The sequence below is a fragment of the Anolis sagrei genome, chromosome 2 (assembly GCF_037176765.1).
Source record: "Anolis sagrei isolate rAnoSag1 chromosome 2, rAnoSag1.mat, whole genome shotgun sequence".
NCBI classification, from domain to species: Eukaryota; Metazoa; Chordata; class Lepidosauria; order Squamata; family Dactyloidae; genus Anolis; species Anolis sagrei.
In genome coordinates this window covers 210,485,256-210,557,344 of record NC_090022.1, presented here as the reverse complement: position 1 = coordinate 210,557,344, position 72,089 = coordinate 210,485,256, and the positions used below count along the sequence as shown (strand labels likewise).

The following is a 72,089-nucleotide window of genomic DNA, read 5'->3' as shown; positions in this document are numbered from 1 at the left end:
CCAAGTAAATATTATCTACTTCTTATAGGAAATCTTACACTCCAGGTGTTGAAAATTTAATTTTCAAATCCCTGAGGGATGGGTGGGAAAAGGCATATCAGATAGTTTTCCATATCTTGGCCTAGACATCAGCCATCTCGTGTTGATAATGACTAAGAAGATCCCAATGGTGAAAACCTCTCCTTTCTCTTTGCTGGAATAGTCTTCCTTGTTAAGGAGGCAGAGTCATTGTATAACTCCTATAAATGTACTGTCTTAAAGATGCATCTTTATGTTGTGTATTCAAGGATTGGGAATATGCTTTAGGTGTGGTGGTACACATGTGTTTATATTCCCACCAAAATATCCTATTATGATACTACTTACTATGAATATATATATATATATATATATATATATATATATATATATATATATATATATAATTGCACTGTTGTGGGATCACACCTGACTTGGAACTAAATAGAATAATAGTAATAATAATAATAATAATAATAATAATAATAATAAAAACATACAGTCAAAGTTAAAAAACAAAGTATGGATCGTTGATGTCACAATCCCAGGTGACAGCAGGATTGCAGAGAAACAACTGGAAAAGCTAACACAATATGAGGATTTAAAGATCGAACTGCAAAGACTCTGGCACAAGCCAGTCAAGGTGGTCCCAGTGGTGATCGGCAAACTGGGTGAAGTGCCTAAAGGCCTTGGCCTGCACTTAAACACAATTGGCGCTGACAAAATTACCATCTGCCAGCTGCAGAAGGCCACCTTACTGGGATTTGCATGCATTATTCGCTGATACATCACACACTCCTAGACACTTGGGAAGTGTCCGACGTGTGATCCAATTCAACAGCCAGCAGAGTGTCTGCTGTGGACTCATCTTGTTGTGTTTCAAATAATAATAATAATGTTTGCACCTTATTGGACTATCAGCTTGACCTTGGACTCTTGATTAACTCTCTGCTGGTATTTGTGGTCGAGGCTTATGACATCCTCATATTAGTCTTATGAGCCTATCAAAATCAGAAATAGTTTTCAAGATGCTGCATTTCATATGTATTGGTAATGTCTAAATCAGGGGTCCTCAAACTAAGGATCGGGGGCCAGATACGGCCCTCCAAGGTCATTTACCCGGCCCTCGCTCAGGGCCAGCCTAAGTCTGAAGCAATTTGAAAGCACACAACAACAACAACAACAATCCTATCTCATCAACCAAAAGCAGGCCCACACTTACCACTGAAATACTAATAAGTTTATATTTGTTAAGATTGTTCTTCATTTTAATTATTGTATTGCATTTAAGTGTTTTTTGCATTACAAATAAGATATGTGCAGTGTGCATAGGAATTCATTCATTTTTTTTCAAATTATAATCCGGCCCTCCAACAGCTTGAGGGACTGTGATCTGGCCCTCTGTTTAAAAAGTTTGAGGACCTCTTGTCTAAATCATAATTAAAAACAATGCACAGAAAGTTTGTAGACATTTAGATTCGTGTGGTTAAAAGAATACAACCAGCATCATAGACTAATAGCCTTTGACAACACATTATATACTAAATGCAGAAAAGCCCAAATATGTTATGCTTCTAAACCATATCTTGTAATTCCAATAATTTTCACAGTTGAATGCAGATGTTTATTATTTTTACTCATGGGAAGTACTTGTGATTGTGAATGATTTCCAAGCCACAAATGCTTGGGACCCAGTTTGCAATATATGCATTTGTGAACTATTAGCCCCACTTCGCAACATGACCATCCAACATGTGGCTCCAATGAAGCAATCACAAAAGACAAGACATCATTTGTATGAATCCTATTGGTTTTACTCTGTCTGGACTCAGGGAACATACAGTCAAAGAACTAGTTATTTCAAAAACTCCTTCAAATATAACAGAACTAACTCCATGGTAATTTTTATATTGGATCTCAATTAATGAAAAGTTTATTTGTTGGATTGTATAATAGAGTTATGAAATTCTGCATGTCTCAAATATGTTGCCTACTAGAGAACTGACTCATTGATCTGCTATTAAAACCTTTAGGATTGACTGGCATTGCAGGTAAAGGCTTTTCAGAACTTGGAAGAAAATATTTACAGTAAGTAATTAATTACCTTTAAAGTGTCACTTTTTCTTGTTAAGGAGTAACAAAGTTACATTTCCATGAATTGAATTATTTATTGGATCCATAAAATTGCTTATTTGGGATAAACAGTAATCTTTTATTAACCTTTGAACACATCCATCAACCTAATGAGTTAATCTTGTTCCATATTATGAGTAACAGTAACTAATTCCTTTTTGCAATCTAAAATGAGTAACAGGAATAAATTGATCCTAAAAAGTAGCATTTCCAAACTCCAGGCTTCCTCGAGTATGGCTCCTACCTGACACTCCCAAAATTTAAATCTAACTCAATCTAAGGTTTTTTTTTCTGATTTTTAAAAACTTTGCTTTTTAATTGGTTTCTAAATATTGATACAGGTTTTTGTGTATACAGGTTTTTGTGGGGACGAGGGAGAGGGTCTTCTCCATGGTGGCTCTTCGGCTCTGGAACTCGCTCCCCAGGGAGATTAGGCAAGCACCCACCCTGGCAGCTTTTAGGAAAAGCTTTAAAACTTGGCTTTTCCGGTGTGCTTTTGAGGAATGAACAACTAATTTCCATGCCATGTCCCATCCCAGTACCAATTTGTCTTTCTGATCCACTTCATCTCATCCCTCAGTGGAGATTAACCTCACTGTTTATCCCACCCGAGCCTCCCACTAGACACAGCATTTTATCTATCTATTTCACCCACGAGTTTCACAATGTTACCCTTTGCACCCTTGTTTAATTCTTTTAGCATTTTATACCTTGTTTTTATTATGTTATTGTCATTATTTTATTGCATTACTATATTATAGTTAAGCATTTTTATTTGATGTTATAATCTGTTTTTGTATGTACTTTGCTTTATTGTAATTATTTGGGCTTGGCCTCATGTTAGCCGCCTCAAGTCCCTTCGGGGAGATAGTGTCAGGGTATCAATAAAGTATTATTATTACTATTATTATTTTACTGACACAAAAACACAGCAAACAAGATATATATGCTAGATTTCATGTCACAAAATCACAAGTCAAACACTTCCCAAGCGTCTAGGACTGTGTGATTTATTATTATTATTATTATTATTATTATTATTATTATTATTATTATTATTGTGTCCTTTTTCCAGTTGGTTTTCAAACCAATGCAGGATTTTAAAGAACTTATATTGATGTATTCTTTATGTACTTGAAAGAAACCCAGCAGTCTTGAAACTGAGCAAATACATTACACAAACAAATAAATTGAGCTGTTGTACAAAATAGATTATTTTGCCTCTTGCTCATCATGTCCACACACACCCAATCTACAAATTGGCAGAGAATTGTTAGTTTTCTTTCACATCTAGGCTCTCTTATCTAAACTCGCTCCTGCACACATTCCTTATGCGCTTTGAACTATTGTTGCTTCCACTTAGCTAGGAAAGCAGGACTCCTGTTTCTAAACAGAGTATCAGTTCCACGTTGAAAGTTCAGTGAGACAAAAAGAAGCTCTCTCTTGGTAGAACAAAAGGTATGGATCGTAGCAGCGATTAGGTGAGCCGATTTGTCAAAAGGACTTTGGGTAAAAGAATTCTTCAAGTGCACCTGAACTCCGCTGTAGTTGACAAAGACTTTACCAAAGAGAGGTCTAGTTACATAATGTGATGCTGGCTCCGCAACAAGAACAAAAGACAGGAAATGCAGCTCATGGGTACATCTAGTCCAGCTCTTCATGCAATCTGTTACAGCTATTGAGCTTGAAATCTCAAGCTCACTTACTAGAAAAATAGGCCCATTAAAGAGATTAATTTATTTCTGAGGATAAATATCTAGGACTGCTCTGCGTAGGATATTTTACAACATCCTTAGATCCAGCTGATTTTTAATCAGTGGAGAAATTCCTTAAATGATATTCTTGATGCTCTCACCAGTAGAAACGGGAGAGAGGGGAATTTCAACACACAACTTTCCAAAGCAGATTTGAATGTGCCATAGAGCAAAGCTTCTTATAACCTCATCCCAAGAAGAATTTTTAGCATCCTAGGATGCTGTTGCCCCAGTTGAGAAACAGAGCCCCATGCCGCCCATCACACGACATAGCCTCACTTCCAGCAAGTCTCTGTTGCGCAACTGGGTTGGCAGCATGGTAGGATGCTGTGCCACCAACACGGGAGCCTCTCTGTGTTTCACTTGGAACAATGGGGCTACTGCGAGGACAAGCCATGTGGCAACGCTTCCCCACGTTATGGGGAAGTGTTGCTGCTGACTGCCCGGGATGCAGGAGGCCAATATTGCCACGCTGCCCCAGTGATTCACCATGGGGTCATGGCTCCATTTGGAGTCCTGTAACTGAATCTGGAGGTTGCAATTAGAGTCTTCCCCTCATACACAGCTTTTCCTTTTGTATAAAGACCTCAAAACAGGTGAGCAAAGCAGTGGGGAGCCAAGCAGCAAACTTGTCAACTGGCCAGGCAAGGGGGGGGGGGGTTGTCTTCCAGCTCTTCTCTCTCTCCCTCTTGCCTTCCCTCCCCTTTCCCCTCTCCTTTTACCTAATCAGCAATTCAGATCTTATACACAATCTTGCCCCTGCTGCCCTTTTCTCACACCAACAAAAAAGAGAGAAAGAAGAAGAGAAAGGGGAAACAGGAGGCGAGGAGCCAACCTTTGCTGCCTTGGCTGCAAAACCATCCCCTGCTCTCTTTCTCCTATTTCTCCTCCTGTTTTCCCTTTCTGCTATCTCCTCCCTTCCTCTCTTTCTCGCTTCCCTTCCACCCTACTCTCCTCCAGTGACAAAAGTACCTTCCTCCTGTACAGACATCCTTTTGTGTGTACGTGGTGGGGAATGCAAAATCAGTCCTCCTTGTTTAACAAGCCTTGTAAATGAAGGTTTTCCCTGGTGGCTCTTTTCAATTTCAGAAATACTTCCCTTTAAATTTCGATTCCAAAATACTATTTTGGGTACATAAACTGTTATTAAACATGACCATCTTTCACTTCTAATAAAAAGGGAGACATCGTCCTTCCCACAAGGAAGCCATAGTTCCCCAAGGAAGGAGGGCCAAATGAACTGCAAAGGCCACTGTCCCTACAGTCTCCCTCAGTCATCCCTGGAACAAGCAGCCGATCCCCTAATTCCATAACCCCTAACCCACCCACCCCACCCCACTCCCCACATACACATGCACACCAGCTAAGCTGTTAAGCCTGAGTCGATCCACATCTGCGATCATTCAGAGCTCTGCTGGAGATCACATGGCCCCATTCATTTTTACTGCAACCAAGCTGCAGCCTAGACAGCTATAGTGTATAATTCACCTATATTACTTCTTCTTTTTCTTTTTTCTTTTGCAAATGTGCGCACAAGCGTACAGGAATGAATTAAAATAAATAAAGCAAATAACCCTTCCTATCCTGCATGCAGACACAATGAAACCCCTCTCCCTTCACCCTTCTTTCTATCTAAGAACCTATATTGAAACATCACATGAACTCTATTTTTCATATTTTAATTTTATTGAAATATATGAAATAGAAGGCAGACCTGGATGAACTCTAATAAACTCTTGAGCAGTCTCAGCCATTCCAGATACTCCTGCTACACCCTATGTAATAACCGGGGACAAGGCATAATCTGCTGGACATCCGCTTGCCACCCTAAACTTCTCCTTTGGAATCTCAGCTATCAGTTGGACAAAAGCTCAGGCGAAAAAACTCTGATTGCACTCTCATTACCAATAGACATTTCTGGGACCTTTTCTTTGTTTATCCCAGAGGATGTCTTGAGATCCAACTCTCATTGTCTTCACATCCAGGACCCAGTATCTGCATAATCCCATCATTCATCTTTTTGGAGTCTCGTTGTCTTCAGCAGTCCATTGCTACACAACCCCCTGGAGACTTTTCTGCCCCCTGGGAGGGGATTCCTGGTCATATCATCACCACCTCCACCAATCAGGGTGTGCACCAGCTAAGACCCCGCCTCCTGGCTAATCAGGAGCCTGGGGAATGCTGGATGACTTTCTGGCACAATCAAAGAGATAGGAGGGAATTTCGAACCATAGAAATATTAATGCATGAAAATTCTTATGTATAAAGATGTCTGCTTTTTTCTTATACTTTGCACTTGTTCCCTTTGAGCACCTGCTGCTGTACAAGTGTCCTTTCTGCACTTGTTGAATAAAAACTTCTGTGGTTTGCCTTCAACCTGGTGAGACTGCTGATTCCTGATTCGGAACGTTCACGGCTAGCAAAGTTTGCCAGGCGTCCTCAGTATCCGTGAGTCCTTGGAAAACCTCAAATTTCCGGCATCAAAACCATACTCAAGTAAAATCAAAATCACCAGTCATCTCCCATTAAAAATTCAAGAAGAATTTGCCTGCAACCTGTGCAGGGAGGGAAGGGATTAATACTATCTATTTGGCTTTGTTAGAAAGGAAAGGCTATGGATTTTCTGCATGTATGAAAACAGACTATGGTAGGAGCAAGAGGAAGGTGTCTATGGGTCCATTTGAGGCACAAGACCAATTCTGCAACCTGGGACCTTTTGAGTTGGAGGGATGTACTCCAACTTAAAAGGCTCCTGATTGGCTGAACACCCCATTGTAGCTCCCCAATTCAGGAAAAGAAAGGAGACCCAACAGAGCATAGCCTGCCAATTGAGGTTGCAAATGAAGCATGCCAACATGGCATGAAAAATGTTGAGGGTGTTTACTCCCTGCAGTATCAAACATTCAGCCAAGATTTAATTATTTATGTAAAAATAAACAAGCACATCAATTTCATTAGTCTTTCATCTTTAACTCATAGCAAAATTACATGTCTACCAAAAATGTTTTAAAATTTATTTCTTGTTATCTGTAAATGTTTGCTTTGTATACCTATTTTATATACCTGTACACCTGAGGACACACAAAAAAAATTCCGGTAAAAAGGGTCACAAAACTTTTCATACCATGGATACAAACACTGCACTTGATTAATGTTTGGAGACCATGTTACTGCTCAAGGACCAACTAGCATGAGTTACAAGCAACCAATTACAAGCTATTTGTAATGAACTGCTTTTTTTCATATTGAGGCAGATTATATATTATTTCAAAAGCAACATAACAAGTAGGAATAAAGTCACATTATTGAGTTACTTTTAAAATTGCTTTCAAAGAGCACTTTATATTTTGACAGGCCCTCTTCGGAGACTTATGCCAGCCTCCTATCTTGCCCTTAAGCAACTAAAAGTAATAGAGTAGCAACAAGCAATTTAAACATAGTGCCAAGGAATTGTGCCAAATAACTTTTCAATCACTGTGAATAATGGAGGAAAATTACTATTGAAAAAATAAATTTGCAACCTGATGGTCCTGATACTAATAAAAGAAAAACCTTTGTAATCCAAGATTTTGAACATTAGAAAGAACTTATTTTATAGTAAGAACAGCTCAGCCATCTTACACAAACACCTCCCAGGAAGTGGTTCGAGGCTGGGACAGTGGCCACAGGATTCAGTGAATCAGAACCGGACCCAGGAACTGCAGTATCTGCAGTTAGACTGCCACCGGAAAATGTGGGTTTCTTTTGTCTTAACCAGTCTGCTGAAGCCCCATCTACATGGCCATATAATGCAGTTTGAACTGCATTATAATGGTTAGTGCAGACTCATGTGATGCAGACTGAACTGCATTAAACTGGATTAATGCAAATCTGATACTGGATTCTATGGCAGTATAGATAAGGCTGATATGAACGGATGCACTGCAGACAATCAAAGTATATCCTGGTCTTGAGCCCTGCATGGGATATATTCTTACCAACTGCAGCACATTATCTGCCTTATTCTGGACTTTCTGGTGATTTTTTAAAAAGCACACACTGGGGTATACGTTTTGAGGACACTCTGCCTTAGAGCCAATTTCAAACTGCATTATAGTGCCTGTGCAGAACTGTCCCCGGTTGTCACATTATTGTTGTCACACTTCAGTTATTATAGACACACATTTGGTCCTCCACACTTTGTGTTTGATTTCTATGGTTTTGGTTATTCAAACATTTGAATAAGATGGTCTCTCTATGAATCTCCAGAACATCCAGTGTAACTATGGTCAACTTCTAGTGCTCTCTTATTATTATTTTAATTCATGTTTTTCCAGATTTTGCAGGAATCCTACATCCCCAAAGCCAGTGACTTTGGAGGGTTGGCTGTACTTTCTCCCACAGACTTCTTACCACAAACCTTTGAATATCCTGACATACAAATATATCATAAAACCTGTTCTCCACATGAAGTATTGGTTGAAAGAGAAATCTCTTTGGAAGAGAAATGGCTGACTTACAAAGATTTGTTGTTATGGCACAATACAGACTACAGACAACAGCGAGGTTTACAATACAATGGTTTGTCCATAGACAAAGGTTCAAGATATACAAAAACTTGTATTTGTCACTGATAAATCAGAATTTGAAATCTTAATATATTCTGGAGATTACCATTTAATTGCTAAGATCTATAAACTGTTGTTATAATTTGAAATGGAAGAAGAACCAGTTGAAAGATTGCATGGCTAAGTAGGGACAAAATATTAGTAAACAAATACAACTGGAACAATAGGAAAAGATTTGGACAAAGAGTTTTTATTTTACAGTGTGTTATGATTTGAAATAAATGTATAGATGGTATCTGACACCAGAGAGGCTTTCTAAGAAGTATAAAGGCAATTGTAACAAATGTTGGAAATGTGAGGAAAACATTGGGTCCTTTTACCATAGGTGGAAGTCTTGTAAAAAGGCCTGGGAATTCTGGATGAAAATACATATGGTGCTAGAAGAAATGGTCAAAGCTAAAATTACAATGAAACCAGAGTCTTACTTGTTGGGGATATTGGGTGATCACCTACAGAGAAAGCATGGAAGACTACTCTTACAGTTGACTATGGCAACAAGGATAATCTTTGCTCAGAGATGGAAAGACTCACCCGCCCTGAAGCAAGATGATTGGCTTTGAAGATATGTGTGTTAGCTAAGACGGACAAACTGATGATTTCAAGAAAGACTGAAATGTATGTATCACCTTTATACATCAAAGATGGGGACACATTTTTACTACTGGTTTTCTAACTTAGAAGAGTGTTATTAAAAACAGAAGAGTGGTTATATACGGATATTTGAAGGAAACAGACAATTGAGAAATGAAAACCAACAGTTAGGGAGTGTGAGACTTAAAGATTATTTTTTTTTTGTTCTATAAGTAGGATTTGTGGAGTAGGGTTGTATGAGATAGTAGTGCCTAGAATGATTGTTTTAGATCTGTGGTTCTCAACCTGTGGGTCCCCAGGTGTTTTGGCCTACAACTCCTAGAAATCCCAGCCAGTTTACCAGCTGTTAGGATTTCTGGGAGTTGAAGGCCAAAACATCTGGGGACCCACAGGTTGAGAACACTGTTTTAGATGGAGTTTGTTAATTGTTTTGAATTTTTGTTTTATAATAAGAAAAAATTATAATAAGAAAAAATGTCTGTTGTGTTTTTGTAAGGAGGACATGGCCTTCTTGCTTTGTAAATTTTTTCTTTGTGTATATGTGAGGGCAATCTGGCTGCGACAACTGTCACCCCATTGATTGCCAGGATATATGTCTTTGTTTGATTGTACGACTGTTTCTTTGGGAAAAAAATAGGTATAAAAATCATAAAACCTTGCTATAATTCACATATTTCATGCAAAATCACATTTATATAGACTGCAGAACATCTCATGGGTTCTGCGTGCCTCCTTCCTTTTATATTGTTGGGTAGCTTTTCTTCACGTTCCAATTACCCCTCAGGTTAACCCCTCTCCTAGGCCCCATCTACATGGCCATATAATCCAGTTTCTGAATACAAATTATGTGATTTGAACTGAATTATGTGGCAGTGTAGACTCAGATAATCTAGTTTAAAGCAGATAATAAGCCTTAGTGTGAGGATATCCGATTTTGGTTTTCACCCATATCTTTCAAAGGTGTGCTTCATGAGACTATAACCCCAGATTCTGACTGTTCATATGCCATGTAAGTTACATTGTCTAGGAGATCCATGGTGTTCTGGTGCAAAAAGTAACTTCCCAAACTCTATAGGTTCCCTTGATATTCTCCAACTTTGCATTTTCTGTGCCTTCCTATTGTTTCCTGTGCTGGTGCCATGAAAGGAAGTATTCACCACGATTCAGATTTTGTCAACTCAAATGGAAAAATACCTCTCCTTTCCAGACCTGAATGAATCCGAATTTCCTGGCCAAAGTAAATGGGTGCTCAGGGAGACAGGCCGACAGGCGGGCAGGCAGGGGCAATGGAAAGGAGGAATGTTGGCATCGAACCTAACAACTTGCTGGCCAGCAGAGCTGAGGCAGCACATAAGCAGGATGAACCTCAAAGCAAGGGAGAAACTGATGACTCAGTAAGTCTGCACTGGAACTGCTCTAATGCCTTCCAGGCTTGCTTTAGGGGTAATACACTTTATGCGTCATCCTTCGCTCAAGGGTTATGCTTGGATTTGCCAGTTGGGTCTGTAGCCAATGCAATAAATAAAAAGGTTCATGGCTAAGTTGCAGGAGCAATTTTCGACGCATGACTAAGAGAGCATTATCTACTGGGGAAAATCCCAGGAGGTCTATGTAGGTCCATTGCCTGACTTGGAGCAAATTATTCCCTCTCATCTTATCGTGCAAACCCTGTTAACAAATCAATGTTGTCATGCATCTCTATGTTGTAGACCTACAGATTAATTAGTAGATAATCATATCAAACACATCGCTTCATCCCTTGCTTGTAAAGTAGGATTAGAAGTGATAAGTGGATTTAGATATCAATTCATGATAGGAATGCTTTAGGGTAGAACCGAACAGAATTTGCCAAAACCATCAACGGTTCAGTTTTCAAGGCCCAAGTTCCAGGCCCTTCTCTGAAAGAAAATCTCTAAGAAATTCAGAATTTCCGTTGGTGGGAAGCTAGGCAGACATTCGCTGTGAGGAATGCAGCTGGTAAGACAACCCCACCACCCTCCCTGGCTTTTTAAAATTTTATAAAATGTTTTGTAAATTGTACAGGAGGATTTGCAATGTGGTCCTATTTGGGTTGAAAGGAATTGGCGCCAGGAATTGAAAAGAAACTGTAATCAAGGGATCAACTTGAGAGATAACAGAAGAACTGGCAGCAACATGAGAGCTCATGCCATGGATGTTTGTTCCGATAACGTCAGAGAAAGATCATAGTGTTGTAAGAATTACTAATGGCGTCTGGAGAACCCAAGACTTGGGGCCTTATTATCACACAGCACAATTATACCTCTATGGTGCCACTTTAATTGCAGTGGTTCCATCCTATGGAATCCTGGAGTTAATAGTTTGGTGAGGCATTTGAATAAGGGTGGCATAGTGGTTTGAGTGTTGGACTGTGACTTTGCAGATCGAGATTTGATTCTTTGCTAAGCTATGGACACCCACTAAGTGACCTTGGGCAAGTCACAGAAAACCCCATGGCTGGGTTAAATCATCATCATCATCATCTTTTATTTATACTCTACCACCATCTCCCATTGGGACTTGGGGTGGCTTACAAGCACAGGATGGTACCATACAACATATAAAATGCAATATAACATTAAAATCAATAACACATTTAAAACCCAAACACATAAAGTTAACAAGAGCAATAAAATCAATAAAATATGCCAATAGTCATTAAAAGATCAATACAATCAATTTAGCCTTCCCTGTCTAAAGATTGTGGTCTGGCTGCAAACTTAAGCATTACATTAGGGACGCCACAAATCAGAAATGCCTCGGACACACAACAACAGGACACTGGATTGCTCTGGCTATGAACTCTAAATACCCCTCCCCTAACTGCCCAGAAATCTGTAGGATAGAATCATAGCAGTTAAAATGGAATAATATTTATGTAATTAATATAGTGTAAATGTTCCCCATATATATATATATATATATATATATATATATATATATATATATATGAGAGAGGGAAAGAGAGAGATGGAGAGATGGAGTGTGGATGGATGCTTTATCACAGATGCCTACAACTTCAGATTCCTCTTGAAGGTATGTTTTTGGGGGACAGTTACTAAGAATGCCCACATGTCAAAGATTTACTAATATAGCAATGAGTTTAAGTGGGTGCCAGGCCCTTTCGTTGCTTCGAGCTTGGAGTAAACCTCATCCATTTCAATATTGTAGCTTTTTAAAAAGGATCTTGTGATAATTTACTAGCTTCCGGATTTGGTCTCTCCCAAAGTACGTCCAGTATTGATGCAGTTTGACCCCTCTTTACCAGTCACCATTCACTGCTATGTAATCCTGGGATTTGTAATTTGGTGAGGCATGAGCACTCTTTGGCATAGAAGCCAAAAAACCTTGTGAAAGTAATCTCTAAAGATTCCATAGAATTGAGCAATGGCAACTAAAGTGATGTCAATCTGCATTAATTCTATAGTGTAGATGCACTTCCAATAGCTTGTTTTAGACTCCTTTGTTGTACTTGTTCTTTATCTTTGGGTGTAAATTCCTTTTTCTGTTTTGGTGCTCCTAACAGAGACAGCTATGTGAGATGAATGCTTTAATCCTGTTATTCTGTATATATCAGGATATGTTCCATATATTTTACAGAGACAGACTAGACATAAAGAGTTTTTTAAAGCACTATTGTATATAACAAAACCTGCAAAACAGGAACCTGCCAGAATGAATGTGAAAAGTAAGTCAACATGGCTTGAGATTGTCTACCCCCGCCCCTGCCTTGTCTCCTAAAATAAAAAATAATAATATGTGCATTCTTGCTTTGAACTAACCATCATGCAAGCAAAACCCTGTGATGCTCAGTACAATTATATCTTGTCTCTGTGTTTGGGTTATAATAAATAAGAATATTATTAATAATATCTTACGCTTTTCATCTTCAAAGAACTTCAGGAACAGTTGGCTCAGTAATCCACACATGTTTCAAATACATGTACACATTGTTATTATCATTGCTGTACAGAAGAGAAAACCACAAGGGATTTATCCAAAGGCTCAGCAGCATCTGAGGGGACTGGGACTTCAGTGAGCTCTTGTAACTGCGTTGCAATGATGGTCTCTGACATTTTGCTGCCTAAGGCAAATAAAAGTATGTTTTCTTCCCACCCACCTTCATTCCATACTCCAGAAATTTCTCTATTCATAGCCGGACCTTCCCGCAATACTAGTAACATGCTGCAGCATATCAAAAAGCAGCAGGTTAGTTTCAAATTTCAGACCTGGTTGTCCAGTGATTAAATATAAAATATATCAAAAATAGACAACTTGGGAATAGTGAAGAGGAGAAGAAAAGAAGGATTCTGCCCCATGGCATCACTTTATGACTGGCATGTTGTCATATAAACTACAGGGACCCATTACACCATGTTATATGATGGAAACATTGTGGGTTTGGGATAAAACAAGGAACTAAGGACGGAATTGTTAATTTGACATTTCCTTGTTCTAAAGGTTATGATTTAATAAGATGTAACACACAAAGATAAGGGGTGGGAGATGGAATGGCAAGGGACTAAGGGCCTATCAACACTGACCATTTAATGCAATTTCAAACTGGTATAGAAGAAAGTGGTTTCACTGTGCAGATGATTACATAAGAAATCCTGGAACTAGTTGGAGGTCTGGATGGTGATTACACAAACCACAGAGCACTGATGCCCATTAAGGACTTCCTTTTGGAACTCTTTCATGGGAGTTTTGTTGTTTGGCTGCTGGTCAGTGTAAATGGGGTCTAAATTCAGTAGATGGTGGCTGCTTTCTCTTCCTCAGAGACCACAGCAGTAGGATTGAAGGATAATGTTTCACCAGCCTCTGGGTCCAAGAGATGGTGATGTGCCTGGCCCTCCCTTCTCTCGAGAACTCACATCAAGGCCAAGTGTTTAGCCATAACTTGCATGTGTCATGTTTTGTATTTACAATTGCTACTTAGTTACAATTTTGACACTATTAGCATGACTGCAATTGTTTGCCCACTCCACTTTACCAAGAATCAGTTACATGAAAAGGATGTGCATTCTGTCAATCATTGTTGTTGTTCATTCGTTCAGTCGTCTCCGACTCTTCGTGACCTCATGTCAATCATTAGTGCATTGTAATTCAAAATTAGACTCCAAAATTATGAATTATAATACATGGCTCCATTAGGACATACAGCGAACCTGCATTGCCTTCACCATTTGTCCTGTAGTAACCTTTCATGAAGTTCCCCTGGAATGTTTCCCTGCCACAGCTCAGACCTCAGGATGCAATCTCATAATTATAATAAATCCCTCACAATACTCCAGAAGATTCAGGGGGGACACAATGAGTTTGCACAGAAGCCTCCTGGTTCTCACAGATATGATCTGAGTTTTTCCTGGGAACATTTCTTCATCCCTGTCACAAAACTGGATCTCTCCCTGGGGCTCTCACTGAAATGGCCAACATCTTTTTTTTTAATGGACTGGCACCCATTGTATTGACTGGATCTGAGATACCAAAACCTATTTCAGCCCACTATTGCTTGCCCCTCTACATTTCTTTCTGATCACACCCCTCTCAGGGGTGGATTAATAAATGGGCACAATCTTCAAAATAATCCATTGACAGTTTATTAAACTTTCCTGGTGGAGACCAATCAGCAATGATGTTGGACAGAGCTTTGAACCAATCAGGGAGCGGATCCTAACCAGACTTTTTTTGACCAATCAGGAGCCAGCATGGTAGTCTTGATTAGCTGTCTGAATGCTATAAAAATGTATTCTCGCAATCACAGTATGTCAGTTCTTTCGAGTACTGTCTCTGCTGACATCCTCTCTGGCTATTGAGAGGAAAAGCCTCTGATTTTGCCTTCAACCTGTCTGTGTCTCATTTGGCCTTCTGGGATGTTTGATATGCCAGGCTCCAAACCCGTGGTTGTTGCAAAGCTGAAATCACACAGCTGTTGAATATTTCCACCAGGCTTTTTGTTTTGTTTTTGTTTTTTGACTGGGGCAGATTGGCCTGGAAGTTACATTATTAAGTATTTAGTTAAGTCTAAGCTAAAACATCTGTATAATGGCCAAGTAGCATCAGTAATAACAGACCACAGAAAAACAGACTGGTTCAAGATTGGGAAAGGAGTATGGCAGGGTTGTATACTCTCACCCTACCTATTCAACTTGTATGCCGAACACATCATGTGATGTGTGGAGCTTGAGGAATCCAAGGCTGGAGATTAAATTGCTGGAAGAAACATGGACAACCTTAGATATGTTGATGATACCACTTTGATGGCTGAAAACAAGGAGGAGCTGAGGAGCCTTCTAATCAAGGTGAAAGAAGAAAGTGCAAAAGCTGGGTTGCAGTCAAAGATTATTATGATTTATAAGTAGCAAATAGAGGGAGAAAACATGGAGGTGGTGACAGACTTTGTATTTCTAGGTGTAAAGATTACTGCGGTTGCAGACTGCAGTTGGGAAATCAGAAGACATTTACTTCTTGGGAGGAGAGCAATGACCAATCCCGATAAAATAGTTAAGAGTAGAGACATCACACTGGCAACAAAGGTCTGCATAGTTATAGCAGTGATATTCCCTGTAGTAACCTATTGATGTGATAGCTGGACCATAAGGAAGGCTGATTGAAGGAAGATAGACACTTTTGAACTGTGGTGTTGGAGGAAAATTCTGAGAGTGCTTTGGGCTGCAAGAAGATCCAGCCAGTCCAAACTCCAGGAAATAATGCCCGGCTGCTCATTAGAGGAAAGGATATTAAAAGCAAAGATGAAATTTGGCCTTCTGGGATAGCTTAGAGAGGACAATGATGCTGGAGAAAATGGAAAGAAAAAGGAAGAGGGGCCAACCAAGGGCAAGATGGATGGATGGTATCCTTGAAGTGACTGTCGTGACTCTGAAGGAGCTGAGGGTGGCGGCGGCCAACAGGGAGCTCTGGCGTGGGCTGGTTCATGAGGTCATGAAGAGTCAGAAGCAACTGAACTATTAAATACACAGAAGCATAAAGCATTTTCTATTTGTATAAAAAATTTTACATGAAGGAAAAATTCCACAATGAAGTCTTACCACCTCTGGCCTGATATACTGCAGTCTACCTGCCAACTCACTCTGCTGTATGGCTAAACCAGAAGTTATGATTAAAATGGATGTTTCTAAAATAAAGTGGTTGACTGACAAAAGAGGATCTTCTTTTTCTCTCCTATTTCACATGCATTTTGACATTTAGCAGAATTTTCCAAGGGATGTTGTTTCAAAAGCCTTGCTCATTTTTATTCTAATAAATGAATTTATACTCCCACATCCCCTGTCTCTCCCTATTGCATAACTACATTGTCTTTTTAACAAGATTCCTAAAGGGATGCTTTTGAAAAATGAGAGTGAAAAGAACATCCCTGTGGTAATGTAATAAATGGTGATCTGAGAATCTATAGTCATTATCACAGCAAATCTCGATGTGTCAGTAATTTTAACTGCCAATTTAAAGCTCTTTTGAAATCCAAGTTGTGGTAGAAAAGCTGAGTAAGGATTTAAATCAGAACTGTCAGAAAAATGCCGCTACCTTACATTCTGAATGCTGGAATCTCTGGCTTTGTGATTATCATTTGTTTAACGAGGAATCAATCCTTAACTCACAGTAGGATTTTTCTTTGAACGCTATTAATGTCACCAATATGTATTAATGTCACCAATATTGACAATCATAGGGATGAACAGCTTTCCATTTGCAAGATGTTGTAGGACTGCATTTCCCATCGGTCCTAGGAAACATAACCAATGCTGATGTTTGCAGGGAGTTATATTTCAACAATATCTAGAGGATAACAAGATCCCTGATATATGGTAATAGTAACTGCCTTTTTCTTGGTGCTAGGCCATATGTAACTAAAATAGCGGATAAGGTTCAAGGTAGTTGAATTTTCTGAAACAAATACTGTCCCCAAAATATTCAAGGACTTCCCAAGACCTATGGTGGATTCTCAGCCATGGTAACAGTAAATCCAGTTGAGATCTTACTAGGGCTCCCTCAACAGCTACTCCAGGTCTATCAATCCTCCACTAGGGCCAATCTCTGGAGTAGTATCAGCAGATCTCATTACACCCAGAGGAGATACAGGAGAATTGATAGTAAAATCCAGAGCTGATTTCCATTGCTCATTCATTCCTCCACAAAGTGGCAGAGCCACTGGCCACCACTGGCAGGTTTAGTGGCTGTAGGGTTTGGAAAAAGGAGAACGGAGTGAATGGAGATTGGAATAGATTAAGTAGCATCATTAAGGGGTGTAGGGGATGTGGACCCCACTACCCTATTTCCCTGAAAATAAGACATCCCCTGAAAATAAGACTTAATAGAGGTTTTGCTGAATTGCTAAATATAAGGCCTCACCTGAAAGTAAGACCTAGCAAAGTTTTTGTTTGGGGGCAAGCTCCCCCTGATGGCCAGAAGCTGCAATACTGTCCCTGCTGTACAAGTGGTCCAGGAACTGCTTTGGAAGATCGTTACAGTCTTCAGACAGTGTGTGGGAGCCAGGTACTTTACAGTCCTGATTTTTTGTGGCCTTGTGTGTGAGGGCCAGTATATTTATTATATACCGACAACTACTGTATAGTCTATATAAATAAAAATGTAATGTTCATTTAACATAACTCAAAAACCACTGGATAAATTGACACCAAATTTGGACACAATACACCTATCAGGTCAACGAGTGACCATCACCCATTACACTGAAAAACATAGCAGAAGAGACTTAAAAAGCAAAAAAATAACCCATTACAATACATGCGCAAAACCATATATATATATATATATATATATATATATATATAAGCGAAGGCAAAACACATATACACAGACTGGGCCACAGCAACGTGTGGCAGGGGACAGCTAGTATATAATAAATGTTCAATTTTTTGTTCAACAATAAATGCAGATTCTTCTTCTTTATGGAAAAATAAGATATCCCCTGAAAATAAGATTTAGCGCATCTTTGGGAGCAAGAATTAATATAACACACTGTCTTATTTTCAGGAAAACAGGTTAAGTGATGCCATCAGAATCAGAGGGGGCAACACCAAAAGGACTCTCTCTCTCTTTATATATCTATATCTATATCTATCTATATATATATATATATAGTATTTCAGCACAAATTTACTATTTTTCTTTTTAAATATCCTTGTAGTTAGATATAATCACAAAACATTTCAGCAGAAATTTACTATTTTTATTTTTAAATATCCTTATAGTTAAAAATAATTACAAAACATTTTTGTAAACCCAGTTTGCATGTACTGTCAGAGTATTTATTGATGGAGAGAGAGAGAGTCAGCTGTGGGAGAGAGTCTTCACTCTCTGTGTTGAAGTCTCCTCTATCATCCCAGTTCTATCTTTGTTATTTTAGTTGGAAAATCAAGTTAACGGCTTAAAAAAAATTAAAACAAGAGAATAGTCAGGATTTTTGTCATTTTTGTGGGTTGGAAAAAGGACAAAGAAGAGAGAGATACTTTATTCTCATTCAGATTTTACTGAAACGTACTAGAGTGATATGTATGCCGAGCAAATATATGAAGAATGTTGGCATTTTAAGTTTTAAAAAGATAGATTCTACCTCCAGGTACATAAATGCAGCAACACTTCTTTTGGCAGGTAATGGCACACCTGCTTTTATAAGAGAGGTAATATGTGCATGTGCTGCCACCTTCCGGACAGTAAGTTGTATTCATTTATAGCTGAGGTGCTAAAAGATTAATCAGTAGGGGTGCGCATTTCGGGTAAACCCTGTGATGTTTTTGGTGTCTGGTTTTCAGCTAGCCCTGATCTGTTTTTTTGGGAGCTGCCTGAATTCAGGAGGGGAAAAATGCAGTTTTTGATCTGGCAGCTGGAAAATATGTTTTCGCTTCAGGAAGATCCGGTCCATTGGCGGCCATGAGGGAATGTCCTAGGCTCCCTTGTCTTTTTTTAGGGATACTGAAATCAAAATGGTCACACTTGGAGGACACATTTATCACTGCTAGCCCCCCAAGTTTCAGAACATTTGGGTCATCCACTGATTTTTAGGAAAATTTTAAAGGGTAATTTTATTTATTTATTTGCAACATTTATATGCCACCCTTCTCACCCCGAAGGGGACTCAGAGAGACTTACGATATATATAGATATATATATATATATACACACACACACACTATACCATTAGCACAGTACAATATCGGCACTATACATCACTATATTGTACTATACAATTATATTGTAATATTATTAGTAATATTACATGTAATATAAAATACATAATTATAATATCATATAGTGTATTACATTTTAATATTATAAATATTATATGTATATACAATATATTATATTATATATTAGCATAGCACAGGAGTCAAGGAGGAACTGTCCCCTGGCCTCCCCTGTCTTCACTCTGGCTCAGAGCGGTGGTTGGTGCTGGGGGGAGGGATTTCCAACTGATGACATATGTATACATATGTAGTATGTTTTATACACACACACACATACTGTATTTTCTGGCATATAAGACTACTTTTTAACCCAGGAAAGTCTTCTCAAAAGTCGGAGAGTTGTCTTATATGCTAGATGTTGTCCTATAGGGTGGGTGCTGAGACTTCTGAGCCAAACTGGAGAATCTGCCGTTGCCGCATATGGTGGAAGAAGCTCAAAAACGGCCATGGCCACATCCCCACCGTATGCGGCAACCATATGAAAGCAGTAAGGGAGGCACTGTACAAGTACAGTAGAAGAAAATCCACTCACCAGGATTCGTGGAAAGAAGTGACTTAACGCAGTCCCAATGACAAGGTGAAGGGGTGCCTCACCGAGAAGGTGCAAGTGAAGGGCAGAGCAAGCTGCAGGTGTCCGGGACACCCGGGGTATGGAAAAAAAGAGATAGAGCGGCACTGTGCCCAGAAAAACACGCCTCTTTCACTTATCTGGCCTGCCTTAGTATCCTATTACCGTACTTCTTTCTCTGCCTCTCAGATCTTGCTCCTGAGGACTGCAGTGAAGCAGTGCAGGTGCTCATGTGCGAGATCTGAGGGGCAGAGAAGGAGGTATGGTAATAGGAAAATTACCATGCTGAAATCAAATCTGATTTTTTTGTTGTTGTTGTTTTTTTTTTTTGAAAAAAAATTATTTACTCTGTGTTGGAAGAAGGGTAGTCTTGTATGGCAAGTATATCCCAAACTTTATATTTTAACTGGAAAAGTTGTCTTATACGCCCAGTCGTCTTATTCACCGGAAAATACAGTATATATATATTATACACACACAAACAATATTTGGGGGTGGATAGGCCCAGGATTCTTGTGTGAGAGAAGGACCATACACACAGAGAAGACACAAGAAAAATACAAGAGGGTAACAACAAACAACTTACTGGGGCTTTAAAAAATATTTTTTTTAATTTTCATAAAGAATTGTTTTGGGGCAGATGACTGCAGTGCTGAACCTTTCCGGAGGTCCACAAGTCAGATGGCACACACACACACAAAAGCCAGGTAAACTGGGGCAGGAGTACATGAGCCAGAAGGTAGGGCAGGGGAAGGAAATAAATAAGAGAGTCAGCCAAAGAGGAGAATGAGAAGATGAAAGGGCTTTTGTGGGTAATTTTAAAAAAAAAGTATTGGTGGGGGAGGAAGGTGCAGGACTGAGGACGGAGAGAAGCAAGAAGATAGGGCTGGGGAGGAATTGAATTCTCCCCATTGGAATTCAAGGGAGTAAGGCTATCCCTTCCCTTCAGTAAACCACCTCAATATTTAAACAAACACCCCGAGTCCTTCCACAAGCCCCCCAAATGCATGTCCACCCTCACTTCCCTAGGAAAATAGTAAAAAAGGAAGGAAAGATAATTAAGAAAAGAAAATTAAATTGCCAAAGGAAAAGATTGGAATTGAGTCCAAAAGCAATTAGGCATATGGTACAGTCAACCCTCTACATTTGTGGTTTCCACTTTTACAGATTTGATTATTTACAATTTGCTTCATATATTCTCTCTAGGAAATTCTAGGTCCTCCAGCACAACTCTATGGTGAAATTTTACCATTAGTTAACCGTAGAGTTGTGCTGTACAGCCTAATGATTCCCAGAGAGAATACTTTTTGTAGATCGTCTACCAGAAACGTTGGCCATAAAGTCACACTGGAGCGCCTCAAGATTCCTACAGAAGTGTTTATATATACATATACATACATACATATATACAAATATATATATATATAGTTGTTTTTCACTTTCATGGGGAACTGGTTCACTTTGACCCCAGAAAATGTGGAGTTTCTGAAAAGAAAATCTCACCAGCAATAAAAGAGGTAGAGCCCCCAAAAATGTTATTCTTGCCCATGCAGTTATTTGGCTGCTTTTTTTTTTTTGGTCATGTCAGGAGTGACTTGAGAAACTGCAAGTTGCTTCTGGTGTGAGAGAAATGGATGTCTGCAAGGACGTTGCCCAAGGAACGCCTGGATTTTTTAAAAATATTTTTACCATCCTTGTGAGAGGCTTCTCTCATGTCCCTGCATGAGGAGCTGGAGCTGACAGAGGGAACCCATCTACACTCTCCCCTGTTTATAAGTCCTATATCTCTAAACAATATATTTTGATCCAGTTAAATAAATGCATAGCCAATGGCTATGACAAAAAGCTTTAAAATACAGAAAATAAATATTACAAAAGGCACCTTTATATTTTGCATGCTGTAACCAAAGTTATTTCATAGTTAGTGTGAAGGGTAAAATATTACAAGTAAATTTCTACATTGGCAACATAAAAATCAAGTTATACTTTGAGTCTCCATGCCAGTTTAATCTAGCTCTTGTTGATCTCTTTTGCAGTCAAAGCAAAAAGATTCCCTTTACATGTTACCTAATTACTGGAATCTCTCTGAAAAAAATGAAATTGATTCTATTTACAGAGCTTCCATTTCCATTTGACCCTAAACAATATATTAACCCATCCATTATATCAAGCAGCATAACTCTAACCATACTGTTAAAAGAAATACAAAACAAGAAAGAAAAATAGTATTCAGTACTCTCCAAGGTACCTGGAAATATTCTCTGAGGCACCTGGAAACCAAAGGAGATTTATTACTTCATATGAAAAATCCTCAAGCCACAGTTTGGAAATGTTTCCCTAGGAAGAATCTAAATAGTTTAGAATAAGCAGAATATTTTCCAGTTTTCTTATGGACCCAAGTGCCTTTCTTCGCTTTTTATAAAGTCTCAAAACTGCAGAGATACATAATTTAGGACAATGCTTCTTAAGCAATCTGATGAGATGGTTCAGCAGGGGTTTCCCCAAATATGCCACACTCCAGTTCCTCATTTGTGTTCATTGGCTATATTTGTTTTTTGTTTGTTTCCTGGAAGCTCCTGGATCAGAGATCAGTCCGTAGACCACCACTTTGAGTGGAACTGATTTAGGGTATCCCAAAGACTAGTGTGAAAGATGTCCTTACAATTCAATTGCCTGGATTGTTGTTGTTGTGCACCTTTGTTTCCAACCTATGGTGATCTAAATGAACTTCTTATGGGGCTTTCTTGCCAAGATTTGTTTAGAGGCTGAGAGCGTGTGACTTGCCCAAGGTCACTCTGCAAGTTTCCATGGGTGGGTGGAAATTTGAATCTTGGTCTCCAGAATTGTCTTTCTGCACTGAAAACCACTACATTGCTTTAGCTCTCAATTAAAGCAAAAAACTGTTTTTATCCCAAGAGCAGGTGATGGATCCTTGAAGCCAGTCTTCTGGTGGTGAATTTGGATAGTGTGGGATAGTCCAAACTTTATTTTGAACTTCAGGTACACATATCTCAGTTTCTTATTTATAGTATGTATGATTTTATTTTATCTACACTTTCTCCCTATTGGGAGTGCTTTGATTGTGCCTTCTTACATAACGGGGATTGGACTGGATGGCCCTTGGGGGTCTCAACCAGCACCAGGATTCTAGGATTCTATATCAGGAGTAGGCAATATGAGGTCTAATGTTTCTCTCCCATCCACCAGCTCATCCTAACCAAGACCTTACCCTTTTGGGGTCCAAACACTTCCCATCTTTCCTTCATTTTCTGCCTCCAAAAGAGAAGAAGAAGGGGAGGAAAGGGCAGGGAAGGGGCTTCGGGAGAATCCTCTTCCTCCCTTCCGTCTCACTCTGCTCTGGCCCGCCAAGTGGCCCCCAAGTTAGAAAGTTTGCCTATGCCTGCTATAGAGGAAACTACACAAGAATCAACTGCACTACATAAGAAGCGTAAAGAAAAAATAAGATTACATGAAACTTGTATATACATGGTGTCCATAAAGTCTCTTTACCATTAAAAATATATATAACAAAGGCAATTGATGAGATATCGTAATCAGATTTATTCTATGTACTCAGTGGTTATGAAAGTTTTTAATCACATTGCATCTGTGTATTTTAGGTACCCTGTGGATGAAAGAAGTACTGTTAAATGAAATTAACCCCTAAAAAGGCTACTCCTCGGGAGAAGGCACAATGTGTATCATAGTTTATTGAAATAAAAAACAGATAGGCAGACTCAGTGAAACTACAGATCTAAATATGGAAGATATCCACCATTAAATCATTTTGTAATAATTTCTACATATTTGTCTTTTCATTATCTTTCATAATAAAAAAAATTAATGGTAAAGAGACTGTACGGACACCCTGTATTTTATATATTGTATGAAACTCTTATAAGGCATTAGTTTAACCTCTAGTTTAAACTGAATTACTGTGTCGTGAAAGGATGCATGTCTCATAAGAATGTCACCAACATGGAAAGTTTGGAAAGAGCTGCTTTAATCATGTGGTCTGCAGCCCCTCCCATTACTTCTCAGGAAACATAGAGTAAGGAAAGAAAGCTGCATACCAGAACATACATACAAAAAGGCCCCTTCCACACAGCTGAATAAAATCCCACATTTGCTTTGAACTGGAATATATGGCAGTGTGGACTCGGATAACCCAGTTCAAAGCAGATATTGTGGGGTTTTGTGCCTTGGTATTTATTTATTTATTTAAATGTTTTGTATACCGGCCTTCTCACCTCTCTTGAGGGACTCAGACCGGTTTCCAACCATAATATCACATACAATCAATAAAACATCATAATACATATTACAGTAAAACATTAAAACATCAATTACAATAAATAATTATAATGGTCAGTCGTCACACTAAAATCGTTGCTCATCGTCCTCCATCCATATCTCAGGGTGTTGGCTCACTCATCGAATGCCTGTCTCCATAACCAAGTCTTCACCTGTTTCCTAAATGTCAGGATAGACAGGGCGGTTCTGATCTCCAGTGGAAAAGAGTTCCAGAGTCGAGGGGCCACCACTGAGAAGGCCCTGTCCCTTGTCCCCACCAGACGCACTTGTGAGGCCGGGGGGGACCAAGAGCAGGGCCTCTCCAGACGATCTTAATAATCTTGATGGTTCATAGGGGAGAATTCTGGATTAGATGGTTGTGTGGAAAGGCCCTTGGTAAGCAACAGGATTATATACAAAGAAATTGTTAGAGGAGGCTTAAAGAAGGTTGTAATTTCCAACAAATTCAAGTTAAGAACAAACCTACAGAACCTACCTTGGGCCATATAGCCCGGAAAAACCTACAACAACCCAGCTATATATATTGTATTTCTCTGCCCAGTGGGTTATGTCGATTTGTTGGCAGACTACTGCAATCGTCCTCCTTTCCAGCTGGAATGAAATAAAACCTAGGTGGCTCTCTCTTCAACGTGGTGAGATTTATTCTGGAATACTGGCTTCTTTTCTCACCAGGCAACCCACAATGGTTTGGGTCTATCCACAGCCAATCTAAATTTCTCGACAACAATATCAAAGCAGGCATTCCCACAATATCTGCTTTGAACTGGGTTATCTAAGTCCACACTCTGATAATGTGGGATTTTTCTGCCTTGATATTATGGAACATAGGGCTGTGTGGAAGGGCCCTTCGTCCACACGGCCACATATCCCAGTTCAAAGCAGAAAATGTGGGATTTTCTGCGTTGATATTCTGGGCTATAGGGCTGTGTGGAAGAGAAACAGATGAAAGACAGTAAGCAACCCCATATCTGCCTGATGGGAAGGAAGCAGCCTGGCTAGCCAGCCCTGCCCAAGCCCAAGGTGTATCTCCCCTTGTAGGCAGCTTGGCCCCACGGGGGTTGTTGCCCTGGCTCCAGGATAAGGACCCCTGGGAGGCGTAGGTCTGAAGCCTCCAGGCGGGAGGCGGCCTCTGTGCCGGTGGGCGGGGAGGCAGGCGAAGGGGCGGCCGGAGCTGGGCGCCGGGGCCCGCCTTCTCTCCTTCGCCTCTGATCCGAGGAACATGGCTGCGGCGGCTTCCTCTCCGCCTGTGAAGGTAAGGCGCGCTGCCTTCAAGGCGCCTGGGCTTCCTTCCTTCCTTTTCTCCCTCCCGTTTTCATTCCAAGCCCTTCCTCCTTCCTTCCTTCCTCCTCCCCTTCTTTCCCTGGCTCTTGATCCCGTGGGGAGGCCTTGGGCACAAAGGCAAAGCTTTCCCCGGGATGGGGACCCATGCCCTCGCGGCCTGCCGCCGGAAAGCACCAAAAAGGCAACAAAGTTTTCTTTGCCCTTCCAACGCCTCGCTCCCTTCCCACTCCTTTGTATTGTTCCTGCCTGGAAAGGTGGCCCTGGCTCTCTCTTTCACATTACAAGGCTTGCCTTAGGACTTCAAGGCGACTGGGGGTGTTTCTACATGGCAGAATGAATGCGGGTTAACCGCATGGCTCAAGAGAATCCCGAGAGTTGTCCTTTTATAGCCCCCCACCCACCTACTCTTTCTTGCCAGTGCATTTCAGCACTTTGGCTAATGGGGGGCATCTACTATACCAGGCATGGGCAAGCTTGGGCCCTCCAGGTGTTTTGGACTTCAACTCCCAGAATTCCTAACAGCCTCACAACCTCTGAGGATGCTTGTCATAGATGCAGGCGAAACGTCAGGAGAGAATGCCTCTAGAACATGGCCATATAGCCTGAAAAAACCTACAACAACCCAGCCTCACAACCTCTGGGGATGCTTGCCATAGATGCAGGTGAAACATCTGGAGAGAAGATTAGAGAGATGGGCCACAACTAACAAAATGAAGTTCAAAAATGACAAATGCATGAGACTCCTCTTAGGCAGAAAAAATGAAATGCAAAGATATGGGGGACAGCGGGGGGGGGGGTAAATAGCAGTACCTGTGAAAAAGATCTTGGGGTTCTCGTACACCCCCAAGTTAAACATGATCCAACAATGTAATGCAGCGGCAAAAAATAGCCAATGGGATTTTGGCCTGCATCAATAGTAGTCTAGTGTCTAGACCAGGGGTCCTCAAACTAAGGCCCAAGGGCCGGATACAGCCCTCCAAGGTCATTTATCCAGCCCTCGCTCAGGGTCAACCTAAGTCTGAAATGACTTGAAAGCACACAACAACAACAACCTTATCTCATTAGTGAAAAGCAGGCCCACACTTCCCACTGAAATACTAATAAGCTTATATTTGTTAAAATTGTTTTTAATTTTAATTATTATATTGTTTTTACATGGTTTTTGCACTAAAAATAAGATATGTACAGTGTGCATAGGAATTCGTTCGTGTTTTTTTTTTTTTTCAAATTCTAATCCGGCCCACTAACAGTTTGAGGGACTGTGACCTGGCCCTCTGTTTAAAAAGTTTGAGGACCCCTGGTCAAGATCCAAGAAAGTCATGCTCCCCATGCTCTATTCCACCTTGGTCAGAGCACACCTGGAATATTGTGTCCAATTCTGGGCACCCCAATTGAAGAGAGGTGTTGACAAGCTGGAATGTGTCCAGAGGAGGACGACTAAAATGAACAAGGGTCTGGAGAACAAGCCCTATGAGGAGCGGCTTAAAGAGCCGGGCATGTTTAGCCTGAAGAAGAGAAAGCTGAGAGGAGACATGATAGCCATGTATACATTTGTGAGGGGAAATCCAGGACAGCAGCTTGTTTTCTGCTGTCCTGGAGACTAGGATGCAATGGAACAATGGCTTCAAACTACAAGAAAGGAGATTCCATCTGAACATTAGGAAGAACTTCCTGACTGTGAGAGCTGTTCAGCCATGGAACTTTCTGCCCCGGAGTGTGGTGGAGGCTCCTTCTTTGGAAGCTTTTAAACAGAGGCTGGATGGCCATCTGTCGGGGATGCTTTGAATGCGATTTTCCTGTTTCTTGGCAGGGGGTTGGACTGGATGGTCCATGAGGTCTCTTCCAACTGTATGATTATACATCAGGAGAGAATACTTCTGTTTTGTTGCGGCCTTGGCCTTTGTAAGCCGCATCGAGTCCTTCGGGAGATGCTAGCGGGGTACAAATAATAATAATAATAATAATAATCATCATCATCATCATAGACAGGCATGTAGCCGGGGGGGGGGGGGGGCTTGGGGGGCTTCAGCCCCCCCCCCAAATTCTCAAGGTGGTTCGCGAAAAGGCCTTACTGATATATTATTTAAACTGTTATGTTTATTCATATCATGATCTGATCACCATACTCAATATATCCCATATGCATGGGGGTATTGGGGTAACGATACAAAAGGTTTGCTAGGGTAGACCCTCTTTCACTCAGACTCAGCCCCCCCCCCCCCGAAACAAACTCAGCACCCCTTTCGAATCGAAATCCTGGCTACAAGCCTGGTCATAGACGTATAGCCCGAAAACCTACAACAACCAGGTGATTCCCCCCATGTAAGCCTTTAACAATACAGCCTACCGGCTGTTAGGAATTCTGGGAGTTGAAGTCCAAAACACCTGAAGGCCCAATTTTGCCCATGCCTGTGCTACACTGTAGAATTAATGTCTTTTGGCACCCCCGGTGGTGCAGTGGGTTAAAGCACTGAGCTGCTGAGCTTGTTGACCGAAAGGTTGCAGGTTCGAATCCGGGGAGAAACGTGAGCCTCCACTGTCAGCCCCAGCTTCTGCCAACCTAACAGTTCAAAAACATGCAAATGTGAGTAGATCAATAGGTACCGCTCTAGCGGGAAGGAAACGGTGCTCCATGCAGTCATGCTGGCCACTTGACCTTGAAGGTGTCTATGGACAACGCCGGCTCTTCGCCTTAGAAATGGAGATGAGTACCAACCCCCAGAATCGGACACGACTGGACTTAGTGTCAGGGGAAAACCTTTACCTTTTTTAACTGCCATGGATCAGTGCTAGGATTTGTAGTTTGGTGAGGCACCATCCCTCTTGGCCAAAGCGGGAGAAAGACTTTGTCAGACTACAATGTTTCTGGGCCAGAAGTGTGCCATAGAATTGCATTAGAGGACCCAGAAAGGCCCACAAACCCCTCTTGGAGGGGATGCTTTCTGGAAAGTAAGCCCCCTTCTACACAGCCAGACAAAATCCCACATTTTCTGCTTTGAGCTGGAATATATGGCAGTTTGGAGTCAGATAATCCAGGGCCCTTCCGCACAGCCCTATATCCCAGAAGACAAGGCAGAAAATCCCACAATATTTGCTTTGAACTGGGTTATCCAAGTCCACACTCAGATAATGTGGGATTTTCTGCCATGATATTACTTACTTACTTACTTACTTAGGCGATCCCTCGTTGGACGAGTAAGATGGTCTTCCATGATGGGTTTCCCTGATATTATGGGATATAGGGCTGTGTGGAAGGGCCCTATGTGAAATTGTGGATATTGAGTCTGTGTTATATAGCAGTCTCATTCCATTTTCATTGAAGTTGCAGAATCTTATGGATTGTTGGCATTCACAGTTTGTTTTGGTGTGTGTCTTCAAGCTGTCTGTCAAGTCAAATCAACTGCATGAATTTAGTACAGTAGATTCTGAGGCCCCATCCACACAACTGGATAAAATCCTACGTTATCTGCTTTGAATATATGGTAGTGTATACTCAGGGCCTTTCCACACAGCAATATAACCCAGAATATCAAGGCAGAAAATCCCACATTATCTGAGTGTGGACTCAGGGCCTTTCCACACAGCCCTATATCCCAGAATATCAAGGCAGGAAATCCCACATTATCTGAGTGTGGACTCAGGGCCCTTCCACACAGCCCTATATCCCAGAATATCTGAATGTGGACTCAGATAACCCAGTTCAAAGCAGATATTGTGGGATTTTCTGTCTTGATATTCTGGGATATAGGGCTGTATGAAAGGGCCCTAAGTTAACTGGAGCAAAACTAACCAGAACTTTCAAGCAACTGGTGAAAAAAATCAAAGAAATATGCTTGAAATAAAAATTAAAATAAAATATTTTATATAATACTGTAAAACTGTGTTACATTATGTTTCTGTTTATTTGTCTTAATTTGCTTTTAATTACTGTATTTCAATATTAATGCTGGGCCAATGCAGAGTTTATGGTAGAGTGCAGTATTAGTTAGACCTATTTTTAATAGTAACACTCAAGCAGTCAGAAACTTGCATCTACCAATCCCTGTAGGAGCTGGTTAACTATGGCCCCTTCCACACAGCTGTATAAATCCACATTGAACTGGATAATATAGCAGTGTGAACTCAAATAATCCAGTTCAAAGTGGATATTGTGTATTATCTGCCTTCTATTTATTTATCGTGTCAGGGGCAGACCAAACAGTTGCATTGCATTTTTTTAACAAACAAACAAAACACAAAGTTTGCAAGCTTGGTAGTTGATTAAATGTCTTTTGACCAGTATCTGGCCACTTGGAGTGCCTCTGGTGTTGCTGCAAGAAGGTCCTCCATTGTGCATGTAGCAGGGCTCAGGTTGCATTGCAGCAAATGGTCTGTAGTTTGCTCTTCTCCACACTCGCATGTCGTGGATTCCACTTTGTAGCCCCATTTCTTAAGATTGGCTCTGCATCTAATGGTGCCAGAGTGCAGTCTGTTCAGCACCTTCCAAGTCGCCCAGTTTTCTGTGTGCCCAGGGGGGAGTGTCTCATCTGGTATCAGCCATTGATTGAAGGTTCTGGGTTTGAGACTGCCACTTTTGGACTCTTGCTTGCTGAGGTGTTCCAGCGAGTGTCTTTGTAGATCTTAGAAAACTATTTCTTGATTTAAGTCGCTGATGTACTGGCTGATATCCAAACAGGGGATGAGCTGGAGATGTCACTGCCTTGGTCCTTTCACTGTTGGTTGCTACTTCCCGGCGGATGTCAGGTGGTGCAATACCAGCTAAACAGTGTAATTTCTCCAGTGGTGAAGGGCGCAGGCACCCTGTGATAATGTGGCATGTTTCATTAAGAGCCACATCTACTGTTTTAGCGTGGTGAGATGTGTTCTACACTGGGCATGCGTACTCAGCAGCAGAGTAGCATAGAGCAAGGGCAGATGTCTTCACTGTGTCTGGTTGTGATCCCCAGGTTGTGCCAGTCAGCTTTCATAGCGCCCACTTTTTGCTTGATATTCAGGCAGTGCTTCTTGTAGATCAGGGCATGGTCCAGAGTGACACCCAGGTATTTGGGTGCGCTGCAATGCTCCAGTGGGATTCCTATTCTGGGTTATATGGCTGTACAGAAGGGCCCTAAGAGCCTATTGTATTTTCTTATGCAAGAAACACTCAGAGGTTGTTTATCATTGCCATCTAATGACATATAGCCTACGGTATCTGGCATTTCAAACTGGAAATTCCAGGATTCTGTAACCTTCAAACATGGGACCTGAGGCCCCTTTGTTGTTGTTGTTCATTCGTTCAGTCGTCTCCGACTCTTCGTGACCTCATGGATCAGCCCACGCCAGAGCTCCCTGTCGGCCGTCACCACCCCCAGCTCCTTCAAGGTCAGTCCAGTCACTTCAAGGATGCCGTCCATCCATCTTGCCCTTGGTCGGCCCCTCTTCCTTTTGCCTTCCATTTTCCCCAGCATAATTGTCTTCTCCAGGCTTTGCTGTCTCCTCATGATGTGGCCAAAGTACTTCAACTTTGTCTCTAGAGGCCCCTTCCATACATAAAATCCCACATTTTCTGCTTTGATCTGGAATATATGGCAGTGTGGACTCAGATAACCCAGTTCAAAGCAGATATTGTGGGATTCTCTGTCTTGATATTCTGGGTTGTATGGCTGTGTGGAAGGGCCCTGAGGCTTATAGTTTATAGAGCTCACTTAGTTAGTCTCAAATAAGCTATAATTGCATAGTGTGAAAGGGCCATAACTGTTCTGCCAGGTCACATGGAATTTTTTGCCTTGATATTCTGGGATATAGGGCTGTGTGGAAGGGCCCTCATGCCCCACTTACACCACCATATAAAATCCAGATTATCTGCTTTTAACTGGATTATATGGCCGTGTAAAGTCATATCCTATAATTCAATTCAAAGCAAATAATGTAGAGAATCTGCTTTGATGATCTGGATTATATTGCAGTTTTTTATAACATTGAGCTGTGGCAGTTAAATACATGTCAGGGCCATTCCACACTGCCATATAACCCAGAATATCAAGGCAGAAAATACCACAATATCTGCTTTGAACTGGTTTATCTGAATCCATACTGTCATATATTCCAGGTCAAAACACCAGGTGGTGTTTTGTTAATGTTTATTGCTTTGTTTTGAGTTCATTTTGTTGTATTGTTGTTGTTGTGTTTTTACTGATGTATTTGGGCTCGGCCTCTTGTAAGCCGCACAGAGTCCTCCAGGAGATGGTAGCGGGGTACAAATAAAGGTTTATTATTATTATATAAAAGCAGATAATGTGGGATTTTATTCCATTGTGGAAGGGGCCTCAGACAGTGTAGATGCATCCTGTGTCTCTCAAAGGGAATTCAGGCAAGGATGTACTTGATTTTTTTACTTTTCTTTTCAAAATTGTAGATCCAAGAATGTTGCATTATCTTCGTACCCAGAAAAAGACAGATTGTAGTCAATGTTCTTTGGAATGAATTACTATGCAGTTCTCTAATGTAGCTTTGTTTTTAGTGTGCCATCTGAAAAAGTATAATTTCCTTACTCTTACAACTTTAAGTGGAAAACTCATTCTCAAAATTGAGTGACATAGAAAATTTGAAAATCACTTGAAAAACCAATAACGAATAATAAAGCCGAAGGTAATAGGAGAAGAAAGAGACCACACTACAAGTGAATTGATTCAGTCGAGGAATCCACTGCCCTATTTTTGCAAGACTTGAGCAAGGCAGTTGAGGACTAAGGTTCAAAGTTGGAAGTCTATGGTCCCTTCTGCACTGCCATATAATTCAGATCAAAGCAGTTGACCCACATTATCTGCTGTGAATGTGAGTCTACATTGTCATATAATCCAGTTCAAAGCAGTTTATCTGGATTTTATATGACAGCATAAAAAGGTAAAGGTTTCCCCTGATATTAGTCTAGTTATGTCCGACTCTGGGGGATGGTGCTCATCTCCATTTCTCTTCGGAAGAACCGGCGTTGTCCAGAGATGCCTTCAAAGTCATGTGGCCAGCATGACTGCATGGAGCACCGTTACCTGCCCACAGAAATGGTATCTATTGATCTACTCACATTTGCATGTTTTCGAATTGCTAGGCTTGCAGAAGCTGGGGCCAACAGCGGGAACTCACCCCGCTTCCCTGGGTTCGAACCACTAACCTTTAGGTTAGCAAATTCAGCGGATCAGGGGTTTAACCTGCTGCGCCACCAGGGGCAGTGTAGAAGGGCCCTGTGTGATGGCAAACAACAACAGCATTTTGTTAAGAAAACAAATTCCGTCTTCATGAGCACTGTGAGTGGCAAATATGGGTGAAATTGACAGTTGCAGTCCCAAGGAACAAAGTCCAACTCTTGTGCTCCACTTCATACCGTCTGTGATGGAAATACAATGTTTTGCTCAGGAGACTGAACCAAATTGGACCTGGTACAGTTGGCCTTCCACATTTGCGGGTATTTAAAGATTTGATTAACATGGCGTCTCTTGGATTATTTGGGTCTTCCAGTGCAACTTTTTGATCAACTTCTGTTGAAAGTTGACTATAGAGTCTCTCTGGAGGAGAGTGTTCTCTCAGTTTAAAAATGGTATTTCTTAAATTGCATTGTTCTCACTTTCTTTGTGGGTCTGTGCCCCTAACCCTAGCAAATGTGGAAGACCAACTGTAGTCCAAATTGTCTCAGTTTCCTTCTGGATTTGGACAAATCGTTCCTCAATTAATAAGCATGCATGTCCTCAGAAATCAATTGAGTAAAGCTGTTTTTAAAATTTCATAATCTTCACTCATTAGTTGCAGTTGGATAACTGTCCAAAGCTGAAATGTTCCAGATTCACCATTTTGTTTTTGGCTTGCATTAAGCCACAGTATCCTAGATTGTATATGAGTGAGAAGTTGGATGTAATGCAAGCTAGCAATCATTGAACGCGATGGGAGGCAAGGAGAAGAAATCATGCCCACTCAGGATGTTCTTCTGTTCTTTCCTTATACTGCTGAATTATGCTGTTTAAAATAATTGATTATTGCCTGAACACAGACGTAGGGCCTTTCCACACAGCTATATAACCCAGTATATCAAGGTAGGAAATCCCATAATACCTGCTTTGAACTGGAATATATTGCAGGGTGGACTCTGATAATCCAGTTCAAAACAAATATTGTGGGATTTCCTGCCTTGATATTCTGGGTTATATGACTGTGTGGAAGGGCCCCCAGTGGACCGGTCAGTTGCTGCTTTCATTGTCAACTATATCTGAAATAAATCCAAGTATGCTCAAGCAATCTTTACTCCCATCTGGTATCTGTAGCCAGATGGAAGTAAAGCGTACTTGAACATACTTGGATTTATTGCAGATATGCAGCGGACTGTCCATATCGATAAGCAGTGGTTCAGCAATTTTGTTTCCAAATAACATGATTTAATTCTTAGCTTCCATCAGATATGTATTTCCAATCTCACAGCAGAATTATATGGAGCCCCCGGTGGCACAGTGGGTTAAACCCCTTTGCCGGCAGGACTGAAGACCAACAGGTCGCAAGTGCGAATCCGGGGAGAGGTGGAGGAGCTCCCTCTATCAGCTCCAGCTCCTCATGCGGGGACATGAGAGAAGCCTCCCACAAGGATGATAAAAACATCAAATCATCTGGGCGTCCCCTGGGCAGTGTCCTTGCAGACAGCCAATTCTCTCATACCAGAAGCGACTTGCAATTTCTCAAGTCGCTCCTGACACGATAAAAAATAAAATTAAAAAAAGCAGAATTATAGCAGTTTGACACCACAATAAGTACTATGTCTCTATGTTATGGAATTGGGGTTGGGAGTGTAGTCCTGTGAGATATTTATCCTTCTCTGTCACAACAAACTATGAATCCCAAGTTTCCATAGCAGTTAAGTGTGACACACTGCTATCATTCTGCAGTGTGGAGGATCTCTAAGGGCCTTTCCACACAGGCATATAAACCAGAATATCAAGGAAGAGAATCCACTGTATCTGGTTTGAACTAGGTTATCTGAGTCCACACTGCCATATAAATCAATTCAAAGCAGATAATGTGGGATTTCATACAGCTGTGTGGAATGGGCCTAAGGCCCCTTCTACACTGCCATATACAGTCCAGATTTTGAACTGGATTGTATGGCAGTGTAGACTCATACAATCCACTTCAAAGACGATAATGTGGATTATCTGCTTTGGTAGCAGTGTAGAAGAGGCCTGTGGGAACCTTTGCCCTACTTCAGGATTTCATTAATTGGAATTTCAACATATTGTATTTGATTCTTATTCCTGTATCCTGCTTTTCCTTAATAAGCTTAAAGTAGCATGCAGCACTCTCTTTAGCACCACAGTAGCACTGTGATATAAGTCTTGTGGGGAAATTTGCTAGTAAATTTCAAGGCTGAACTTTAAGGTGTTCCGGGGAGGTCCTCCTCTTGCTCCCTCCACCGTCACAAGCACGGTTGGTGGGGACGAGAGAGAGGGCCTTCTCGGTGTCCCCCCCCCGTCCCCCCGCCCGCCTCTGGAACACCCTTCCTATAGAAATAAGACAGGCCCTATCTCTCCCCTCCTTTCGTAAGAGCCTGAAGACCTGGTGGCTTAAACAAGCCTTTGAGAATGACTAGTTCTAGCTCAGCCCCAGTTACTGTTGAATATGGCCATATCTTTTTCTACCAATTACCTTTCTTACTTCCTCCTATTAGGCCCCGGAAATGAACAGCCATAGACTCTACCTAATTTCCCGGGCCCTCCACAAATTGCACTAGCCTCGGACCGGCCTTTTAAATTGCCTTGAACAGGCAGGATTATTTTAAATATATATGTGCTATTGTGATTTTTTATGCTTATGATGCACACGATTGGATGCATCTACACTACAAAATTAATGCAGTGCATCTTGTTAATTTTATGTTTTATGTTGTTTACTTTGATGATGTTTGATGTTTGATTGATGATGTTACTTGGAAACCACTCTGAGTCCCCTCGGGGAGATAGAGCATGGTATATAAATAAAGTTTTGTTGTTGTTGTTGTTGAATGGGGGCTAGAACTAGATTTCCAAGGTTGCAGTCCAGCTGCTGCTTACCTCTGTGCATACCTTTGAAAGAAAGCAAAGACCTTCAAGTAGTATTAAGAAATGTATTAATTTATCATGTCAGAAGTTAATTGAGGGTACCGTTATAATGTATTTAAAAACACATACAAAGTTAATTTGGCATTATACTAAATGTCCTTTGACCAGTATCTGGCCACTTGGAGTGCCTCTGGTGTTGCTATAAGAAGGTCCTCCATTGTGCATGCAGCAGGGCTCAGGTTGCATTGTAATAAGCGATCTGTGGTTTGCTCTTCTCCACACTCACATATTGTGGACTCCACTTTGTAGCCCCATTTCTTAAGGCTTGCTCGGCATCCTTGTTGGAAGGCAAGGAGTAATGCTGTGTTCTGCAGCCTCTGGGTATAGAAGCCCGTGAGCAGGTTTTTACTATGTCCATAAAGTGCTCATATTCCTCAGAGACTGGGGCAACAGACCATTTGTCCTCCATTCCTGAAGCCAAGAATGACAGTTGATAAAGCTGATAACAGAAGTCGATACATGCAGGAGCAGACAGAAGGCGTGGAGGCTGTTAAGACAGTTGAGCAATAATCCCTCACAAAATAATATCCATGCTATTGCTAACATAAAGACAGATCAGATAGTGCTTCAACTTCTGAAGAATGGGAAACCCAACCTTTCCACCAAAGTAGGAAGGAAACCAATGGTCAGACAACCAGATAATGAAAACAACAACCTTCATGAAGCTTTTACATCTACTAAATTAGAAATGGCTCTCAATAAATGTAAAAATGGCAAAGCAGCCAGCCTGGATGATCTACGGATGGAACAAATTAAGAAATTGCTAATAAGTAAATTTCTAGTTCTTACAGAGGGTGAAAAACCCTTCAAATGTAGTGTCTAGAATAGATGCTTCCTAATGTTTTATCAGCAGAAAATTGGTTTTCTATTCCTATTTTTTAAAGATAATGTGCATTCTTCCAGTGTATTTGCAGTTCTCAGATTGCTTATATCAAATTAAAAGCACTGAATAAAACATGAAATGGTAATGGTGTGATAAAATCAGCAAGGAGAAGGGAAATACAGCTGGGAATATAGCTTAGGGATGAACCCTGTATTCACCTACCTGTGAGTAACCACCGTTGAACACAGTGCTTTCTAATATGAAAGGATGTTGGGAGATGCTGTAGGTTAAATAATGATTGAGAGGCACATTGTTTTGTGCAGTTTGTAAGAATGTTGCAACTTGGGTGCATCTACACTACAGAATTAATGCAGTTTGACACCATTTTAATTTTCATGGCTCAATCCTGTAGAATCATGGAGGCTATCATTTTACAAAGTGGGGGGCGTGGGGGCACAATGGGTTAAACCCTTGTGCCGGCTGAACTGCTGACATGAAGGTCAGCAGTTTGACGTAAGACAGGGTGAGCTCCCATCTGTCAACTCCAGCTTCCAATGCGGGAACATGAGAGAAGCCTTCCACAGGATGGTAAAACATCCAGACATCCTCTGGGCAACATCCTTGCAAACAGCCAATTCTTTCACACCAGAAGTGATTTGTAAGTTTCTCGGTTCGCTTCTGACATGATTAAAAAAAAATTGTACAAGGTCTTTAGCCTTATCTGCCAAAGAGTGTTGGTGTCTCACCAAATTAAAACTCCCAGGATAGCATTGAGCCATACTAGTTAAAGTGGTGTCAACATACATTATCCTGTGGCATATGTGCACCCCTTGTAGAGGGCTTTACTTTATTTGAGATTGTACAAATCATACTGAACGTATCTCATTTTTATGTGCCAGTGTTCTTGGCAGTGGGAATAAGGAGAAAGCTAATGACTAGCAGAAAGATTTAATTACCAGTTATTGTGTGAGTGCATCTTCCATCCATCCAAGATGGAATAGCCGGGGGTGAAAGAGGATAGAAATTATTTTCTGCCAGGCATGCTGTATTTTTCCAATTCATTTTCTCCCTTCCCTAGCCAGAACTGGCATTTTGTTTGCTGTGGCCATTTTTAATTGCTTATAAGTCACCTTTGGTATTTTGTAAGGAGAAAGTGGGATGTCAATAAAATAAGTATCAAGAGGTTGTAAGTGGCAGGTACAATAATAATAACAACAACAACTTTATTTTTATACTCTACCACCATCTCCCCAAAGGGACTCGGGGCGGCTTACAAGGGGACAAGCCCGAAAATACAGATTAAAACACAAACAATAAAATAAAATGAAACAAAATGAAATCAACAGCAACATCAGAAAAACATTACAATCACAGTGCACATTTTAAAAACAGTATAACGGCTGAAGTGCAGAAGGATCAGTAAATTTTTCCTAGATTGAGCCCAGGGAAAGTGCAAAATATTCAGGTTGGATCACAGCTGGGAGGGTAATATCCTTAGGCATTTACAGTAACAGGATTACAGGTGAGAGGGCCAACAAAAGTGCAAAGAGCTATGGCGAGATCGATTCAATTCTCTGGTGAACTTCTTAATCAAATGCAGAGAGGAACAGCCAGGTTTTTAACTCCTTGTGGAAAATGGAAAGGGTAGGCGCCAATCTGATCTCTTTGGGTAGCGAGTTCCAGAGCTGAGGGGCCACCACCGAGAAGGTCCTCTCTCTCGTTCCCACCAGCCATACTTGAGACGGCGGCAGAAGCGAGAGCAGAGTGTCCTCAGATGATCATGTACATGCTGGTTCGTAGGGGATAGTGATAGTTGATAGTGAGGTTCCGCACTTCTGGATTCATCAGTTTAGTGGAGGAAAATAAAAGTACCCTGTTGCTTTCACACTGTCATCCTACCCTCCAGCTTAATAGAATCACCAATTGATTTTGAAAGATAGTGTCGTGTAGTGGTCTGAGTGTTGTTATACAGCTCTGGAAACCAAGGATTGACATGAAAATCCACTGAGTGTCTTTGGACAAGTCCACACACTCTGTCCCAGAGAACCCTTCAGACACAACTTGAAAGCACACAACAATAACAACAACAATTCTGCACATAATTCTGCAGGTGGGGGTTTTGTTACCAAAATGTGAGGGACCAGCTGGATGGATTGGCTTTGATAGAGCTCTGGATATACTTTTAGTCCCAAGATCGGTTGAAGAACCTGGGAAGGGTTTATTCTTACACATCTGGATATATATCCACTCATGTACTAGATGCGAGTGTTTGGAACTAGTGTTGGGCCAGAGATATATTTTAGGCATTCTGCTGATATACCAACTTTGTGCAATCCCTGTTTCTTGGTATTAAGGAATGTAAATCTTCTCTTTCTTCATTCTTGCATGCCAAAATCAATAAGTTTAAAAGCTTTCTCCCTACTAGGTAAGAATGGGGAAAAATTGGCACATTTTTGATAATTGTTTGTAATGTTTGCCACCCCCCAACCCTTGCATATTTTGTACAGAATGTGGTGTTCTTCATTCAAACCTTTGTTTTTTTCCTGCCAGTAAGCCCACTCTTTTTCCACAGTATACATAAAAGGCCATCAAATGTGAGAAATGCAGATACATGTGGCCAGTTTGCTTGGCAGGATATCTTGGTGCATAGACATTATTTCTTGTTGTGTACTAGAAGATTTCCAAATCTTCAGATCTCGAACTCTTACCTAGGTGATTAAAGCTGACATATTACAAGAACTCAGGACATGGTTACTGTCTCAATTTGTATTTTTATATTAACAAAGAGGCTTTCTTAGTTTCTCTGCCCCACTCAGCTAAGGAAAAGATAATACAGGATTTCCGGTGATCAGATTTTTATCATTCAAATTAAATTTCAGAATGGTCTTAAAACCTTAGGTTTTTAAAAGGCCCTAATTGAAAGATATGCAGTGGATTAAACTGCTAAGCTGCAGAACTTGCTAACCAGAAGGTTGGTGGTTCAAATCTATGGGACATGGTGAGCTCCCACAGTTAGCCTCAGCTTCTCCCAACCTAGCAGTTCGAAAACATGCAAATATGAGTAGATAAATAAGTACCACTCCAACGGGAAGGTAACGGCACTACATGCAGTCATGCTGGCCACATGACCTTGGAGGCGGCTATGGGCAACGCCAGCTCTTCGCCTTAGAAATAGAATTGAGCACCAACCTCCAGAGTCAGACTCTACTCGACTCAAGGGGAAACCTTTACCTTAATTGAAAGATATCATTTTGAATGCTAATAACACAACATTTTATAATCTATGAATATGTTAATATTATTTTAGGGAGAGGGGAGATCATCTGATCAGTCCAGATTGGGATTTGTATAGCAGTTTGGGATTTGTAGTTTATTGTGGCACCAGCTCGCTCTCTCTGTCAGACAAGTAAATATCTTGCCAGACTACAAATCCCAGGATTCCACAGCATTGAGCCATGGTAGTTAAGGTAGGCCCCTTCTACACCACTATATAATCCAAATTATCGAATCAGATAATCCACATTATTGGTTTTGAACTGGATTATATGGGTCTACACTGCCCTATAATCCAGTTCAAAATAGATAATTTGGATTTTATATGGCAGTGTCGAAGGGGCTGTAGTTTCAAACTGTTATAATTCTGCAATATGGATGCACCCAAGAGTAAACATAAGGTCAGTGAATAGAGAATTTGTGGTTGATTTAAACATGAAGGGAAAGTCTAGATATATATGAAAGTTTATTTATTTACCATATTTGCATACCACCTTTCTCAGCCCGGAGGCGACTCAAGGTGGTTCAAAGTTATCCCATTTATGATGAACTGAAAATTAATCTGAAAACAATTCAGAATAATTGCTTATTGTCTTCATGTCCGCTAATGGAATTTGCCTCTCTGAATATGTCCTAAGGTTATCTTAATAGTAGACGTTTACTTTTTTAAAATCATAAATAGGAACTTCTTTTCCAGTGATTTAAACTGTGATGTAAATCATTAAAGTGAGACCTGCAGACAAGTGGTTTGAATCAAATTAACCCTGCCACTAGTAGAACAGTTTAATGAACATTTAAGTTCTGAATTTACCCCTCAGGAAGATTCAGGCAAATTGATCCATAGATAAAATGACTTCAGCCTACTTTACTCCTTTTAGGAGTATATTGGAAGTAGCTTATCTATCTCTCTTGCAGTTCCCTACACCTTCCACAAGAAGGCAGCAGACACAACAAATCACAGGCCTGCCAATTGAAGGCCATTCAAAAACCTTTTTAATAAAACATGTGCTGGTTCTATAGGAATTTGGTGTTCTAAATACAAAAATGATTGTGATCTGATTTTCTCTGTTATGTAAATTTTTCCATGGCTTGTTTTGACATTTCTGTGTTATAAAAAGTTAAAATAGTAATGAAATTTGTGAAAGAACTGTGTGGTACAACATTTTTATTGCATTTTTTCAGATTCAGCACTCAAAAAAACATTAATATCAGGAATGTTTTATTGATTTTAATGTATCATCTGATCTAATATATACTTCCTCTTGTTTGCAAGATTGGAATAATTGGAGGCACTGGCCTGGATGATCCTGACATATTAGAAGGTCGAACAGAAAAATATGTTGATACGCCTTATGGAAAGGTGTGTATATTTTTTTGTCTTTTTATTTATTCTTAAGCTTGCAGATTGCAGTAGTAAAACCCATGAGCATGGAGCATTTCCTAGAAATTTCCATCCGTTTTCTTGCCACATTGTTTCTTAAACACTGTTTCATAGCTACTTTGGGAACTTGGTTGAGTTTTCAAATATTTGTAGTGTGGGTAAAGGGAAGGGTCTGCTACAGCATTGCTACTAGAAGTTAGTTGTTAGAAGTTACCATAGAGTCACATTAAAGGACCTAGCAAATTCCTAAAGAGGAGACATCTCTAAGAATTTTCTAGGTCCACCAGGATGAGTCAAAAGTAACTTCTCATGGAAATAGTTCATTTTAGTAGGATTTGATATTATTCAGTTTCCTGTTTCCATCATAAGTTCAGGAATATATCTCCCATGGATATCGGAGTTGCACTATAAAATGCATATGGACTGTGTATTTCCCATTGATGGTCTATAGCAGTTTTTTTTACCAGGGACCACTTTGACCAGGGACCACTCTCCAACATTAGTACCAAAAGGGTTATGAATCAGTTTTGGTCAACTTTAGATTCAGTTTAGTTATTTGGGGTGCTGATTCAGAAAATTGCATTGGATAAACCACATCAACTCTAGTTTCTGATACAGAACCTATGCCCTCCAGTAGTCACCATCTGCTCATCTACAAAAAACCATATTTAATAAGCCTTGGCACTACAAGAGGATTTCGCGGAAGCAGTTGCTGTCGTTGCAATGGTGTAGTAATGGTGAGGCCACTGACCATATTTTAGTTCTTGTGTGCCACTGGTGGTCCACAGACCACAGGTTGGGAACCACTGGTCTATAGCATGTCCTCTTTTCTCAGAATCACCCTGCAGTTGTTATGAGACCTGTATCACCCAGTAAGAAATCCAAGGAGCAAACATTGGGGTAAAATGCAGTAATTTTGTCTTAGAGAAAAGCTTTTTGTAACTACTTTAAATGTGTTTATTTTGATTTTGTGAAATAATGCACATTAAGGATTTTTTGTGCTTATATCAAATTATGGCTATATCAAATTATCGCTGTAATCTTGTGTACACTTACTTGGGCCCAACTCTCTAAGACCTACATATGTAGCATTGTGGTACACCATGACTCTATTTTCCTCCTCTACAAAACATTCATAATAAATAACTGGCACTTAAGATTTTAGATTTTTTTGGTTGCATCTTATAATTTTTATGGTGTTCATGTGTGTTTTTCATTTTAAAAATTTCAGCCATCAGATGCTTTGATTTTGGGAAAGATAAAAAATGTTGACTGTGTGCTTCTAGCCAGGTATGTACAAAATTATTTTATATATTATTTTCTTACCCACGCTTCCTTACCTGCCTCCTGGCCCATGCCAAGAGCTCCTGCCTGCCTCCCTGGCCTCCACAGACCCCTGCAGAGCCTCCAGAGCCACGCAGGCAGCAGCAGGCCAAGGAGGCAGGCCTTCCCTGCCGTGCCTTAAGCTACTGCACTTCTGGGGACCCTGGCCCCCACTGGATGCAAATATTTTATTTTTTTATTAATATTTTCAAAAACCTGCAAAAAAGCAAGTCCACTAAAAGCGAACCACGAAGTAGCGAGGGAACACTGTATGTCATAAACATATGAATCTAAAGCTTGAGACCTTTTAAAAGTGAAAATATGTTGAAGTATTCAGGAAGGTTCTCAATTCATATGGTCATATATTGGATTGGTTTGATCATCTCTGATCCCCAGTTTGTTTCCTGCTGATAACTTCAGAAGGAGATGGTCATCCCCTGGGAGACACCTCGAAATCCCTGACTCATATTATTTTCTTTTAAGCTTCCAACTCCAGTGACTTGTATTCAGGAGTAAATTTTTCAGCTGACTTTTACCGTATAATGTGACAATGTACATATAAACATGGCTAATGCAAAGCCCAGACAGTCCACTTATATAACACCAATACTATATCAACCAAACTGGCTGCCAGTATGATTTCATCCAATTTTAGCGGCTGGTTTTAACTATTGGAACATCTCAGGGCTTTGGACAGAAGTTCTTTGAAAACCTGCCTCCTCCTGAGTGAGGTCACCAGCTTAACCACAACTCAAAGCCATTGGCAAGCATCCATCTCTCTTGCTGGATTCCAAGTATAGTTAGGCTGATCCATATAATGGGAAAGGCCTTTTTAGTAGCAACCTCAAGCCTAGAATCAGTTTCCACTGAGAGTTTGTCAGTTTACTTCTTTGCAGGAGCAGTTTGCCAAATTTATTATTGATTTTTGAATGATTAAAAATGTATTCCTACATTAAAACTGAATGCAAATTATATTTTACAAAACGTGTTCACAAGATATAAATACAGTACCACCCTGATGTCCACAGGAGACATGTTCCCATACTTAGCCCAGTTAGTAAAAATCACAGATAATAATGAACCCTATTGAAGAAATATTTTTTGGTGGAAGTATATAATATTATCACCTAGGACACTGCTTCTTAAAGTATGGGTCCCAGCGCCAAATGAGGTCCCATAACAGAAAATTGGGGTTGTGAAATAATCATAAAAAGTTTCTGAGCACCACCAGTGGCTGATTAAGACATTTGCACACATCTGTTATGAATAAAATGCATTGTTTATTGTGAACTCTGCTAAAATGCTTCAACTGTACTAAAAAAAGAAAAGAAAACCAACCTGTTTAGCAAACCTTATAAATGCAAATCTATTATCAGTAAATGTTTGATTTTATAACTATTTTATATACATATACCCAGGGTCATTTTTTGGCTGGAAAGAGTTCACAAGTGGAAAAAGGTTAAGAAGCCTGACCTAGGAAATACCTAGAGGGGACATTTTATGGGTAAATGAAACCATGGATACCACTCTTGGCACTATGGGGGTCATATTGTATATAAGTTCTACATAAATTATATATCTTATGTTAAATGTGAATATAAAATGTGTAGATTACATTATATATTTAATATTTTATTGACTCTATATTGGAATATTATAATATGATTGCATTTCTTTTATCTTACACAATGCCTTGTCAGAATTTTACCTTGAAAGGAGCTTTAAAAGACATAAACATAAAAGGAACTAAGGAATTAAGAACTGAATATCACCTTCCTTGAGTATTTGTTGGGTAGATACTATAAAACAAAGTAGATAGATAGATAGATAGATGGATGGATGGATGGATGGATGGATGGATGGATGGATAGATGGATAGATAGACAGACGTTCTTAATCCCAAAATGTTTATTATTTTATTTATTATTTATTTAAAAGTTTTATATACCGACCTTCTCACCTCTCTTGAGGGACTCAGACTGGTTTCCAACCATAATATCACATACAGTTAATAAAAACATCATAATTCATATTACAATAACACATTAAAACAGCAATTTCATTCAATAACTACAATGGTCAGTCGTCACACTAAAATCGTTACATTTCAACATTTGAACCCAGAACCTCATGACTGCTACTGGGAGAAACTGGGAGTATTGTGAAATAACATAGCATTGAATGAAGTAAACTGGATAACTTCTGGAAGAACAACAAAAACAGGGAATATGACATATGGATTCTTTGGACAGGGCCAAGCTTCTTTATACATTTCAGAAGCTTGACCTTTACTTCTCAAAAAGCATTACAAAATTCACCCTACTACTACATCTTGTATTGGTTGACTTGAAGGATCTTGACTGAAAAACCACCAGGTCTGAGTAGCTTTTTGTTGTGCTTTTCTAGTTCATATTTTAGATCCATTGTCCTCACTTTCACTCCATCCTTCTTTTCATAGACATGGAAGGCATCATACAATCATACCAACAAATATCAATTATCGTGCCAATATGTGGGCTCTGAAGGAAGAGGGCTGCACCCACCTACTAGTGACTACTGCTTGTGGCTCATTAAGAGAAGAAATTCAGCCTGGAGATATTGTTATCATCGACCAGTTCATAGACAGGTAAAGGGGAAGAGGAGATCCTTTGTGGGGAGACAATGATCCCAAGATCTGAATTAGATCTTGGGATCATTGTGAGAAGTTCCTTTGCAAAATATCTTTATGTGGATACATTTCTGGTTAAACATCCATAAAGTTGTATTAAGATTTGTTTTAACTGAAGTGCAGTTGACAGACATTTTTTTAAAAATCTGATTAGATTTCTCTAGTTTTCTGCTGGAATCTCTTAGCCCTGACTCAAAAACAGTATGGTTTTCTGAAAATTTTCCAAAGCCAAGAGAAGATCTAGAAGATCTGTGCTTCTCCCAGTTGAGAGAAAGGTCAGGTGATCTCTTTCATTTTTACTGTCTATCTCTATCCTTTGCTATCTATCTCAGAGACTCGGTTTGTAAGATATACAGGACCAAACGAATCACAAAAATTATTCTGGCCTTATCCCCTGAAGCCCCAGGCAGCAGTGCAACTTGAAATTATTATGGGAATGTTTATTCGAACTTTCTCTCCAGCCCTACTTCAGTAAGAGTCCATCACCACCCCCTTGTTTTCTTTTATCAAGCCCATGGATGTGTAGCATCCAGGAAGGAAATATATTTTTCTCAGAAAATGCAATTGATTTACTCCCCAAGCTGAACGTGGAAGACCGTGTGAGTCACACCGGAGGTTACACATTCTTATTAATAGACTCTTTTACATTGCTATCAGCTGCGGAATGTCTTTTTCTTTTCATTTCTTTTCTACATGAAAATTGTGCTGACTGGGGCTGACCATAGGAAGCTCATAACTCCTTAGCTGAAACAGTTGAGCTGCCTACCAGTTTATTTCCGGACACAACTCATGGTTCAGGATATGACTGATAAAGTTTCATATAAGCTTAATATAAACTCCCTGAAAAACCGTGTTGCAGTATATGAGTCTGCCCTAATCTTAAATTTCACAGAGGCAAGGTTTCCTTCAGTGCCACCAATTTAACAACCACGTCTGGTGAGGATACTTGAGAAGATTGTCACAATATGTTGTTGAAGGCTTTCATAGCCAGAATCACTGGGTTGCTGTGAGTTTTCCAGGCTGTATGGCTATGTCCCAGAAGCATTCTCTCCTGACGTTTTGCCTACGTCTATGGCAGACATCCTCAGAGGTTGTGAGGCTTGTTGGAAACTGGGCAAGTGAGGTTTATATATCTGTGGATTCTCCAGGTTAGCACTCCAACAGGCAAGAGTTCTTTCTCGCACCCTGAACATTATTCCACAGATATATAAACCTCACTTGCCTAGTTACCAACACCCCTCAACCTTTGAGGGTGCCTGTCATAGATGTGGGCAAAATGTCAGGAGAGAATGCTTCTGGAATATGGCCATACAGCCCGGAAAACTCACAGCAACCCATTGTCACAATAGTTTCTCCCAGTCACAATGTAGGATGGAAGAGTACTCTACTTTAATTGTTACTATATTTTAATTGCTTATGTATTTTAATAGGATAACCTTTTATTTTTTTTTAATCATCAGGATTTTAGCTGTAAAGTGTGACCCCTTTATCCACTGATTCAATGTCCGCAGTTTTATTTATCCACACTCCAAAAATATCCCCTCTTTGGAAATGTTTGTGGGATTCTCAAGGTTCTTTCGTGCAATTCTATAGTATGCTTCTAGCTGAAATACAGTAAAAAGGGTTCCCTATTATCAATTATTTCAGTATCTATTAAACATCTTGGGATGTATCCTCATGAATATGGAAGTTGCATTGTATATTGTTTTAATCTGAGTTTTAAGGCATGTGGGTTCTGTGCTAGGAGAAAGGTGGCATCTAGACTAAATAAAAGAGATAGACGGTTGGTTTCTAGCTAAGATAGAGCAGTCATAAGAGGAACGAAAGTTATTGAGGTCCAGCTCTCCAAATTCATGAATAATTCTGTAGAGAATAATTTTTGTTGTGACTTATATTTTCCCGCAGAAGCTAGGGTTTTGATAGAAGCTAAAACCTGGCCTAAGACTTCCTCATTTGCTAACCGTGAACATGCACCTGAAGTATGACATATACAAATTTCTCTTACATAACTAATATCATACTGAAATCAGGTCAGAAAGAGACCTTTCAAAAAACCTCTTGATGCTCCTTCACACTTTGAAAGCAAAATGGTTGATGTTAATGAATGCTAACAAAAGTGACCTTCCTGTGATGAACAATGGCTGCATCTACACTGTAGAATAAATGCAGGTTGACACCCTATGCCATGGTTTATCAGATTGTATTGATCATATGTTATCTGTAATGAGACATTGCAAGTCTCACATTTGATGTCATACATTTCTCTCCCCTCCATCAATTTTACATAAGAGTAATCCTGGAGCAGTTCAAAAAGCCACCTGATTCAGCAGATGCACTTTGGAAACCCATCAGATGAGGGCAATAATCCCTTCCAATGGTGAACCTAGTTTGCAGGGAACCAACAGTTTTGAGTCTCCTGAAGTATGTAGCTTGAATCAGAGATTAATCAGTATATGAATTGCCTGTCTACTTAAGATGACCCCATACATTTCATAGGGTTTTCTTAGGCAAGGAATAGTTTGGTTTTGTCAGCTCTTTCCTCTAAAATATAACCTCCTATCTAACTGTTTACTGGGATTGACCTTGCTTAGCTTCCAAGATCACACATGGAACATGCCAACTTTAAAGTAATCAAGGTACAGGCATGATATTGGTACTGTAAATACATATATTCATAAGGTTTGAAGTACCTTTTACATCAAGGTCAGCTGCCTTAGACATTGATAGATTATGAAGAGATTTGTAGATCAAAACACCTGAAGGATACCTCAGCCTGATTGTTAATCCCAACTGTAGTAGACCTAATGATATTGAAGTAGGAGGATATACATAAAGGTTGACTTTCAGCATTCAGCAAATGAACCAATGGGTTTCCTTGAGATTGATCTAGCCCAGGCATCCTCAAACTGCAGCCCTCCAACTGTTTGGGCCTCCAACTCCCAGAAGCCCAAGCCAGCTTGTTCAATGCTCTGGAATTCTGGGAGTTGGAGGCCAAAACAGCTAGAGGGCCACAGTTTGAGGATGCCTGAGCTAGCCATTATATTTCGACTGTTGTAAATTATCCCTCTTCCGCCAGCATCCTTCTCCTTTTCTTTAAAACGTTTTCCTTTTCAGAACCACGCAGAGACGCCTCACTTTTTATGATGGGAACCATTCCTGCCTTCCAGGCGTATGCCATGTGTCAATGGCTGAACCCTTCTGTGCCAAAACAAGAGAAGTTAGTGGCCTTTACCTTACTGAAAATTGTGCCTGTGTTTAGGATCAGAGTAGCTTTTGCATGAGCTGAAAATAACTTCACATGCACATGTACAGTTGTGGGGAAAGTAGTATGTTACAGTGTCCCCTGTTTTTCTTCTTTGCAACAGCTGAAGTATCCTAAATGGTACTCCAGAGGAAATAACAGTTTTTCCAAGTTGGCTTTTGGCAAAGTATTTATTACAGCAGATTTTCTACCAAATGCACCACCAGGGCACCTATCCATACTGTATCAGTGAGGGTTTTTCCATAGGAATTATCAACTGTACAGTGACTGCCTTCATTCATTAGTAGTAGTAGTAATTATTATTATTATTATTATTATTATTATTATTATTATTATTATTATTTCTAGACCATCCTCTCTCCCCAGGAGGACTCAGGGTGGTTTACACATAAAAAGGCAAATATTCAGTGCCACAAAATAGATACAGACTCTGTAAGGCTCCTGCATAAACCACCTCAGGTGGTCCCAGTACTGGTGGTAATCGGCACACTGAGTTCCATGCCAAAATACCTCAGCCATTATTTGGAAATAATAAACATTGACAAAATCACGATCTGTCAACTGCAAAAGGCCACCTTACTTGGATCTGTGTGCATCATTCAAAAATACATCATACAGTCCAAGACGCTTGAGAAGTGTTCGACTTGTGATTTTTTGATACAAAATCCAGTAGATAGATCTTGTTTGCTGTGACATAATGTGTTTTTGTGTCAGTAAAATAATAATAATAATAATAATAATAATAATAATAATAATAATCTTTATTTCTAGACCGCCCTCTCTCCCCAGGAGGACTCAGGGTGGTTTACACATAAAAAGGCAAACATTCAATGCCACAAAATAAGTACGGACACATCAAAATAATATAAAATAATGAAAATTAACAACAGAAAACTAAACAACAAAGGAATTAAGTATCAAAATAAAATAAAAACAAGGACAACCGTCTAATACACATACATTAGCCAGCAGTCCTAATCCTCCTCCTCTCCATACACTAAAGTGCAGAAGTATGTTTTTAGAAATTTCTTAAAGGGGAAGAGGGTGAGAACTATTTTATTTCTTTAGGGAGGGAGTTCCAGAGATGGGGAGCAATCACAGAGAAAGCCCACTCTCACATGCGCAAAACTGCATATATACACATACACGAATATATACACACACAAAACACATATACACAGACTGGGCCACAGCAACGCGTGGCATGGGAACGCTAGATATATATATGGATGGGACTCCTAGGCCCATAATCCTCATGTGGGTCCTGTAGCCCTTCCGTGAATATAATTTCAGCTGGAAAAGAAATGCCGTACCTGTAATCTTCAAGGAGGTGAAATTCTTTAATCAAAATTTAGTATATTCCCATTCTTATACCCAACATCTCTCCAGATTTTATATAAAGAAAGAAATCAGGTTTGCAGTTTAATTTTTTGGGAGTTGGTGCAGCCTGCCATACGTTCTGGGATGGTTATCTCACTCCAGCCTGAGTTTCCACACCATTTCTGCTGTTGGTGTATTTCCAGGTCCTTATGGATGTTGCAAAGAAGCTTGGGATCAAGTGCCACTCCAAGGGGACAGTAATCACCATTGAGGGGCCACGTTTTAGCTCTCGGGCAGAGAGCCTGATGTTTCGCAGCTGGGGAGGAGACGTCATCAATATGACTACAGTTCCTGAGGTGACTCTGGCCAAGGAAGCTGGCATCTGCTATGCAAGTATTGCTATGGCAACAGATTACGATTGCTGGAAGGAACACGAAGAAAGTGTGAGTCAACTGCTTGGTTAACTTCTGGATTATCTGTGTTTGAATCATATTTTACATTGTATATCAACTCTGTGTTTCTTTTTAAAGCAATTGACTCTTCCAAACTGAATAGCCATATTTAATGGTTAATTTGGACCATATAGCTGGCATGTATTTAGAGGTATTCCTACAAGCAATGAAAGGCGTCTGTTTATCCTAGTATGTAGATTTTATCGCATTCACATTTTACATTCCACATATTTTGGGATTCGTCACTAGGATTATTAAAACTTAACCCTTTGAATTAGAACTTTACACCTTGGTACGCTGTATTTTCTACAGCTTGAAATGAAATAATGGTGTAGCTCTTTCCCCACTTGATGATTATATTATGCAGTATCCATGGTTTCATTTTTCCCATATCCATAGTTTCATTTATCCACATCCAACAAAATATGTCCTCTTTAGGAATTTTCTAGGCCCTCCAGTATGAGTGTTATATTCTTGGGCCAAAATTCCTTCATTCCGATATGATTCTCTATTATCCATGGTTTCACATATCCATGTAAAGTCTGGAAATATTTCCCCCTGTGGATACAGGGGTCAACTGTCATGATTTTTGTCTATAACATATTTCCATTGAATCAATGGAAATTTGGTAAAGCAATGCAATTGTTGTCATTCAGTGGACCTACTCTAGTTGGGGCTAGCCATTGTTGTCACTGCCTGTGTTTTCGACAGTAAGTTTCTCTCATTGTTTACTCCCCCGCCCCCCAAAGTTTACTTCCTGGTGAAACTGGTACTAATCCAAGAATTTAATGCCATGATAAATCTGGCATTCTGTTGTTTAATCTTAACTAGAGTAGGCCATTCAGTCAATTGTTGAATAGAGAAGTCAACACATAGATAAATCTGATGGATTCAGTCAGTCTATTTTAGACAAGAAGTAGAGACTCAGGGCCTCCAGATCGATTTGCCAGCCTCAATGGCCAATCGGAGGGCAGCAGGACAATCCAGATACCATGCCTCGCCAGCAGCTGATGCTTCCCCATCACACATGGGGAGGCGTTGCCATGCTGCCCCCCCCCCCCCCCGCAGTAGCCCCATTGTTCCAAGTGGTACGTGGGGAGGTTCCCTAGGACACTTCTGCCCAAGTTGAGCTCCAGAGCCCTGCTGGAAGTGAGGCTACATTATGTGATGGGTGGTGTGGGGCTCCGTAGCTCAACTGGGGCAAAATGCTGACGTTTCCACATGTGATGATGTCACTAGAGATCTCTTATTCATAGAGTTGCCATAAATCTAAGTTGACTTAATAATTGTTAACAACAAATGTTAGTCTTTATGATATCATCATCTTTTTGTTCTTCTCTACAACAGATTATACTGCTTTGGAAATACTTTTTCAAAGGTTACCCTTGTATGAGAACATGGCCCTTGCTAACAAATCTCCAGTCTAAATCTTATCCTCACTGTGAGAGAAATTCTGTATCACATTGTCAAAATAGGGATAATTCCAGTCAGCCTTTGCAGGGTTATTAGAAGGAATGAAGAAGAATGTAGACAGCTATAAAAGTTGGGGTGAGAAATACGAGGGCCATTCCCTATCCCACCTTACACATAGAATCATAGTTAGAAAAGATCACAAGGACCATCTGGTCCAATCCCATTCTGCTATGCAGGGACAAACAAAGCACTCACCATCCAACCTCTGTTTAAAAACTTCCACACTCCAAGGCATAGCTGCAATGTAGCACCTACTGTCAGGACATTCTTCCTAATGTTTAGGTGGAGTAGTCCGTAATATGGCCAAAATTTGAGACTTCCATTATGGGTCATGCACTGTGTATTTTTGGAGTATTTGCATTATGCCACTCAGACAGCAGCTTTTGGTCATTTGGACAATGTTCACCCCTCCATGGGTTTTTAAAGGGATTCAGGGGCGTGGAGGCCCCTGAAGCTAGTGAACTACAGCCTGCAGCTTTCCCATCCCAGTCAATATGGTCACCCTTCTACCATGACTCACTTGTGAAATTTAGATTTAAAAAGGTAATGTACATTTCACAATTAAGTCACTGCTGACCTGCACCAAACAGATGTGAAAACCCTGAGTCCAAATATAGCATCAGTTGATGAGTGTAGTTTGTGCAGATGGTTTGCAAAAGTTCCTGGAAGTTTAAAAATAAATATAGCTCATGATCACTCACATACATTCTTCAATATATTCCGAGCTGTTTAATAGGGAAAATCACTCTTCAAGTTTCATTTGCTCTAGCTCAGGCATGGGAGGGAGAGTGAAAAAATAATGTACCCTCCTAAACAATAAACTTTATATTAAATATATTTCTGTGTTATATTATTTATTGTATTTGTTTGTTTTGTTGTAAGCTGCCCCGAGTCCCTCCAGGGAGAGGCGGAGGGGCATAAATAAAGCTGCTGCTGCTTCTTTTACTACTTCTTTTATGCATCATTTTGTGACACAGTAATTAAGTTTTACTAGCAAAACAGAGGTTAAACCAATCCCTTATAAGGAATATGGCCACACATAAATTCTCATAATGAAATGTGTGGGGACACAACATATCTCATAAAAACATTTCATTTGTGTATTTAAAAATATATTATTTACTGCTTAGTTTACACAGACTCAAAGGATTCCCGTTAGGTTTACACAAGACACCTACACACTACAGCTGACACACTAATGTGCCACGACAGACAGTTTGGAAAGCTCTGCCCTATAAAGTAGACTCACTGAACACATGGTTGATTGGTAAATCAAAACATAGGTAAACTCAATTGATTTAATGGCTCTACTCTAGTCAGGTCCAGCAATAAAATTTAGCCTTTATGTACCGTATGCCAGGGTGTAGAAAAGCTCCTTTCTTGGACCACAGCTCTTTCAGAACCTCCCAGATAGGCAACCATGCTTGATAGATGATCTTGGGAACTATAGTCCAAATCATAATTTCCCAACCTCTGGACAGCAGAGGCAGGTTAGTAATAAATATGTAAGGGGGAGGGGGGAGAAGTATTTAAATCTAACATCACTAGACTCTTTCAATATCTTTGAATAATCTAGAAGTGGGTTGCTGTGAGTTTTCTGTGCTGTATGGCCATGTTCCAGAAGCATTTTCTCCTGACATTTCACCCACATCTATGGCAGTCATCCTCAGAGGTTGAGGGGTCTGTTGGAAACTAGGTAAGGGGGGTTTATATCTCTGAAATTTCCAGAATAGGAGAAAGAACTCTTGTCTGCTTGAGGCAAGTGTGAATGGTGCATTTAGCCACCTTGATTAGCACTGAATGGCTGCTTCCTGCCTGGAGGAATCCTTTGTTGCCATATCCTCAGTAGATTTATTTCTCTTATTTGATTGCTGTAGGACCCTTCCACACAACCATGTAACCCAGTATATCAAGGCTGATAATCCACTGTATCTGCTTTGAAATGGGTTTTCTGAGTCCACACTGCCATATAATCCAATTCAATGTGGATTTTATACAGCTGTGTGGAAGGGATCACAGTTGACTTCTATTCCAAGTGGGATTCAAAATAGCTTACAATATAAGCTAAAGCAAAACAGATATAATATGCAGAAAAGAAGTTTTAAAGGTACCTTATATACTCTAGTATAAGCCAACCCGAATATAAGCTGAGGCACTTGATTTTACCACAAAAAACTGGGAAAATTGATTCGAGTATAAGCTGAGGGTGGGAAATGCAACAGCTACTGGTCAGTTTCAAAATAAAAATAAAAACCAATTAAATTACATTAATTGAGAAATCAGCAGGTTAAATGTGTTTGAATGTTTACATAAAACTGTAATTTAAGATAAGACTGTCCAACTCTGATTAAATCATTATCCTTCCAATAATAATAGAGAGTAAAATAATAAATGTAATAACAATAATAATAGAGTAAAAAAATAATTGTAATAAAAATAATACTAGAGTAAAATAATGTATATGTAATAATAATAATATAGTAAAATAATAAATAATGTTGACTCGAGTATAAGCCAAGGGGGGCTTTTTCAGCCTTAAAAAGGGGCTTATACTCAAGTATATAAGGACTAAAACTAGGTATAAGTTATTGATTCCATTGTTATGACCAATCCAAAGAAAGAATCTGTAGCTATATGTAATACCTCTTGTGAAATAGCATAAAGAACATGAAGACATGCACACAATCTTGTAAATATCCATGTTTTTACAGACAAATATAGTCAGGTATACCAACAACCACATTTAACCTTTTTAGGTTATATTATTGCAGGTGTATTTATCATTTGAAAGTTGACCATATAGCCATGCCAAAGGATCTGGAGATTCCTAGAGAGGTGTTTGCTGAGATTAAATTTTTTTATTATTATTATTCATGGTTTTCCCACTTTTATGGGGCTCCTGAATGCCTAACCCCTATGCAAATGGAGGGCCTACTGCAAATGTATACATTATCAATAAAGTTCATTGTTAAACTTTATTTTAAGCCATGCCTCCAATTTTTAATTTCGGAGCCCATTTTCCTAATGTTCTAGAGTTTGAACTGGTGAAAAAATTAGGCAGCATTCACAGTGGTTGGATTCTTGGTTTCATTAATTGGTGATTGTAGAGTAAGCAAGTGATGATTTTGTCCTGATCATCTATTTCATCATGTAAAAGTCGTTTGAAATGAGTCAGCAGCTGAGTCCAAAGTGGGTGTTCACATTCCTCTTTTTTCAGGCAATAGATGTAAGATATTTTTGTAGGCAATAAATCTAAGAGTTGCCATATGCATGTCCAGTTTTGCAACTCAGCTTATTCGCCACAGATCCTTGGAGTAGCAGTGGAAATTTTGAGATAATGGGAACCAGATGGACAAAGTCACTGTGTGAATGTTTTGGGTAACATGAGTATCTTGAAGATAAATAAGAGTGGGATGAGAGGAACCTGTTTTTGAGGGGTACCTGTCGTGCAAACTTGGTGGATGGGAGTGTCCCACTACGGGAATGTGGCAGTGGGCCCTTGGTATCCACTGGGGATTGGCTAAATGTGTGCATGCTGCAGTCCTGCTGTACACAATGGTGTAGTAAAATGGTGCCCCTTATATAAAATGCCAAAATTAACTTTTCTTTGGGGAAATTATTTTTAATATTTTCAAACTCTGAATATTTATTTATTTATTTCGAGCATTTCTGTCTCGTCCTTCTCACCTCCACAGAGGGACTCAGGACGGCTTACAAGAGGCAGCCATTAGATGCCAACACAATATATTAAAAATCGTAATTACAGTTAACACAGTTAAAACAGTTATTAACATTCAATTAAAAACATGGATAGTTGAATCCATGGAAACAGAATCTGCAGACACATAAGTTTACTTGAATGGTTTAACATTTTAAAAAGGATACATTGTTTCTAGTTCTTGTAAAAAGGGAACAATGTTTGCATTCATTGTTTCAAGTTCTAATTTCCGGAGCAGAAGAAAACAGTCTCGCTACATCTTTAACATAAATGAGTCATACATTTCAACATCGCCATCTTGTTACCTCTTAACGCTTTCTTTTCAAGGTTAAACATTCCTAACTTATTTAGTTCACCTTTTTAATGAAAATTTGTTTGCTTTTGAAAGAATTGGAGAAGAAGATACATGTCTGCATGTTCAGTTTGAAAGTGAGAGAGTGGTGTAACAGAATCTGTATTAGACAGGCACCTCCAGATTTCTGCAGCTGGAGAAAATGCTGTATTCCTGAGATATATGTCTTACTGTTTATGTTTATTTAGATACTAGCTTGGGGACCCAGTGTTGCCCATGTTATTTGAAAAAGTCAATTTTTTAATTGTACAAAATATATAAAGTTGTGGATTAAGTACAACAGACATCATGCTAGGTTAACCCTGAAAAACTCCGTAAGCACTTAAAGTTGGTTATGTTGGGCAAGTTGGCTCTAGATGCAAAGTGCTCTCTAGCTGTAGGGTAAACTACAACTCCCACTATGGTGAGTGAGTCCCCCAAACCCCTCCAGTAGGTTGAGTTAGTCATGGGGGGTTCTGTGTGTCAAGTTTGGTCCTGGTCCATCATTAGTGGAGGTCACAGTTCACCCCAAACCTTTGCTGTAATCAAATTTTGGCATATCAGGTAAGTGTGCCAAGTTTTGTCCAGATCCATCGGTGTTTGGGTTCACAGTGCTCTCTGGATGTAGGTGAACTACAACTCCCCCAAATCAAGGTGAATTTCCCACAAAGACCTCTGGTATTTTTTTTATTTTACTTTTTTTTTTTGCTGGTCATGGGGGCTGTGTGCCAAGTTTGGCCCAATTCCATCTTTGGTGGAGTTCAGAGTTCTCTTTGATTGCAGGTGAATTATAAATCCCAGTACGTACAACTCCAAAATGTCCAGGCCAATTCCCCTCAAAACCTGCCAGTATTCAAATTTGGGCATATCAGGTATGCATGCTGAGTTTGGTCCAGATCCAGCGTTGTTCATGTCCATAGTGTGCCCTGGATGTAGGTGAACTAGAACATCTATAAAGACCTCCAGTATGTTTGGTTGGTCATGGGGGTTCTGTGTGCCTAGTTAGTTCCAGGTCCATCATTGGTGGAGTTCAGAGTGCTCTTAGAATGCAAGTGAACTGTATATCTTAGGACCTACAACTCCTATAAATCATGGTGAATTCTCCCCAAACCTCTCTAGTATGTTCAGTTGCTAATCAATTCCTCTGTTTGCTGTGTGCCATAGAAAAGAATAGGAAAGGGTTATGGGAGAGGCATTGAGTGGCGTCATGCAAATTCCACATTAATGAGGAAGAAACACTGAGATGTCTCTGGTGGAGGGAAAACAGAAAATCTAGGATGAAATTGTCACCATATAAAAGCCTTCACTTGGGTAGTGGGTAGTGTGATGTTGGTGGAGGACGCTGGCAGGGGTTGTACATGTTGATAGTGCTCACTATAACCTACAATGTCATTGGAGGGAGGGCCTTTGGTGGCTCCTCATAGGCGGGAATCATAGCTATTTGTGGAGGCAGGAGCCTGTCTGTGAAAGTGGACACCCAACCACATAACACACATACATATTTTCACTTTTATTATGTATATAGACAGATTGGAAACAATTATTATTTTTCTACTGCTGTATGTATTGATCTCTCAAGGTTTACTCTCTTAATATTTTCTTTCTTTATGGTGTTTTGCATCTTTAAGTCATTTCCGATTTATGGTGACCCTAAGTCAGGCCTATCGCAGAGTTCTCTTAGCATTCAGAGGTGGTTGTTTTCCCATGAGGCCAAAAGTATGAGTTTTATAGATGAATGCAAATTAGTATCTATCCAAAGAACTTCTGCCTGATTTGTTATGTTAAATATTGGCTTAAGATATTAAAGACAGCACTATTGTATGTGTGTTTACTTGGAAGCAAGTTGCCCGAGTTCAGTGGAATTTAGTCCAAGGTCAATGTGTATAATGTATTTTATGACTACCTTTTCAAGAAAATATAAGGTCTGAACTATCTTCATGTAGTTACTATAGGAATCTGTCATTGTACTTGCAGGTTTCAGTGGATAAAGTGCTAAAGACGTTGAAAGAAAATGCAAATAAAGCAACCAGTTTACTCCTGACTTCTATACCTCAGATTGGATCCATGGAATGGGGAGAAACCCTGCAGAACTTGAAAGTAATACTATTATTTTATTGTATTTGTTATAGTTGTGTCGAGGCTCTTTTTCAAGACGGATGTAGATTACAATGTATGTCTGTATGTAAATCAGATAAAGGCTTATACCAGTTGCTTAGGGCCCTTCCAGACAGGCCCTATATCTCAGGATCTGATCCCAGGTTTTCTGCGTTAAACAGGATTATATGAGTCCTCAGTGCACCATAACCTTATCGGGGGGAAAAAAGGATGTCACTTCCATTAGACAAAAGTTAATCTCCATGAACATAGAGACCTTTTGAAAAACACTAGTCAAGAAAAGCATGACTTTGTTAGAAGTCAACTCTTTGAACAATTGGCATTGATAATCATTCATGTAATGGCACACAGGTAAGTCAGCTGTTAAACTGAAGAACCATGTCTTTAAATACCCAAGGATAAAGACATGCCACTACAAAAATATATTTGGTTAGCAGAGGATGGTTGTTTCTTTGAAGTAGAATTTGCAGTTGTAATTGACCAAAAGATATACACTCCCTTGAAATCTCTTAGTTAAAATATGCACTCAGAGATAAAAACAAAGTCTTCTTTGAAAAATAACATATCTTGTTTACTAACAAACTTCTTGTATATATTCAGCATATCAGTCCATAGTCCAATGTCTTTAAGCATATAGATATAGTCCAAACTGTATAACTGTACTCACTGAAGTCTGAAAAGAGACAAACTTCATCCACCTCCATTGAGGTCTAAAAGCAAACTAAATACAAATTGGAGTCCTGTGTATGAAGCCCCTCCCACACCAAAGAGGTACAGTCAAGCTGGCAAACCAAAGTGTACATACAATATAGATTAACAATTACACATATTTACCAAGAGTTTGTGGAGGCTTGGAGGGTTGCTATTTCCAACAGGATATAGGGCATGTCTGGAAGGGCCCTTAGTCTCAACTAATGGAAATTCATAAAATTTCTGAGATTGGCCCTAATTGGATTTAGGTACACAGTTATGGTACAATGCTCACAGTCGTCCCATGGATCAGTCAATCCAGGCGTTGGGGATTGATTTTTTGACTGAAATTTCTAGACTTTGTACATAAGTATGTAAAGTATTTATTGTACTCATCTACTTGATCTTGGGGGAGATGTTAAAAATTAGAGGGAAATTAGCTGGATATTGTTTACAGTTTGCAGAGCAAGTTCTCTCTTGTAACTGTTTAAGGTCTCCTTTTTGTAGTTTCAATATACTTTTTTGCCTTTTTTAGTTTCAAAATTATTGTGAATAGTGCTACACAAAATAATACAAACATTCAAAACATTTTCTATTAGTAGCACGTTTACATTTCTCCTCTTTCTTTCTTTCTTTCTTTCTTTCTTTCTTTCTTTCTTTCTTTCCGTCTCCTCCCTGGGAGTTACTGTTTAAAGTCTTGAAGATTTTGCTTATCAATTCAGCTTGTCTTCTTTGTACCAACTTTTGTGTTTCAGAGCATGGTGCAGTTGTCTGTTATACTTCCAAAACATTGAAAACCAAGGGAAGAACCCTCAATCCCAGCAAGAAGCTGCATATATCGAGAACATGAGAACATCCAGGAAGAAGATGGTTAAAACATGCAATGTTGTTCATTCTTGCCTGTTGCTATAACTCTTGTTTTGGCATTAAAATCTTACAGAGGTTCAGGAAAGGACAATTCTTGCCAAGCTGGGCCTGAATTAGTTAGAGGAAGTGACATCCCACAGGGTATGAGTTTTAATCGCAAATATGTCATCATCATGCTTTATTGATACGAGGAGAGAATATCAAGATATCAAGGGCTGTTGTTTGGGATCATGTTAGAGGAAGTCACTGTTTATCCTTAAGATTTAAGACTATTGTGGTAAGACTATTGAAGGTGCACCTCTACAAATGGAAAGAGCCCTAGATAAGTCTGAACACAGTATTTGTAGATCAGTTGAATTGCTAAGTCTTCTTTCAGTGGCATTTTTTAATAAGAAGAAACTCTTTTTTATATTTGAATTGGTTGCATACATTTGATGCTGACATTTGCCTTTCAGAAATGAACATTCCGCTGCTTTGAACAAATAAAACCAAATGTAACCTCCTGCCGGTGTCTGTCTTGCATGAAACATTGACTGGGTTTCATTATTTTGATCCTTTGAATGAACAAAGCAACTGTGCAAAATGCCAGTGAAATTAAATCCAAATTCTTAAAATATTGGCCAGTTCAAAAGTCAGATAAGTATAAGCTGATCCAAATATAAGACGAGGTACCTAATTTCACCACAAAAAAATGGAAAAGCGTATTGACTCAAGTATAAGCCAAGGGTGGGAAATGCAGCAGCTACTGGTAAATTTCAAAATAAAAATAAAAATAGATACCAATAAAATTACATTAATTGAGGCATAAGTAGGTCAAATGTTTTTGAATATTTACATAAAACTGTAATTTAAGATAAGACTGTACAACTCTGATTAAACCATTCTTACCTTCAATGTAAATGTGCTATGTGACCTTCCAATAATAATAAGAATAAAAATAAAAAGAATAAATGTAATAAAAAGAATAATAGAGTAAAATAATGGAAATGTAATAATAAAAGTAATAGAGTAAAATAATATCTGTAATAATAATACATGTAGTAATAGAGTAAAATAATAAATGTCATAATAATAAAGTAAAATGTAAATGTAATAATAATAAAAATATAATAAAATAATCAATGTAATTAAAAATAATAACAAAGTAAAATAATAAATAGCTTTGACTCGAGTATAAGCTGTGGGGGGCCTTTTCAGCCTAAAAAAGGGCTGAAAAACTCAGTTTATATTTGAGTACCGTATATACGGTATTTCCATCATCGCTTGAGGTCAGACCTATTGTTTCAATGACATCTTTAAAAACATGGTGGTGATGGTATTTAATTATTTATGTATTTATAGCATTTAGATACTATCTTTCTCCTGGGATTGTTTTATTGTTGTACATTCATAAGGGTATGTATGCACCTTCACATTGCCTGTCAACTTAGCCAACCCCATGAATTTCATAGGAATCCTCAGAGGTGGTTTTGCCAGCTCCTTCCTCTGAAATATCACCTACAGCATCTGGTATTTGTTGGTGGTTTTCCATGCAAGTATTAATGAGGACTAATCCTGCTTAGCTTCCAATATGAAATCCAGTACCTTTAGGTCAGTGGTTCTCAACCTGGGGTCCCCAGATGTTTTTGGCCTTCAACTCCCAGAAATCCTAACAGCTGGTAAACTGGCTGGGATTTCTGGGAGTTGTAGGCCAAAAACATCTGGGGACCTCATGTTGAGAACCACTGCTTAGGTATTTATGCTTGATTTGCTAAATGGACAAAATCCATGCCCAGTATATTAATAAAATGCCTCATAAAATGACTTTACCTATAAGCAAATGCCATATTGTTTCCTTTTCTAATTGAATACAATCTTTTTGTAGTCTGCAGAAGCTCAATGGTCTACAACTTAATGCTAGTAGCTTTGGATTATCCTAACCAGTGGTTATTGTTGCTCTTTGATGGAAGGAATGTCGCTTGTAATATTGCATGCTTGATCAGGAAATACTTCTTCTTATTGCTTGTGAATCCCCTTTTGACATCATTCCTGTAATAATTCCAACAATTTCACGTGACCGGAGGAAAAAATCAGTTAACATCAAAATGAAATCTCCCAGAGGCTTTGAAGTCCTACAGTGTCCAAAATCCCCCTAAAAAATCTGGCAACACCCTTGTATAAGTAGAAAGGATTCTATTTTTAGCTGACTTCATTCTTTCTCAATTATATTTATACACAGTTTTCAAAACAAAGTTATTTGAGTTAAGGTCTTGTATCTGTTCAAGTTCCACAATACCATGGAAATTGCAAGCTACACCTTAATACACACATGTCAAACTCAAGACCTGCAAGCCAAATCCAGCCTGCCCTGTCATTTTGTGGTCCTCCAGATGCTGGACTACAACTTCTTTTTCCCTCATCATTAGACATCATGAGAAGAGCTGATGGAAATTGTGATACTGCAACATTTAGAAGCTGTGGTTCATTCAATTTATTCAGGACATTGGGATTTGGATTTAGATACAAAGCTTGTGGATATAATGACTGGCTATAAAATGTCCTTTTTATTTCCCTAACCACAAAGACACAAGTGCTGTTGGGTTGCAATTCCCATTATCCCCAGTAAGCATGGCAGATAATCAGATGTGATGTGAGTTGGTGTTCAATGACATCTGGAGACCCAATTTGGATAAAAACTAGAGTACTGACCACTATGTAAAAAATTTTAGCTGGCGCTCTGTATCCACAGATTCTCCATCCAACCATAAGGCTGATGTGGCCTCAATGAAAGTAACACTCATACCTGAACAAATGTGCCCTGTGATGAGGAATTAGTTTCGGTCGCGCGCTGTGAAGCATTTGCTCGGTTCTTCGCAGACAAAGTCGCCTTGATCCGTTCTGGGCTGGACGCCGCGTTAGATGCAGACTCTGTGGATGTAACGAGAGCACCTGCTTGTCCTATTTTGTTGGATTCTTTTCAGTTTGTGAAACCCGAGGATGTGGACAAGATACTTGGAGGAATGAGGGCCACCACGTCCATCCTAGACCCCTGCCCATCCTGGCTTCTGAGAGAGGCCAGAGGGGGATTGGCCGAGTGGGTAACAGTGGTGGTGAATGCCTCCCTTCGGGAAGGCAAGATTCCAGCGAGCCTAAAACAGGCTATTATAAAGCCGCTGTTGAAGAAGCCATCACTGGACCCCACTAAATTGGACAACTTTCGGCCTGTTTCCAATCTCCCCTTTTTGGGCAAAGTCATGGAAAGCGTGGTGGCCTCACAACTCCAGGTATTCTTGAGAGACACGGATTATCTGGATCCGGCACAGTCTGGTTTCAGACCGGGGCATGGTACCGAGACGGTCTTGGTCGCCTTAGTGGATGATCTGCGCCGGGAGCTAGACAGGGGGAGTGTGTCCCTGTTGGTGCTCCTGGACCTCTCAGCGGCCTTCGATACCGTCGACCACGGTATCCTTCTGGGGCGCCTTGCGGAAATGGGTCTTGGAGGCATTGCTTTGCGGTGGCTCCGGTCATTTCTGGAGGGTCGCACCCAGAAGGTGTTATTGGGGGACTCCTGTTCCGCACCACAACCTTTGACTTGTGGGGTGCCACAGGGTTCCATACTGTCCCCCATGCTGTTTAACATCTACATGAAGCCGCTGGGTGAGATCATCTGGAGTTTCGGGGTGCGGTGTCATCTGTACGCAGATGATGTCCAACTCTGTCACTCCTTCCCACTTGCTACTAAGGAGGCTGTCGAGGTCCTGAACCGGTGCCTGGCCGCTGTAACGGTCTGGATGAGGGCGAACAAACTGAAACTAAATCCAGACAAGACAGAGGTACTCCTGGTCAGTCGCAAGGCCGAACGGGATATAGGGTTACAGCCTGTGCTGGACGGGGTCGCACTCCCCTTGAAGGCGCAGGTTCGCAGCTTGGGTGTGACCCTGGACTCATCGTTGAGCCTGGATCCCCAGGTTTCAGCGGTGACCAGGGGAGCATTTGCACAGCTTAGGCTCGTGCGCCAGCTGCGCCCGTATCTCGGGAAGTCTGACTTGGCCACGGTGGTACACGCTCTTGTCACATCCCGCCTGGATTACTGCAACGCTCTCTACGTGGGGCTGCCCTTGAAGACGGCCCGGAAGCTTCAGCTGGTCCAGCGTGCGGCAGCCATGTTACTAACTGGAGCGGGTAGCAGGGAGCACACAACGCCCTTGTTGTCCCAGCTTCACTGGCTGCCGATTTGCTACCGGACCCAATTCAAGGTGCTGGTCTTGGCCTACAAAGCCCTAAACGGTTCCGGCCCAAAATACCTTTCTGACCGCATCTTGGCCTACGAGCCCACGAGGACCTTGAGATCGTCTGGGGAGGCCCTTCTCTCGATCCCGCCTGCATCACAGGCACGGCTGGCGGGGACGAGGGAGAGGGCCTTCTCGGTGGTGGCCCCCCGGCTGTGGAACACTCTCCCGGCACACATCAGACAGGCGCCCTCCCTCATGTCCTTTCGAAAAAGCCTTAAGACCTGGCTGTTCGAGAGGACATTTAATTAAGTGCTAAGCAACAACATTACGGTAATGAGAACTGGAATGGTATAAGGAAAATGAGACTGGCTATGATTCTACTAAGAGACGAAGCGGATTTTTATGTAGTTTGTATTTGTTGTATAGTCATATGTTGTTGATACTGGCCTCTGTAACTGTCTTTTTATGTGTACTGTACACCGCCATGAGTCGCCCGTAAGGGCTGAGAATGGCGGTCAATAAGTGCATCTAATAAATAAATAATAAATAATAGTTTGTGAAATTCCAAATTGTGGAATTTTGGAAAATCAGAATCTCCATAACCTTTTGGAGAAAAATGGTATTCACAACCATTTGAAAATCATAACCGATTATAATCTTATGATCTTCCAGAGAAGAGAAATCTTCTCTTCAGTGGTATATATCCACATGTACCTATGCACCGGGATTGTGGCACGGCTGGCTGAGTGTCAGCTGCATTAAGATCACTCTGACCAAAAGGTCATGAGTTCGAAGCCAGCCCAGGTTGGAGTGAGTTTCCAAGCAATTGTTTAGCCTGTTGTCGACCTTTGCACCCCGAAAGACAGATGCATCTGTCAAGTAGGAAAATTAGGTACCACCTTAAAATGTGAGGAGGCTAAATTAACTAATTTATGAGGCCATAAAAAAGACTCCAGCAAAGCACTCCAGCAAAAAAGCATGCGGGGAATGCAGAAGTACTTCATCAGTGTCGCAGACGGACGATGAAAGCGACAGCTCCCCTGACGGCCAGAAAAAGTTAAATAGCCTCTGTGTATGTCTGTATATGTTGTATGTTAAAACTGGCATTGAATGTTTGCCATATATGTGTACACTATAATCCGCCCTGAGTCCCCTGCGGGGTGAGAAGGGCGGAATATAAATGCTGTAAATAAATAAAAGAAAATATGCAAGGCAATTTTTAGTCTCCCTCCTCTCCAGAGGAGGGAGACTAAAATGATCAAGGGTCTGGAAAACAAGCCCTGTGAGGAGCGGCTTAAAGAGCTGGGCATGTTTAGCCTGAAGAAGAGAAGGCTGAGAGGAGACATGATAGCCATGTATAAATATGTGAGAGGAAGCCACAGGGAGGAGGGAACAAGCTTGTTTTCTGATGCCCTGGAGACTAGGACAGGAGCAATGGCTTCAAACTATAAGAAAGGAGATTCCATCTGAACATTAGGAAGAACTTCCTGTCTGTGAAAGCTGTTTATCAGTGGAACTCTCTGCCCCGGAGTGTGGAGGCTTCTTCTTTGGAGGCTTTTAAACAGAGGCTGGATGGCCATTTGTCGGGGGTACTTGAGGTCTCTTCCAACTCTCTGATTCTAGTCTGGATCTAGATTCTCAGATGGATGCGACACAGTTATGGCCACCTTCAATTTATCATCTTAAAAGCAATCTCCCAAACTCTGCCTGAAGCCAATCTGTCGGCCACTGCTTTCATCCCACGTGGCCGAATAAAAACACACCCTCTCTCTGCTTCTCTTCCGCATCAGCCCCCTTTGGCCCCGCCCCATTCTAACGTCATCACAGGCTCCGCCCTGATTCGCCACGCCCACCGCTGATTTGCCTTCGCGCCTCCCCACCGCCCACCTTTTCTCCAAGGATCGGGGCTAAGTTCTCCCCCTGTGACGTAGACGAAAACAGTTTGATGACCCAATCACAACAAAGGAGAGTATGCTTCCTTACAGTCCAAACAAGGAAATCATCGCGTTAATGACAATGTGAGGCGTTGAAAAAACAACCTTTTAATGTCAAGCCGCTTTGAGGTCCCTTTGGGAGATAAAGCTCAATGCTATGGAATCCTGGGAGTTGCAGGTCAATGGAGTACTAGCCCTCTTAGGCACAGAAGGCTAAAGGCCCTATAACAGGACAAGTCCCTTCAATTGCCTTCGACAACTCCCATGATTCCTTGATTCCTTTGCATAGAGCCAGTGGTCTCAAACTGCATTAATTCTACAGTATGGATGCACCCAAAGATAACCTTGTCATGGAGTTTTCTTGTGTTCCTAGGTGGCACCTATGTAGGAAATTCCATCTGAACATTAAGAAGAATTTCCTGGCTGTGAGAGCTGTTCAGCAGTGGAACTCTGCCCCAGAGTGTGGTGGAGGCTCCTTCTTTGGAAGCTTTTAAAGAGAGGCTGGGTGGCCATCTGTCAGGGGTGCTTTGAATGCGATTTTCCTGCTTCTTGGCAGGGGGTTGGACTGGATGGCCCATGAGGTCTCTTCCAACTCTATGATTCTATGGCTAATAATTCGTTTTCAGTATTATTATATCATTTTTGTTGTGCATATTATATATCTTTGTTATGCATGTTATATGTTCCATGTAACTATGTAGAACTACCATTTGGTTTGGTTTGTTTATGTGTAGGAAAATCAAAGAGGGCTGCCAAGTTGTCTTTTGTCTCATGCAGAAACATGACTTGTGATGACCACTGAAAAGCCACTTGGAGTCTTCTATGTGGAGAGAAAAAGCAAGGTATTCATAAACACAATTATAAGGATGCTACATTGAAATCCTAGCCCCATAATCATAGAAAATTAATATAGGCCTCTTCCACACAGCTGTATAAAATCCATATTGAACTGATTACTTACTTACTTACTTAGGCGATCCCTCGTAGCTTGAGGATTATTGTCTTCTAGATGTGCTGTCTTGGTGGTGGGTCCACAGGTGGTTGTGGAGCCCTATTTTTGATTGGCATGTTCTCCCACAGTTAGGGCATTGGTTTCCAGTGAAGTGAGGGCATCAGTTTCTGGGAAGGCGGTCCCAGTCAGGGTGCGCTTGACATGCCTTCCTCTTGGCACATTTCTCCCTTTTGCCCTCCATTCATGCCTCGTCGAATTCTGCAGCACTGCTGGTCACAGCTGACCTCCAGTTAGAGTGCTCAAGGGCCAGGGCTTCCCAGTTCTTGGTGTCTATGCCACAATTTTTGAGGTTGGCTTTGAGCCCATCTTTAAATTTCTTTTCCTGTCCACCAACATACCCTTTTCTGTTCTTGAGTTCAGAGTATAGTAGTAACTGCTTTGGGAGACAGTGATTGGGCCTTTGGTCAACGTGGCCAGTCTAGCAGAATTGATGACGGAGGACCATCACTTCAATGCTGGTGGTCTTTGCTTCTTCCAGCATGCTGACATTTGTCCTCCTGTCTTCCCAAGAAATTTGCAGGATTTTTCAGAGATAGCGCTGATGGAATCGTTCCAGGAGTTGCATGTGACGTCTGTAGACAGCCACGTCTCGCAGGCATATAGCAGGGTTGGGAGGGCAATGGCTTTATAAACAAGCACCTTGGTATCCCTACGGATGTCCCGGTCCTCAAACACTCCCTGCTTCATTGGGAAAAACGCTGCACTTGCAGAGCTCAGGTGGTGTTATATTTCAGTGTCAAGGTTAACTTTTGTGGAGAGGTGGCTGCCAAGGTAGCGGAAATGGTCAACATTTTCTAATGTTACACCATTAAGTTGTATTTCTGGCATTGGAGAGGGATTGGCTGGTGACTGCTGGAACAGCACTTTGCTTTTTTCAATGTTCAATGACAGGCCGAGCTTCTCGTATGCTTCTGTAAAGGTATTTAGAGTAGCTTGTAGGTCTTCTTCTGAATGCGCACAGACAATGTTGTCATCAGCATACTGGAGTTCTATAACAGATGTTGTCGTAATCTTGGTTTTGGCTTTCAGTATACTGAGGTTAAACAGCTTGCCATCTGTCAGATAGATGATTTCCACTCCACTGGGAAGCTTCCCATCAGCAAGGTGAAGTATCATAGCGATTTTTTTTTTTTGGTCATGTCAGGAGAGACTTGAGAAACTGCAAGTCACTTCTGGTGTGAGAGAATTGGCCGTCTGCAAGGACGTTGCCCAGGGGACGCCCGGATGATTTGATGTTTTATCATCCTTGTGGGAGGCTTCTCTCATGTCCCCGCATGAGGAACTGGAGCTGATAGAGGGAGCTCATCCACCTTTCCCCGGATTTGAACCTGCGACCTGTCGGTCTTCAGTCCTGCCGACACAGAGGTTTAACCTACTGTGCCACCGGGGGCTCCTATCATCGCGATGAAGATGGAAAATAAGGTTGGGGCAATAACACATCCCTGTTTGACACCTGATTCCACCTTAAATGGGTCACTTTGGGAGCCATTGCTGTCCAAGACTGTTGCCATCATGGAGGAGCCGCAGGATGTTCACAAATTTGTCAGGACACCCAGTTTTTTGGAGGATGGTCCAGAGAGCGCTGCGATTCACTGTGTCGAATGCCTTTGCAAGGTCAATGAATGCCATGTACAGAGGCTGATTTTATTCCCTGCATTTTTCTTGGAGCTGTCGTGCAGTGAAGATCATGTCCACCGTTCCTCTGGAAGGGCGGAAGCCGTTCTGGGATTCTGGGAGGGTGTCTTCTGAGAGGGGCAGAAGGTGGTTTGCAAGGATTCTTGCGAGGATTTTCCCAACTGAGGTTAGAAGGGAGATACCTCAATAGTTTCTGTATTATATGGCAGAGAGGACCCATATAATTCAGTTCAAAGTAGGTATTGTGCATTATCTGCCTTGATATTCTAGGTTATATGGCTATGTGGAAGGACCCCTGGTCTCACATCTCTGTGGAGCTCTGAGGTGCTTGCAATTCATTGCTTGATCCTGAAATTTCAACACAGGGTGCCTTGCTACGGTAGAAAGAATGCAGTTTGACACCACTTTAATTGCCATGGTTCAAAGCTATTTTTATTCATCGTATTAGAAGCAAACCAAGGGTACAGTTGTAATGTATTTTAAAACAAAAATAAAGTTTAAAAGTTTGGCATTATACTAAATGTCCTTTAACCAGTAGCTGGCCACTTGGAGTGCCTCTGGTGTTGCTATAAGAAGGTCCTCCATTGTGCATGGGGCAGGGCTCGGGTTGCATTGTAATAGGTGGTCTGTGGTTTGCTCTTCTCCACACTCGCATGTCGTGGACTCCACTTTGTGGCCCCATTTCTTAAGGCTGGCTCTGTATCTTGCAGTGCCAGAGCACAGTTTATTCAGCACCTTCCAAGTCGCCTAGTCTTCTGTGTGCCCAGGAGGGAGCTTCTCCTTCGGTATCAGCCATGGGTTGAAGATCTGGGTGTTTGCATGCCACTTATGAACTCTTGCTTGCTGAGATGTCCCTGTGAGTATCTTCATAGATATTAGAAAACTATTTCTTGATTTAAGGCATTGGTGTGCAGGCTGATATCTGAACATAACCCAAAGCTATGAAATCCTGGGAGTTATGGTTTGGTGAGACACCAGTACTCTTTGGCAAAGAAGGATAAAGAATCTTGTAAGACAAAAATTCCGGCTGCAGCAGTTAATGTGCTATAAACCTGTATTCATTCTACAGGGAAGATGCATAGGAATTGTTCAAAGGTAAAGGTTTCCCCTTGATATTAAGTCTAGTCATCACTCTTCCCATAATCCCTCAATTAGAGGCCCTAAGCACATAAAAGATTTTGGTGTCACCATATATATGTAATTCAAAATATAAACAATAATCAACTTTTATATATATATAAAAAGCACTTCAGCTGTCATGGTGGCTCAATGCCATTGAGGCTCGTAATGGGGTGGAGCACCTGCTGGCCTTGGCGAAAGAAGCGAAAGACCTTGTGGAACTGCAATGCTCCTGAATCCACAGCAAGGAGGGAGCCCTGAGAGTCCAGTTGGGAGTGCACTTGGGAGGGAGTCATCCTGGGTGAGGTTGACTTCTGTTTTGTTTCCCCTGTGTGATGTTGACAGGGAAATACATCCTCATCTGACTGGTTTCACGCCTTTTTTGGGCACAGCGTCAGGCATCAGTTTCACTCAGTGTTGTTTTTCTCCCTTTCTTCCTTTTGTCTTCCATCCCAGAATGCAGGCGAGCCCACTTCACCCTGTCTCACTTTAGGTGCGCATCATCCCCAGAAGAAAAAGAAAAAAAGAAAGAGAGACAGAGACAGAGAGCCCAGAGATGCCACCCAAAGCCAAGGAGGAGGGGGAGCCACCCCCAAGTCGTCCTCTTCAGAGGCCTCCTCCTCTTCCTTTGAGGCCAAGGGAGCATCCAAGGTGGAGAGATGATGGCCATCAAGGAATAAGCTCTGCCTTGGAGTGTTTGCCAGCAGGTGGCGACCCTTGGCAAGATGTGTTCAGAGGTGTTTGCATTTGAGGCTGAGATAGTGCAATTCACCAATCCTTGGCAAGGGGGCACAGCCATGTGGTCCAGTTCCCCTTGGACTGAACTTGAGCTCTACTTCTTGGAAGACTTTACGGGCCCATCCACACATATAACCCAGAATATAAATAGTAATAGTAATAATAATAATAATAATAATAATAATAATAATAATAATAATAAAACTTTATATACCGCTCTATCTCCCCGAGGGGACTAGAGCGGTATATAAAACATACAAGGTAAAAAAACAACATAACCATAAGATTAACAAAACAAGTATAAACATAAACATTGTCGCCATAACACACATATTAAAAGAATCCTGCCTGTTTAAGGCAATTAAAAATTTTAAAAGGCTGGGTCAAGATTTGTGCAAGCCCAAAAATTCCAGGGGGGGCAGGAATTAAGTGCAATGCTATGGCAGGCAACAATAATATTAGGTCTGTGGCTGTTCATTCCGGGGCCGATTAGAGGAAATGATCTGGGAAATTGGTAGGAAGAATAAGGTCGTATTCGACAATGTGTAGGGCTGAGTTAGAACTGGTCATTTTCAAAGGCTTTCGCGGGGATGGGTCTTGGAGGTACAGTTTTGCAGTGGCTCCGGTCATTCCTAGAGGGTCGATCTCAGAAGGTGTTGTTGGGGGACACCTGTTCAACCCCACAACCATTGTCTTGTGGGGTTCCTCAGGGCTCAATATTGTCTCCCATGTTGTTTAACATCTACATGAAGCCGCTGGGGGAGATCATCCGGAGTTTCGGGGTACGGTGTCATCTGTACGCGGATGATGTCCAACTCTGTCACTCCTTTCCACCTGCTACTAAGGAGACTGTCCAGGTCCTGAACCGGTGCCTGGCCGCTGTGACGGTCTGGATGAGGGCGAACAAATTGAAATTGAATCCAGACAAGACAGAGGTACTCCTGGTCAGTCGCAAGGCCAAACAGGGCATAGGGTTACAGCCTGTGTTGGATGGGGCCGCACTCCCCCTGAAGACGCAGGTTCGCAGCTTGGGTGTGACCCTGGACTCATCGCTGAGCCTGGAACCCCAGGTTTCGGCGGTGACCAGGGGAGCATTTGCACAGCTAAAGCTTGTGCGCCAGCTGCGCCCATACCTTGGGAAGTCTGACTTGGCCACAGTAGTCCACGCTCTGGTTACATCCCGTTTAGACTACTGCAACGCTCTCTACGTGGGGTTGCCTTTGAAGACAGCTCGGAAGCTCCAACTAGTCCAACGCTCGGCAGCCATGATTTTAACAGGAGCGGAGCACAGGGAGCATACAACCCCCCTGTTGCGCCAACTCCACTGGCTACCAATCTGCTACCGGGCTGAATTCAAAGTGCTGGCGTTGGCCTTTAAAGCCCTAAACGGTTCGGGCCCAAGCTACCTATCCGACCGCATCTCTGCCTATGAACCCACCAGGACTTTGAGATCTTCCAGGGAGACCCTGCTCTCGATCCCGCCTGCTTCTCAAGCTCGGCTGGCGGGGATGAGAGATAGGGCCTTCTCGGTGGTGGCTCCTCGGCTGTGGAACGCCCTTCCTACGGACATTAGACTAGCACCATCTCTAATGGTATTCCGCAAAAAAGTGAAGACCTGGCTGTTTGAGCAGGCGTTCGAATAATTAGTGCAATGATTGGTTAATGAACACTGGAATGGAACAATGGATGACGAATCTGGAACATGTTTTTGATGACGAGACGACAGTGAATGGGTATTTTAGTAACTGTTATTAATTGTGTAATGTGTTAGGTTGTTAACTGTTTCTGTACTGTAGCACTGAATTTTTGCTGTTCGTATTTGTTGTGAACCGCTGTGAGTCGCCTTCGGGCTGAGAACAGCGGTATATAAGTAAGGTAAATAAATAAATAAATAAATAAAGGCTTGTTGGAACTACCAGGTCTTCTTATGAAAGGAGGGGAGGGATGGGGCCTGTCTCATTTCCCTTAGAAGGGTGTTCCAGAGGCAGGGGGCCACCACTGAGAAGGCCCTCTCTCTTGTCCCCATCAACCGCACTTGAGACGGTAGTGGGACCGAGAGGAGGGCCTCCCCGGAAGATCTTAGAGCTCACGCTGGTTCATAGAAGGAGATGCGATCGTGGAGATCGGC

General features: G+C 40.8%; 1 protein-coding gene across 1 annotated transcript; it reads left to right on the top strand.

The window, feature by feature from the left end:
• The first annotated feature begins 25,371 nt into the window (after nt 1-25,371).
• Nucleotides 25,372-59,815, top strand: MTAP (methylthioadenosine phosphorylase). The gene is made up of 8 exons (XM_060762449.2): nt 25,372-25,478; nt 40,986-41,072; nt 42,325-42,383; nt 44,875-45,042; nt 48,199-48,301; nt 49,870-50,109; nt 57,615-57,737; nt 59,201-59,815. The coding sequence occupies exons 1-8, from the start codon at nt 25,446-25,448 to the stop codon at nt 59,237-59,239; spliced, it is 852 nt and encodes a 283-aa protein (XP_060618432.1). The 5' UTR covers nt 25,372-25,445; the 3' UTR covers nt 59,240-59,815.
• Nucleotides 59,816-72,089: the final 12,274 nt, after the last annotated feature.

What these genes read in the sequence shown, in the direction of transcription:
- MTAP (XM_060762449.2), top strand. Translation starts at nt 25,446, where the DNA reads ATGGCTGCGGCGGCTTCCTCTCCGCCTGTGAAG. An exon ending in ATCGACCAGTTCATAGACAG is followed by an intron (nt 45,043 to 48,198) that starts GTAAAGGGGAAG and finishes TTTCCTTTTCAG; the next exon opens with AACCACGCAGAGACGCCTCA. An exon ending in AAACCCTGCAGAACTTGAAA is followed by an intron (nt 57,738 to 59,200) that starts GTAATACTATTA and finishes TTTGTGTTTCAG; the next exon opens with AGCATGGTGCAGTTGTCTGT.